Source organism: Juglans microcarpa x Juglans regia, chromosome 5D, assembly GCF_004785595.1.
Source record: "Juglans microcarpa x Juglans regia isolate MS1-56 chromosome 5D, Jm3101_v1.0, whole genome shotgun sequence".
In the NCBI taxonomy this organism is placed as follows: domain Eukaryota; kingdom Viridiplantae; phylum Streptophyta; class Magnoliopsida; order Fagales; family Juglandaceae; genus Juglans; species Juglans microcarpa x Juglans regia.
This window is the reverse complement of record NC_054602.1, coordinates 5,572,168-5,633,115: the sequence shown is the minus strand read 5'-3', so window position 1 is coordinate 5,633,115 and position 60,948 is coordinate 5,572,168. Positions and strand designations below refer to the sequence as shown.

The window sequence follows — 60,948 nt, the reverse complement described above, 5'->3', positions numbered from 1 at the left end:
CACAATGCCGTTGAGGTGCATGCAGAAGCTTTCACGGGTGGGTAATAGCCTTTCTGTCGCAGCATCTCTGGTGCTTGAAGCGATTCAACCTCACTCATGGAGTTTTCAAAAACAAAAAACAAAAAAAATGGCACCATCGCAGATCCAAATAATATGTGAAAAAATAGTTTTTGGTAAACTGGGAACAACTAAAAACATGCTCTGATACCAATGTTAGATAATACAGCGGAATACCTCAAGCACAGCTTATTGAGTTGCTCCATAAGTTTATACAACCTAAATAAATAATCCAGCAAGCCTCAAGCATCTCCTCTTGATGGTGAAGTATACTACTTAAAATAAACTAGTGTAATATTCAACAAATCCACAGTCTAGATACTTTCACAAGAGAGAACAACAAGAAAGAAATTCTACACTTTTTTTTTTAGAATTATCTTAGAACAATTTGAGGGAGGCTATATATAGCCCTCCCTGTGCATTTCATATGGCTGGCCTTAAAAGCTGTCAGCCTTTAAGCCATACAATAAAGTGAAAAATGGTCACTTTAATTCTTAAGCATGTAACAAGCCATGCGTTACATGCTTATTCATGTGGGCGCCCTTCCATCTTACGTCTCGTCCTCACCTGGATGACAAAAACTTCCCCTTTTTAAGGAAAAATCTATGATCGTTGGGACACTAAGGTCAATGATTTTAACAATTGACTATAGTTGACGAAGAAGATTAATCCGTGTTTCAAAATATTATCTCAATTTAGCATCAGCCACCATGCTAATTAATTAGTATTGAAGCTACAAAATTTTCCAGCCATGCCGACAGATTAGTCTACTTATATAGACAATTATTAATTTTCACGAGGTATTAATTGGTCCAACTCTCATGTAGTCATCCATTCCCCACCACCACCGACAAAATTCCGATGTTTTCTTTTCCCCATTCCAAGTTGTGGGCCAGAAACCTCGATTTTTTTTTTTTCACACATATATATATATATATATATATATTTGCAAGGTGTCTTAATTAGAAATGATTTGTGCAGTCTAAATCTTGTATACTCTTTTTAAAAAAAATAAATAAATATGAGATTATATTAAAAAATTTATTTTTAATCATATATCTTATTTTTTTAATAAAAAAAAGTACATGACACTTGCAAACTCGAGTAGATGTCTCGGACCTTTATAATTACAGATCCATGATCCCAAGCTTTAATTTTTCTCCAACGAACTAATTCGTAGTACTGTCCATATACGTTTAATCTTTGCTCTTGACTTATGAAATAGCGCAATAATTATCTGAAACCATCGCATTCAGCTTTCACGATAACATGGAATGATGATAGGAGATTGAGTAATTGAAATTCTACTCCATTTACGCTAATTCTGGCCACTGACACGGTCTTGAAAGGGAGAGTACTTTATTAAACTATAAAAATAACGTTATTATTGAAGACAAACACATGATGTCCCATGAGGTAATCTTAGTCCCAATGTTCTAAACCCCACCAACTGCATTATAAATCTTTGTATAGTTAAGCATTATAATATATATAATAAATGTTGGTACCATAAGCAGCAGAAATCATTATCGACGAGCCAAAGAGAAGAGGACAAGTAGCCCAAAACGAGAAAAATAGGACCAGACATGAGCAGTTAGTAAGATGTTGTTTAATAATTAGGGTTGGTGCTGGATGACACGCACGCGCGTACATGATCATCCAGGCCGCAAACACACCCCTATACTGGCCTCTCGCAATTTAAGATGAACGAAATCAGATCCAAAGCTAGCTAGCTGCGAATTAATTAAGCATGCGAGGGTCGTTTTCTTGTTGAATGATCATGGTGTCAAACCTTTGCTCACAAGCAACAGGTCTCATCCATTAATCCCACCGAATGTTTGAGGTTCATTGCCTTTATAATTAGTCAATCCGTCGGTCCTAGCTTCAAAACATGCTGGGACTCTACGGTCGGACCTCGCTCGCTTCAAAACTCACAAATTTCTTGGTTGTGACCTTTGATTTCTTCCAAATTTAATGCTGCTATTCCTCTTATATAAATATATATATATATATATATATATTCTCTTTTGTAATTATAATATATAATTTGAAAGCAATTTATATCATGTCGATATAAAGAATTCTAGAAAACGTCGACCTCGATCCATTTGAACAAAACTTGTAGAATTTTGGATCTGATGATCGATCGGTATAGACTTTACGATCGAAAGAGATCACAATCAACCTTTTTGATCTTTTGATCAGTTTCCTTCATTAGTATTTTCTGTTTATTTTTTGTGGAAAAAAAATTATCCGTTTCACTTTTAACAAAAAAAAAAAAAAAGAACAGTATCCCAATTTTATTTTAAAGTTTTAAACCTTGATCACTTGTAACGGATGAATAACTGAGTTTAAGAGTGTTAAATTATCCCTTTCACTTAAATATATAACGTTATAGGTTTTTTTTTTTTTTTTTTTTGTCTGAACCTAATTATGATTGGAATGTGAAAACGAAAGTGGGATCGCTCATGCATGGCTTAATATATGTCATTATATATAGTTATAATATAATGAACTCGAATAAACTTTGTAAAAGAATTATGAATATAATGATGATCTGTCCATCATGTTTATCATGAACAGAAAGTAATTAAACAAGCATATATATATATATATATATTCAGATTTTGTTAAAAAATTCCTTATCGAATCCCACTCATTTGATTATTAATTAATATTCCAGTGGCTGCGCATTATTCTCGCTTACACAGCTTCCTCGTCAAAATCGTGGGGATATTAGCTAGCTAGGGAATGATACTCATGAATTAATCTATACTCGATTATGGTCACATCTTGTTATAAATGTGGTGGGATATAATTCTTTGTTTGTATAGCTATTTTAACATATCTATCTGATCAGAGAGTCAACCTAATCCTCCAATGAAATGTAGATCAGGATTAGGAGGGAATTTGTTTGTAATGCACAAAGTGTATGGGTGATTGAACTAGCTAGCTAGGAGCGCAGGCAGGTTCAAATTAAAGATGGGGATAAAAGCACATGGAAAAGCCTATAATACTTGGCCGAAATTAAAGTAGTAATGATCATCATCATCATCTCTAGCTGCAGACCACGACCCTTAATTCCTAATTTAGGCCTGAAATTTGGCTTGATCAACAGACGTGCAAGAATATATAATCAGTTTTGAATTAAGTAGTCCTTGAGCGAGCATAAACTTTGGCGCTCTTAATAATTTATTCATCTTCGATATTGACTAAATATATAATATTATGATTAAGTGACTAAACCATGTGATGTCCGGTCCTAGCTTGGTGAAAAGTTGTGGAAAATTATGATTTTATATATATATATATATATATATTATAGTTCATGTACTATTAGTTCTACGTTCTTCTCTACCTACGATATATAGACGTTTATAAATTAATTTTTTGTTTTAATTAAATCTTGATATTATTAGGTAGGAGAATGATTTGTTTTTGGAATACTTTCTCTTCAATATTGAAGTATATAAAATGAGCCAAAATCAAGCTTCATATATTGTATATATCCATGCATTAATCCACCTTCAAATTAATTTATCAATATTAAATATAATTTAAGTGATCAAGTTTTAATTTAACAAGTTCAAGTACTCAACCCACACGTTTTGTAGGTATATATACATAGCCTAGATGATCAAATTGAACTTAAATTGCTAATTACTAGTCGTAACCACTTGAAATATGCTATATTAGTAAATGAATTAAAAATGTGTATTTATGAATGGGAGAAGTAGTATATTTTGTACCTTCAAATTACTATTATATTTTTCAATTTATACCATGATTTGAAGTACTACCAATGATCATGTGTATATATATATATATATGCATATATACCAAAATATCACTTTTTGACAATTGATTAATTACAATCTGAATTTTCATATATTGATCGCCAAGATCTTGGGGTTTATCTTATTTCTCCATCAATCTTAAGTACGATAAGATGGAAACCGAAAATAGAAATTGTTAAAAAGTAAGAACTTGAGATATAAATTGATGGGTTTTAGCGGTTTGGAGTGTAGATCGATATATGTGTGTGTTGTACACACGTGCTGAACTGATCAGATCAGCATGAGGTGGCAAATTATATATTCCACGTTCGGTCCAATCATACAAACGTTAGTTCAAATTAAAAACCAATTTGTCCCGGAAGTGTTGAGCTGCAAGCTGACCCACGTCACTGACCAAATGATGAAGTTGTAACGGGGCCTGCCTTCCTATACCGATGAGTCGATCGATGGGATGTTTCGATGGAAAGTGGGAACCCCCCTCAATACTACTCTAGCTAGCTACCAATGCTAGCTAATGATATTTTCAAAAAGAAGAACTAATGTAAAGTATTGAAAGGTCCCCCCACACATCCAAATCATGTACATGGAGTTGTGGTGGTAAAGCCAGACACTGGATTGTTCCTCCATGCACCAACCCATTTCGCAGGACCGCAGCATATACAGGTTTGGAGGAATTAAAGTTGAAGAATAATGTAAGGGGGGTTCCCCCCTCTCTCTCCCCCAAAAACACATGAAACCTCGATCATTATGTCCTCCAGTACTACTGCAAGCTGCCGCTGTTCACCAGCACATGACTCCATCAGGAAAGATTTTTTTTGGTTTTGACCTGAACGTGCAGTACTAGTACTCCAGCTAGCTCTAGATCGATTACCAGCTTCAATATCAAATAAAAGACAAACTGGGAGCTTTATTAATATATGAGTCTAATCGAGTACTACTTTGACTGACATTTTCACGACGAAAAGATTATATATATACACTCTAATTAATAAGCTAACTACTGCTGCATGCATGCATAACTCAAGTGGTGGTTGTTAATTAGTTGAGTTGCTGCAATTTGCATGCCTCTAGCTAGGGATTATTTTTTTTTTATACATTTGGAGAGGAGGTTTCCTAACCTTCATCTTGAAGATTGAAGATTATATTAATCAGGTCACAAGTTTTTGACAGAACTAAATCATTCTTAAACTCTATATACACGTAAGCAAATTATAATTATGTAGATCATGATCATATACATATATACCTAGAGATCAGTACAGTATATATATATATATATATATATATATAATTGACGCCGCCATTAATCGATGATAAATATTTGTGGGTAATAAAAATATATATTATAAACACCCTATATACAACTTTCAAAATATATAGGTTTCTGTACTGCGCGCGCATTATATCTGCCACAATTTTTATTTTTATTTTTTATTTATTTTTAATTTGGATCTCAGATTTTCTTACCTTTTGATGATCTGTTGTCGCAGGCATATATCGTAGGGATCAAATTGGTGAGGTGGTGCTTGCAAGCTTGAGGCGGTCCTCACGGGATCCAGATTGGCTGTTTGGGAATTTTAGGATATATACATTGTTGCATATTGTAAGTTGTTTTGGATATATGGCAATCAACCCTAACAAGAAGAAACTTATAAATGACGGAGCACTAGGTGTGCTACCTGCAACATACGGTGCAGGGTAGCCCTCATCCCGCCCCACCTTGGTGAGTGGGGGTGCTAGGCAGATTCTTAATCTATCCCGCCTCATATCTACTTAAAAAATAAATTACATTCCACTAGATTTAAAAATTATTCATATGTCTATGAGTGATAAGTGATTAAAAATACATTTTTAGAACCAAATTATAAATTTAAATTTTGCAAATAGGACTATAATTTAAAAAATATGTAGTTTTTAAATTTGCTAGTACATACTTTATGAACATGTCTAAAAAATTGTAATATATATTTATATATACATAATTTGTAAAATATAATTATATGTTTATGTTTATATATAATATATATAAACATGTAAGCGGGGGCAGGGTTGCCCCCCCCACCACCACTAGGAGCGCTAGATGGGGGGAGGGAGGGGGCGGACGGGGGCGCCACTCCAGGGCCCCGCTGCCCACGGCGATTTTTTTTCTAAACCAAAAATACTTTTTGATAGTGAGAATTATATAGTTTTGTCTTTTATTTTCATCCTAAACTATCAAAAATTTCGATTTACAGTACTATAAACTACTTATATTTTCAAATTGAACTCCTATTAACTAAAACCTGGCCGTAAAAATTATATCACACTGCAAATTTCCTTTTATTATATTCGTTCTTGAAATACATGCTTAATTTTACATGTAACAATTATTTTTTATTAAAAATAATAGATCAGATCATAGCCTTAGCATTTCATCAAATTCAACCTTCCTATATCTTGGTGAACGTATCATAAACATAAAAAGTTGGTCAAAAATAAATATTTTAACGATAAATGAATTACATAAAAATAAATTTGGGCACAAAGTAACGTGTTTAATGTGATACGTTAGATTGTAAAATTACTTTTATCGTAAAGGAGATATAACAGATCGATTATATGAAATTATAGCATTTGATATATAGATTTACTTTTATGCAATCTTTTTGCGTATGTAACACAATTAATATTGAAGGGAATATTTGCAATCCTCTTGCTACCAAGCCCACAGCTGGAAGGCAGACTCAACCTACCACTTTGACCTACAAGCCTTACGGCCAACAAGAGCATGGTATCGGTAAAAGAACAACACTACTCACAAGAAGATAACGCCCATAGATGAAGGTAGTTATCGTTGGATGAATAATTCCTATAAATCAAAGTTGTTATCCTCTCCATTTTCATAAAGGGATAATTAGAGATAAATGCATGTGATTGATGGTTATTGGCTCCCTTGACACATCCCGCACCTCTATAAATGGTTCGTGAATGTAATAAATATTTTCCTAAACTTCTTGAAATATTTTATATTGAGATTACTTCTTTAACTTAAGTATCGGAGTTTATTCTGGATACTCAATGCCGCCAAGTTATTCATCGCAGTTTATTCGAGTGGTTAGTAGTGTGAAACAAATATGTATTTGAATATTCAAGTTTCTAATTATAAGTTTTAAAGCTATGAATGTAAAGCTGATAAAAATTCTAGATTTTCGGAGGATAAAGAAAACTAATTAACTGGTGTTTTCATGAGGGGTTCAGCAAACGGAGAGGGTTCGTTTCCATGAGGGTTGCTTCGGGTGTGCGGCCGTGTGCCTGCAGCTTGTATATTCAATCAATAATTCAGTAACAGTACTGATCATTTCAAACTGGTGTTTTACGTGTTTGTACTTTTTGCGATGACCAGAGAAATGTGCATGCACGCCACTATCAGCCATTTCGTTTGGTACGTCAAGTACGACAAAGCATGCACTAATTGAAGCCGCATGATCTTTAATCCTATCATGGCAATTTAACTGCGACCAGACCCAGACAGATACTGAGAGAGAGAGAGAGAGAGAGAACAGTAGACAGTTGAATGATCGAGGCTCTGGATATATATAATGTGCTGACCGGTAAAGCCATCTTATTAGCTAGGCTATACTCATGATGAATGTATACGAAGGGATCCGCTACTACGCGATCGAGAGGATCGATCCTGTCATTGATCTTCTAAAAATTTATATAGAAGCCCAAATAATTTCCTTGCATTGACTTTTCTGTCTTGTTCCTAAATTATTAACTTGGCTTTTTTTTTTTTGAGAAGCACGTACGGTAACTTTACGAAATATTCGAGTATTTATTAAAAGATTTTAAATACAGTAGAAAAAGTAGGCTAAGACCCTAAATATATATATATAATATATATAGATAAAAGGGAAAATCAACGAAATGCCCTAAAAATGTGGAGTGTACGATTGATCATCAGCATCTGTGGCAATATGAGTGATGCCGATGAGCATTTAGAACTGAAAAGTGAAAAAGTTAAAGCGTTTTGATTCAGTTATCCACATGCATGCACCGAAAAATGAACCATCTTGTCTGTCGACTTTTCTACAAAGACATACAAGCTGCCCCATCAACGTATTCTACATCTCTTCAACTATATATTTATATGTATCTATATATATATATATATATTCTCCATCTTTTTAGAAAAATTTTCATAGAAGATGTAACTAAAAAATTAAGGAAAGCCCGTCTTTTAAGAATCATTTTACTCGTCATATGCACAATAAAGCAGAAGATTAAAGCAACCAAAACTCAAACGTCATGGTATATATTAACTTTAATCAGATTATGAACTTCAAAACAACCCAGCTCAACCCAGAAATTCTGTTCGATATATAAAGAACGAACACGATTGCCCCACTAATCTTTCATTTACAATGAATACCCAAATCACAAATTTCTAACCACTCTTTGTTCTATGACGAACCAAATCATACCCTAAACCATCCAAAGTAAACCAAGTAGACAAAAAGGTATACATAGAGGTTTAATGGGCTTCTTTTTTTGGGGGGTGGTGTACAAAAGTAAAAGAACTCCTCAAATTATGCAGCTGTTTGATCTTTGGAGCTCGAGGGAGCGTATAAAAATGGCTGAAGAAGGTCAGGGAGGAGGGCCATATCCTGGCAGATCATGAGGCCACTGACCTAGTGGATTCGAAGTAGAACCACCATTGTTATTGCTGTTAGTGTTACCAGCAGCGGTAGTACTGGCGATGGTGCTAATACTCCACAAAGTAGTATCAGGGGCCAGGGGGTTAGTATTGTACAGAAAGCTCTGATGCCAATCATGGGAAGAACTGGGAGGCCTGCTTGATTGACTCAAAGTTTCTTCAGTAGGATAGAGATCAGATTCCACGTTTCTATCTCTGTTGCTCATTTGATAAAATTGCCTGTGCTGAATTTGCTGCTGCTGTTGGGATCCAAAAGAAGGGACTGCAAACCCTTGTAGCAGATCCAAATTTGAAGAACTCCCCAAATCACCGCCAACGTCGAGAGCTTGAGTGCTGAAAGAATGTGATTGACTCAATGATTGAATTGCTGCCAAAGAGGACAAATACCCACCTCCCGCATAGTACGGCGCAATTGACTGGATGGATGGAGTAGCCAAATTACCAGCAGGTTCTGTGGACGTTAGAATTGGACTAGTGGTGTTAACTGGATTGGAGGGGATTATAGCTGGTCGGTTGGTCAAATTTTGTTGTATTTGTTGTGGCTGCTGAGACCGTGAATTCTCGGCGCCAGAAGATGACGAAGTTTTGGCACGCTTTCCCTTTCTACAACCGCCGCCAACGGGGACGTTTCTGAGGGTTCCTCCTTGAGTCCAGTACCTTCTACAAGCCTTACAGAAGTAACGCGGCTGAGACAAGCTATAGTTGTTGTAATAGCAAAACTTGGTGTTGAGAGACTCACAGCGAGGGCATTTTTGAGGCTGCTGCTGCTGCTTCTGGTTTTCAGCTTGAATAGGCTTCAGTCTCCGGTCTTCTTGTCGTTGCCTTATTTCTTCTGGTGCTCCCCCATCTCTCTCTTGGTGCATCTTTGTCTCTCTAAATTGTCTCTCTTTCTTCCTTTTTAGTGGTTGCGATTTCTCTTGCTGTGGTTTCGTCTATATATCAAGAAAGGATTTTTTGGTGGGGGGGTTGGCTTTAATTTGTGCGCATGCAGGTTTTGGCGGAGGACGCAATTTGGACCGTTTCAGTTTTGGAAACTCAACGTGTCTGTCCCTAGCTAGGCAGCTTTGAGAATCTATACAGTGCAAAAACTAACGGCCATCGTTACCCTTGTGCATGCAATCCTCTTCTCGTTTCCACCTACCGACCCAGTACCCTCCACAAAACCAAAGCCCTTAACTCTAGAATAAAAACCAGATGGAAAAATAAAAATAAATCAAGAACTCAATCGATCTCTTTATGTTAGACCCAACAAAATCCTCCAAGATATTACCACCCCGGTCCTCTCTCTCTAATAAAGAAGGTAGAGCGACAATTTAAGTTGGGGAAAGAGCTTCTTTTTCTGCTATCTGGAGAGATGAGTATACACGTGGATAAAGCCCAGAAAGGAGAGGTCTTAAATCTTTGAAGAAAGGGAGAGATCTCAGGCAACCCATAGACACATGAGTCGTCTCGTCTCTGATCACCAACCCGTAGGATCGAAACGGTACAATGATAGAGCCTGAAAACCCAAGTTCACTGCTTTGATCAGAGCGTGCATCCTATATACATATACATGAGAGAGGCAACACAAACGTACACACCCAAATAAAATCATAACTCTACCTGAATCTTGCAGACACTCGAATCTTCCAGTCCACAGTCTGACTCACCCAAGAGCTAGCAATTCTAATCACCAAAAAGAATAATCACCAGAGGAGTAGGAGGAGGAGGAGGAGGAGACGAAGTATGATCCAACTTCCAAGGGATAGGTCATAGGTGGGTTAGATTAGAGCTAGGAAGGACCACTAGGGAAGAGGCCGGGAGAGCAAGACGGCGAAAGAGCAGCCTAAGAAACGATGTCCAGGTGGTCGTTGATGGGTGGTGGCTGTGTCGGAACACCTCAGCAGCTCCTTTTTCCTCTCTTTGGTTTAATTTCTCTTCCTTTCACTTTCCTTGCTAGCTCCTTTCTACCTTTCTCTCTCTTTCTGTCTTTTCTCCTCCTCTGTCATTCCAATTTCATGTACAGTCTCCCTTGGGTCTTCTATCCTATTTTTCCTTTTTTATTTATTTTTCACTTCTGTTGTGTCTGACATCATGTCGTGCCATTTGTGCGTTGTGGTCCCGATCGAGTCTGTGCAAACCGACCCTGCAGGCGCGGTTCCGTTTGTTGCCCAATTCGAAGGCCGAAACGTTGGCCATTCGGCCCTTCGCGCACCAACCGTCTACATGTCTGACCGTCGACTGGTGTAAACCATCGGTGCACTTTCGATCGATGTTGGGCATGATTATTGGATTCCCGATAGTGTTTTTTTTTTTAAACTTAATAATTAAATAAGTATTTTTTTAATGATTTTTTAAAAAAAATATTTGAAAATATAAAAAAATACTTGAAAAAAGATAAAATCAAATCAAATAAAAAAAGATATTTAACCTTCTCGGTGGACAATGTTGGGAGCCACCATCGGTGGCTCTACGCGGATTGGAGTGGAAAATTATTTCATGATCTGCGATTTTTTTTTTAATTAATTTGTTGCCTACATGGGATTTTTTTGCGACTTTTTTGTTGGACTAGGTGGATATATTATACATATAATTAACTCGTGAATATATTATATTATTAATAATATAATTATTAATTATTTAAACTATAACATTAACGTGTGAATAAATGAATAGGGAATTTTTTTTTTTTTCCAAAAACTATCATTATATGGTTTTCGCATTGCCCTTCAAGTTATCAAGAAATTCAATTCAGGAGGATCTAACTACCTTTTGTTTAAAAAAAAATTGCACTATTAGTTAATATTTGAACTTTAAGATCGTGTTATATATAATATGGTCAGTTTTTTATTCAACTTCGAGGTCAGATCTTTTGATACATTTGGAGAATGAAGATTTCGAATTCCAAACCTCTATTTTAGAGGTGAGTATTATATCAATCAAGCCACAAACATTTGACTCAAGATAATATCATTCTTATGAAACGTGTAAAATGAAAATATTATAGAAAACTTGGGGAGAAATTTTGGGGTGTAGAATAAAAAGTAAGAGATAATACGAGGATAAAAATATCTAGATCTTTTCATAAATAAAACTAGGACTGTTCATTTGGACTGGGTTTTTTCCCGGCCCAATCCGAAACCCAGAAAATCGGGTTCCGGTTTCGGGTTTCGGCCAGGATCAAACACAGGCCGAAACCCGGGTTCGAAAACTCGGACCAATCCAGTCCGGATACGGGTTTGAAACCCGGGTACCGGGTTTATAAACTCAGATTTTTATTTTATTTTTAATAAAAACCGGTATCAAAACGACACCGTTTTGATATCAGTTATATACTTCTTCCCCCGCCCCCTGTCTCTCTCGCTCGCTCTCTCTCGTTGTCTCGTTACGCTGAGAAGTGCGAAAACACAAAAACCCTAAGCCCCTGCCTCCATCACCGTGACCCCGTGAGCAATGACCCCATAACCGTTTGCTACTCGTCCTCGCCCCATCTCGGTCGCTGCATCCCTGTCCCCGCTCGTCCTCGCCCCGTCTCGGTCATTGCATCTCGTACTCTTTCTCTCTCTCTCTCTCTCCCTATAACTATTATAAAACAACTTGCATATATGCATGTTTTTTTAATGACAGAATTAAATCTCTCTATTCTTAGTAATCTTCCTATTCGATTTATTTATTTATTATTATTATAGGAATTAAACTCATGTAATGATCATAAGATACAAATGATAAATAATATTGCAACTTTTGAATCTAGCCAACAAAGCCACATGCAATATTCTTGTAAAACAACGCCGCCCCAATAAAATCAGAATTACATGTGAAGTTATTATTATTATTATTTTAACAGTGCTTCAACACGTACGGTTAACATATAGAAGACACATCAGGTACGTAATAATATAATCCCATGTGACATTTTTTTAATATAGATTTAATTCAGAGTATCAATGTCGAAACAGTTTGGTGCCCGGCCCCCATGTACTTCCATTGATATCTATACAAAAAAAAAAAAAAAAAGAAAAAAAAAAGAGATACCAAACTGAAGGAATCATTGCTTGGTTTAATGGTTTGGGTCTGTGATCATCAGGAGATCAAGTGGTCTGAAAGGCCAGGGAACATGGACCATGGGGCTGCATGGGCAGGATCATCCTTCATCACCGTGGGAGTTGCACGTGCCCCATCGACCCACCTAACTGATGGAATAGATCAGGCGACGCTGCCATGCACGGCTTACTTCGTACGTACAACTGCTTTCCACACTCACTTTTATCTCTCCCTGGACAGACGCTAATGTTCTGTTCCCTCCCACGTGGGGACGACTACCTCCTTGCGTACAGATACATCATACAGTGGTTCTTCTTCAATTCATGTTTCGCGGTCTTTTCCTGTTGAAAATATCACTTACAATTATCTTATTTAATTCAATATATTAATTAAGTAGTAGAGGATAATTTTATAAAATTAAAAGTAATTTTAATAAAATGATATGTTTATAGTAATTGATTGTAAAATAAATTATAATATAATCGTAAAAGAGTTATGAGCACATTATTATTAATTAAAAGTAAAAAAAATAAAATAAGTAAAATATTTAGAAATGAATGTGTTTATTGTTGAAGTGGAGTGGTCGGGAACCCCACTAAAAAACGTGGTCCTATGATGTGGGACAGTTGAGTGTCGACGAATCATGAGGATTAGTTTCTGAGACGTGGACCTGAATAGTGGTGAAAAAAAAAAAAAAAAAGGTGGAGGTTGTTAAGTACTAGTGGGCTGTGGTAGTTCCGTGGCACGGTCCCTTCCTCCAGTTGCCAACAAAAAATTTGGATTCGGTTTTATGGAAAATCGGAAATGTGCACATCGACAGCTACATGTCCTGTCCTCCCTCGCCCCCGTTGCGTTTTGTTGTTTCTCCGCGGCAGCTACAGTTCTATTTCTTCAACTTTACCACTTTGTGATCATATTGATGCAATATCTACAGTTCGTATATTTTATTTTATTTTTTTTAATATTTAAGAAAATGACTATAAGTAACTTTGTTTTCTTTTTCTAAAAAGTTTAAAGATGTTTAAAAATTATTTAAAAGAAAAGGAAAAAAATGTAATTGCATTAGTGATTACTTTGAAGGGGCAAAATGATGGGATTGAATAGCATTAAGCCCTAGCGGGTCTAGTTGTTAGGAGGATTATTAGGAAGGATAGATAAGTTGGATCAATTCGGATGATCAATCTTGGATAAAAAAAAAATATTGCAAATTTTATTGACTTTTTCATTAATAATATTTGAAGGCAATAACCTATAACAGATCGGCAACACGTACATCACTATTCAAATCAAAACAAACAAATCAAAACAACAACTAAAATCAGGGCTAAGCCCAATGTGAGCCTAAGAGCTTCGACTTATCAACAAAAGACACAAAAGACTCGGTCAATTGAATTAACCGATTAACAACTTATTGAATGGATAAACTTAATGGACCGGACTTAATAACTGGACCCGACCAACCTTCAGACTTACAAGACCCATAACCATTAACTGAATAAAAACTAGACCACGGCCAACGGGCTAGGCTCGTAACATTCCCTTCCCCTCAGAGGATCTTGCCCACAAGGTTAGGGAATTCTGAAGCAATATTTTGATAATTAACCCATGATGCTTCTTTTGCTAGGAGTTTCTTTCAGCGAATTAAAACATCAGTTTCTGCATGACGACAATGCTGCACCATTCTCTACTCTAAAACCTGCTCTGGCTCTAGCTTAAAAGCTCCATTAGTAGCAATCGGCGGCAATGAGGAACATAGAACATTGCGCTGACCAAGTCTCTTCTTCATAAATGAAACATCAAATGTGGGATGAAACCTAGCAGGAGGGGGAAGATCTAATCGGTAGGCAACTGATCCACTCCATTCCAAAATCTTGTAAGGCCTATAGAACCGTGGTGAAAGCTTCGAATTTCAACAAGCAACCATGGAATGTTAACGATAAGGCTATAATTGAAGGTACAGAAAATCCCCAATTTCAAAACTTTGCACTGTTCACTTTAAATCTGCAAATCGTTTCATACGTTCTTGAGCCAAGTTGAGGTTGTGTTGAAGTAGCCTAGTAATTTCATCTCTTGTGCGTAGCTCATTTTCAATAGTTTGGACTTAGGTTGTGCCAAGACAATAGGGTAGGATTCTTGGGGTGGGTAGCCGTAAACTAACTCAAAGGGGGTGAGTTGAGTTGAGGAATGGATATTGGTATTGTACCAATATTTTGGCCAAGGACAACCATTTGGCCAAATCTCGAGGCTTATCCTCTGCAAAACTTCGCAAATATTGTTTCACACTTTTGTTGACAGTCTCAGTTTAGCCATCTGATTGTGGATGATAAGACGAATCGAGCTGCAAGGAAGTTCCTTGAAGCCTGAACAACTCCTTCCAAAAAATGCTAGTGAATGTAGGATCACGGTTTGTGACAATTGAGGATGGCATGCCATAGAGTTTGAATACATTATCCATAAAAATGTGAGCAATTTTAGAGGCAGTGTATGGATGAGCGAGGGAGATAAAATGAGCATACTTAGATAGCTTATCAACCGCCACCATTATTACATTACAGCCCTGAGATTGTGGAAGTCCTTCAAAAAAATACATGGAAATGTCATGTCATACCTTAGTGGGAATTGGCAAGGGCTGAAGGAGTCCTCACATATGAATATTTTCACTTTTATTTCACTGGCAGTTATCACATTCTCTGATGAATGTTTTAATATCCTTGCACATCTCCTTCTAAAAAAAATCTGATTTAACTCTATAGAGGGTCTTATGAAGCCAAAATGACCCACTTGAGGACTACAGTGGAAAAGTTGAATCAATTGGTCTTTTAAGGGAGTATTAGCTCCAACATAAATTCTGCCATTGTAAAAAAGAAGCCTATCTTTTTTAGTATACTTGTTCTAGTCAAGCAAGCCTGTTACAAATTGTTCCCGTAGAGAAATCAATTCAGCAGAAGTAACATAGTCAAACTTTAATTGAGCCAACCAAGTAGCCACTAGTGTGGTCAAAGCATATAACTCCCCTTCATATTTCCTTGATAGCACGTCAGACACACAATTTTCTTTTCCCTTTTTATAATGAACCTCAAAATCATACCCCAATAATTTAGTTAGCCACCTTTGTTGTGTTAGGGTGCCCATGCGTTGATCCAACAAATATTTTAAATTTTGTTGATCAGCTTGCACTACAATTTCTGCCTAAGAACATATTCTCCCCACTTCCTAACAACCAGAACCAATGCCAATAATTCCTTCTCATATGTTGAGAGGTTGAGTGCCCTTCCCCTTAAAGCTTGGCTCATGAATGCAATGAGCCTTCCTTGTTATAAAAGTACTGCTCCAATGTCACAGCCTGATGCATCACACTGGATGGTGATACATTTAGTAAAATCAGGGAGTCCTAAAACTGGAGGTGCGGTTACAGCTTTTTTGAGGGCCTGAAATGAATTTTCTACTTCTGTTAACTAGTGAAAAGAATTCTTTCAAAAAAGGATTGTAAGTGGGGCAAAAATAAGACCATAACTTTTAAAGAATTTTTAATAATAACCCGTAGGACCCACGTAGGGATTTAAGAGTAGTTGAGAAAGGTTAGTTAAGCATGGATTCTATTTTAGAAGGATCGGCCCGAACACCATTTTTAGAGATCAAGTGGCCGAGGTAGTCAATTTTAGCACACCTGAAACAACACTTGGATTGTTTTTGCATATAATTGATGTTTATGCAAAACCTCCAACACTAACTTAAGATGTTGCACATGATCCTCAAATATTTTACTATAGATAAGTATATCATCGAAGAAAACTAATAAGAATTTTCTAAAAAATGGATGGAAAACATCATTCATTAAACTTTGAAATGTGGCCGGTGCATTGGTGAGACGAAATGGCATAATTAAAAATTCGTAGTGACCATCATGAGTGTGAAATGTTGTTTTTAGAATGTCACTAGGAAAGACTCGTGTTTGATGATAATTGGATCTAAGATCCAATTTTGAAAACACCAAAGCCCCATGGAGTTCATCAATTAATTCATCAACAATAGGAATAGGAGATTTTTCCTTAATAGTCTCTTTGTTAAGAGCTCTATAGTCGACACATAACCTCAAACTTCCATCTTGTTTATGAACTAAAAGAACGAGAGAAAAAAATGGACTTTAGCTAGTGCGAATAAGCTCTGAGCTAAGCATTTCTTGAATTAATTCTTCAATTAAGTATTTTGAAAGTAAGGATACCTGTAAGGACGAACACAAATAGGTTTGGACCCTTCTTTAAGTTCCATGTGATAATCTTGGATACGTATGGAAGGTAAACCTATAGGTGACTCAAAGACAACTTGAAATTGGTCTAAAAGGACTTGTATTCGAGGATGACAATTAATGGAAGGGTCAAGAAAATCAAAACATTCAATATGCTGTAACACAATACTTTTTTTGTCAATTTTTGCCACACGCCCGAGATCCTCACCCTCCATTAGTGACAATGTTGTAGGAGTGAGCCCTTGGAGATCCTCATGGTTGGGGGACTTGGAGATCCTGCGAGTGCATGTATCGAAATTCCTGGTTCTAGACCAGGTGATTGAGCTTCAATTAATATAGGAGGGTACCTCACCTCATTTTCATCGCCAAAATCTTCGTACTCCATTATAAATAGTTTTGTTGCCTTGCATTTGTGTCCTGGGGCCCACGTATCATCGCAATTGTAGCACAAACAAACAATCTTTGCACTGGTACGATGGCCTTGTTTATTGAAGTTGGAAGAGCCGAAAGGGTATTTGGAGGACCTAAACCCATTTGAATTACCCTCTTCAATGCTGCCGTATTTTTCTCTTGCATTTTAACAATGCCAAATGAACTTAGTAATGTTTGGGCTGCATCATTTGAACCACATAGCGAATATCCTCCCTTAACCCTTATAGAAAACAACTAAGCTTGTAAGGCTCGGTTAATCCACGAAGTTGGTTAGAAAGATACTCAAATTCACACTTGTAAGCCTCCACTGTAGTGGTTTGTCGTAGCTTAGTTAAAGCCTCCATTGAATATTCATAAGCTGATGGACCAAAACGAATGAGCAGTGCACGAACAAAATTGTCCCAGTTAGGGAATCCACCTGCAGATTCCAGTTCTTGGAACCATATTAGGGTCTTTCTTTCCATATGAAATGAAGCTAATAAAACACGGTGCTGGGGGTGGGGTTGGTAATAGCTAAAGAGTTGGTTAGTTTTATAAAGACAACAATTTGGATCTTCCCCATCAAATTTGGGAAACTCCAAATGTACAGCCTTGGTTTGAATGCCACCCGTGTCTTCAAAAAGGGGGTTGCTACTGCGTATAACAGGGCCAACTAAAGTTTCCTCCATCTCTTTGCCCACTTGCTGAATCAAAATTTCTAAATTAGTAGCTACTGCCTGCAACTGTTGAGCTAATCCATCTACTACCTGTTGCAAGGATTCCTAAGCCTTCTGTTGCGCTTTTTGAACCTGTCGGACAGCTGCCACAGACTCCGCTAGCTGGGAATATCAAGTGCCAGTGTTATCCTCAACCATGAAAGATCTTGGCTTTAATGCCACTGTTAGGAGGATAATTAGGAAGGATGGATAAGTATGATCAATTTGAGGCGATCAATCTACTGGATAGAAAAGACTGTTGCAAATTTTCTTGACTTTTTCATTAATCTAATTGAATATTTGAAGCAACAACCCATAACCGATCGGCAACATCACTGCCTAAATACAAGGAACCAAATCAAAACAACAACTAAAATCAAGACTAAGCCCAACATGAGCCTAAGACCTTAGGCTTATCAACAAACGATACCAAAGACTTAGCCAATCGAATTAACCGATTAACAACTTATTGAATGGATAACCTTAATGGACCGGACTCAATAACTGGACCAGACCAACCTTCAGACTCACAAGACCCAAAACCATTAACTGAATAAAAACCGGACTAGGCCCGTACCAGTTCGAGTTCAGTTGAGTTCGTTTAAGCCTAATTTTAATTGCTCTTTAGTTTTTAAGCCGAGGCTTAGGCCCATTTTTTGTTTCCAATTCGTAAGGCCTGATTCTGTCTTTGTTAGCCAAAGGCCCAACAATTTCAAACTGTCCCTTTGTCGATTGTTTGGATTTGAGAAAGTGGTTATTATTTTTAATTTATTTATTAAATATTTAATGGTATTTAGAAAATAATGAAAGAACAAATTTTTTTTCTCTAAAAAGACAGAAAAAAGAGACGCAATTTTCAATAGAAAATTATAAACATAAACCTCGACCATTTAAAAATATATAATTTTATTTTTTTATTTTCATAATATTTTATATTAAATTAAAATATAAAATATAAAAATAAAAAATAAAAATCATATATTTTTAGTAAAAAATATTATTAGGAGCGGCTACTGTTTATAGTAGTTATTTTTACGCACACTATATAACATCATTTATACCATATATCTTTTAAATTTGAGATTAGAGAAAGATGAGAGAGTGGAGAAATGGAGATGAGAGAGAGAGTGGAGATGAGAGAGTGACGACGAGATGAGAGAGAGCGGAGATGAGAGAGAGTAGAGGAGAGAGAGAGCTGATGAGAGAGATGAGAGAGACGATGGAGAGAGATGAGAGGCATCTGCGTTTTGCCAAAAAAAAAAAACACAAAAAAACAAAAGGAAAGGTGAAGAAGCATCCACGTAGTGCGTTCAATGTGTGCACATTAAAGGTGCGGGGCTTCTATATTTCCCAACGCTTTTTACTTTCAACGCAGAATGCTAACGAGAGGAGCGTATCTATCTGCATGCGCTGCACCGCTACTTTTACCAATGTTCCACTTGCCTTTTCACCTGGTGACGGGTGACCACTTTCAGGTAACAATCAGCACCTCCATTTTTCACTACGAAACAAAGAAAGTTTGACGAATCAACATCCTCTTGATCTCTCTTGTAGAATGTTGCCTATTCAGTATGTCTACGATAATTTGGAATTACGCTCTGTTGGATTGAGAGCACATACCAGTCTAGTAGTCGGTTGCTTAATTAAAGTATATGTTTTGCTTTTATTTTCTTTTCTTTCATGAATTTACGCGTATGCTTGAGAGGACGCTTGAATCATGAACCGGTACTTAACAAAGATAGAGTGATTTCGGGATTATTTTAGTAGGATCCACAGTGATACTTTGTCCGTCGAATGATTTGAGCAACAAAGGAAAGACCGAAAGATGTGATACCAGAATTGACTTTGGTCCAGATGTATTGTCATATTTCTTCCTATTTGAACTTATAAAGAGGGCTTTCTTCTGGAATTTCTAAATAAGTAGATGCCATCTGTTGTTCAAGTTATCCATTGTGTTTGTTGGTTTTTGCACAATATTTGCTTAAAATCTTGCTTGTAAAACTGGAAGGCTGAAATACGATATTTACTTTTGTGGTTACCCTTTTAAGGGTGACAAAGAAATGTTGAGCAGCCTAGATAAAAACACAGCATGGTTCATACATCCGGGGTTTTATATTATCACAGACATTGTTATTAAATGTGGAAGTGGATTATTTTGATAACCCTGCCTCACCCTCTTAGGACAACTTTGAGTCAAGCTTGATCAGGATATGTGTTCAAACTTAGGCTTGTCACAGATTATGAATGCAATTCTGAGTTGAACAAATTTGTTCAGTCAAAATTATGCATTTCCTCCCAGTTATTATTAAAACATTGAATTGATCAGAGCTGTAAGCTCTAACATTTACTTGGGAAAGTATATACTCAGGTCTCTTTCTTCTTCTTCAGTTCAAAAAATTATCAATTTCATTTTTTTTTCTTTGATATCCTGGTGACCAATCTTTTATTCTAAACACTAGCTAGAACTTCACAACCATTGGACCTGTATCATCAATCTTTTTCCATAATAATTCTGAGGTTTTTGAGGAAGTATGCACAATGAACTCTACTTTTGAAACGATCAATAAAATAAAGAAAAAATAGACATCAATTCCTTATTAAAGAAGATAAGTGTTCTGCTCTATTTCTCTTATACTTATGAAGAGCAATTGATTAGCTCTTTATAAATGAAGATGTTAGTTTTGCTCGAGCCAAGGATAGCCAACTGGATGGTCAGATGTCTTTCAGTTTCTGTGAGTAGGATGTGGCTTTAAATTCGCATTCTTGCCGGGAATTAATATTTAATTCTATTTTATAAGTATTAATTGAAAAACAGAACTGAGTAATGAATTGATTCCGCCTTATCTACTTTATTGTTTTAGAGCAAGAGTTTTTGCCATGATGCCTAACAGGTTTAGCATTACATATTTGACGATTGGCAGCTATTTAACCCCATAGGGCAGGTGTTGTCACCTTGGCCTCTTTGGTTGCATGCAGCTTAGCAGACCACTTTATCACCTCTATATAAAGTGAAGTTGTCTCAGAGTCTATACAGAAATCCATCCCTCACACCTCAGTTATGAAGTTTTTCTTTCCTTTTTTCTTCTTACATGATCCTAGAAATAATTTTAGTTTCAAAATAGAAATTCAGTGATTCCATGATTCTAGCTTGTTGAAACCATGGAAGAATTTCCTTATCAGAATGCTGCAAAGAGAAAATCCCCTTCTTGTTGTGTGAATACTTGGCATCAATGGTACATAATACCATGTCTTCTGGTAAGGTTTTACACGTTTCATTAATAGTATCGTCCAGCAAAATAAGTTGCTTTCTTAATTTTCATCATTCTTTCCAAGTAGGTCGCATGTTTAAACCATTTGTAGAGGACGCATGTTACCAGGCCTTTTATTTGGACCACTGGTTGGTCTCATGTGTATGCTAAAATCATTTATATTCAGTATATTGTGTCTTTTATTTCCTGTCAAACTTGTGTTTTTGTTACCTAAGGGTTTCTATAAGGTACTTTATTGCAAAATGTTTTAATGATATGCACTTGCTTTGTGTTTGTGAGATGGAAGTTCTAGATATAAAAGATGAAAAGAATGGTAATCTAAAAAATCTTTACTCTTAGGGAAGTTGTGAATTATGGCCATTTCATTTTGATATTATTCTAGGAGCGGTTATGCATAGTAATGACAATGATAATTGTTGAGATTTTATGTCCAGCCAATGTCATGGTTGGTCTATAATTAATTTTCCTATTTTCCCCTCTTTTCTTAGTCAAGTCTGACTGTTTCAGAAGTGGAGATTTTGTCTGTAATTATCAGTAAAGACTATCAATCTTTACATGCAGATAAAGTTGATTAAAAAAATGCAAAACCGTTATTTCGTCAGCTATATATAGGTTCTATTCCATTATTGGCTTAATCTTGTTTCATCGATGTCTGGTTAGATGGATAACAGTAGGCATTTATGACAACAAACATGCAAACAAACTGCAAGTCTGTGACATGCAAACAGGCCATGGCCTTGGGACCTTTTTTATGCAATAGGCTATAGCCATGCTCTTTTACTCTAACATAAGGGCTTGATTTGGAACTTACATCTTGTCTCATAGTACTTGCTAAAAGGTTGTAACCTGTTCTTTTCCTTCCCTTTAGTGGCTTGTTTGTAGTTGAACTTCTTTAAAAGCTGATATTTTTACATATAATTAAGAAAATGGTTCTGCCGGCTCCATGAACTGTTTTGCTGCCTTTGTTGGTATTAATGTTCATTCTGTCGTAAATACTGAATTTGCTGCATAAAGCGACATTTAAGTTTTTTTGAGGCATCAAAATATCTCTAAAAGATTGAAAGTAAACACTTGTCTTTAGTATAAGAGTTGAGTCCATGCTTCACAAACATGTGGAAAAATCAGTTTCCATTTTTGAGGTAGAAAATTGCACCTTTCTGCTGGATGTAGTGACACTTTCTGTGCAGAATCATATGGAGATCATTTGGTGCCAACTATATTATTTCTCATAGTATTATGAACCGCTCAGAGTTAACCCTGTAATTGCAGGAGAATCTTTGAGCTAGAATGTTAGCAAGTCAGTAAATTTTGTAAATTCTTGTTGATTACAATTTACTGATACCATTGTTCTGTTTTCTAGCATCTTTCGTATTGACTACCATGGATGGAAAGTTATGATTGTTGGAAAATATTTAAAACATGCTTCATGTATATTTTAGTGATACTTTTGATGAGTGGTTTCATTTATTGTAACTACATACTAGGTGGTGCACTCACTATATATGAGAATAAGCTGCCCCCTAAGTACTGTTATATAGCGGTGGCCTTAAGTCTATGACATTGCTGCTACGCTCCGACTCTGGCACGTTCATTGCAAGAATATTGATAAATTGGGTCATGTCTTAAACTGCAAAATGATTGGTATGTATTGCTCTTGATTAGTGGGCTTGACAGTTTTGTTGTCTACTTGGCCAATTACAAGGTACGTCAGGAATAATGAATCAATTATTAGAAATAAGTCAAAGATATAGGAACAAAAACACATTCAAGTGGACATTATTGTTTCTATGCATGTAATTTAAGCTTCTCTGTAATGACAGCACGGTTGGTTGGGTCATGCATAAGTTTCTTCTGGTTAACATGCTGATTTTTAATCCCCTGTTTTCCTAATGGTGATATTTCAATGTTAGACAAACTCCTGCAGTGTGCATATTATTTTGTCAGCTAAAGGTAATTGACTAGTGTTTGTCAGTGTCATTTATAATTAATCGTGCCATTTAGCTTTACCAGTTTTCTAATGCTTTTAATTAAACTATCTGGAGTGAGTATGGCCTTTGACCAATATTATTTTCTGTTTGTGCAAGACATGCTTCTTCAACTCCTAGGAACTAAATGAAGAAACTTACAATTTGGATGCAGGATGGACATAAGGTGGGCTCTGATCAACTTGATATTGCCAAAGAGGTGAGAAACAAACCAGACATGGCGTCAAAATTGGTCAAGTTCATCAATTTCAACAGCTCTCTTTTTCTCACATTCCAAACATTCTGCAAACCGAATTTTAAAACTTCTTAAAACAACAAAAGTATATCACACGACACACATGAGGGAAACTTCAACAACACCATCCCCACTTGGGCACCAACTTATCTCTCAAAGATGAGGCGACCACGAAGAACCGACACTAGTTCTCTACTTATGGACCATTGAGTTCCTCTTCAAATATTCGATCTACATCAACCTCTCTACATTTCACTGCATGCAGACCCCATTGCATATATGCTTTCAAAGGTCAGGTGTTCTCTATAAATTTTGTACTTCAATCTTGGCTGTATATAGTTTTATGTTCTTTTTCTCTCTCTCACTTCTAGAGGGAGTTGAGTTTGTAAAGAGATACTTGATTTGCCCGTGTGGTGAGAACATGCAATATATATTATGATAGTTATATATACTAGATTCTAATATAATCGCATAATTTATTGAAGATTACATTCTGATTTTAGAAATATTGGAGATGGAAAATGTTTTAGTTCTGCTGCTTTAGGACAATAATGCTTTTGATAATTAGCTCTACAATTAAAGCACTACTATTAAAAACTCTATTTCTTACCGCAATCTCAAACATACACTACTTTAGTCAATATCTAAATACATTCCAATTTTTCCTATATATACTATATATATGTGTATATATATAAAACACACATACACACACATTCCAATTTATTTAACTTTGCTTTGAAAGAAAAAAACACTAAATTAATTAAGTAAGAAAAACTACTGAAATGACTTTAACCAATTAAAGCAGGTCAAATTATTTATTTACCTTCTGAATTGGACAGATATATGCACCTAGTTTTAAGATATAGTTTGATCAAAGTTATTTAATACTTAATCCGCAATCCTCTTTTACAAACCCATTTTTTTTCATACGGTTGTAACTTGTAATCCTTGTATTAGTTACGAACCTCCATTTTTTTTCAGTCTAGTGGTCTTTATTAACTATGAGCTTTTTTTCTTTTTGATCTTTTTCATGCAGAATCTCTCCATACAGATCAGGAGGCAAATACAAAAGGGACCGATGTCGGAATCCTAGTCTTACCAGAGAAAACAAAAAAACCAATTAATCTCTGAAAGTTTGAAACACCCACGGAAAACAATATATATATATATAGAGAGAGAGAGAGAGAGAGAAATAAAGAGATTATACAAAAATAAATCTATAAATTAACATAATTTAATGGGATCTGTTATATTTACTTTACAATAAAGGTAATTTTACAATATAACGTATTACAACAAGTCACATCAGTTTGTGAGTTTATTTTTGCATAATTTTTTTATGGTTAAAGTATTATATATATATATTATATATATATACATACTATGTTTATATACATGTACGCGCGTGTATATGTATATTATATGAAACCAATTGGCACGTTGAGGAGGGAAATTACCATCGTCTTCGTCGTAGTCATCAAGTGGGAAAATGGAGGTGGTGGATGATCGATCGGTAATGAGATCAACTTCGAAGTCTGTTAATTCTATGATCGATGCAGGCCTTGGCTTTCTGCAAATTAGTTCACAAACATTAATTTAATATTAACCCCTATATCTTTTCAATGAAAAGACGTACGTACGTGAGCTAATTAGTCAAGACCCTAATTTAATTTGTGAATTCGAGAGGTCGAGTATATAATTTAATATTCTTGTAATTTTAACGTCCAAATGCTTTGAATTTGTACATGTTTTCTTTGGATTAATTCGAGAGACAATTATCTGAAAATTGGATTTTAAAATCTGGAAATTTATCTTCCAAATTTAAAATTGACACTGGTCTGTATACGTAAAAGAAGCTGCTGCTCTCTCGTTTTATTGTTCGGCTTTAATAATTAATTGAATGATATTCCGTCATTGGTGTGTTTGTTCCTGTTGTCAATTATCCTCCATCGGTTAAATTAGCCTCACAATTCCAGCATATCGACTCCAACAATGAAATTTGTGGGGATTGGATAGTGAGATAAGATAAGATGATTTTAGATAAAAGTAAAAGTTGAATAAAATAATATTGGAATATTTTTTTAATATTACTATTGTGTTGATATTTAAAAAAGTTGAATTGTTTATTATATTTTATGTAAAAATTATAATAATGAGATGAGATTGATTTTGGTATCCAAACTGAGCTTTAATTGTTCCATACTGCATCGCAAGCAGTGATAAAGTAATTAATTAATTAAGTCATAGAATATAAACAAGTTTGAGTTTTTTCCTTCATGTCCAATATTATATAATTCTATCTCATGTATATATAATGTATAATCAGTGGCATCTTAATTCCCATTATCGTGAGATATAATATATATAACAGTTGAATAATGATTAAGGGGATGTTTGAGAGATGAGATAAGAATTTTGTGAATTCCAATGAAATGATTTGAGTTAAAATATTTTATTAGATTTTAGAAAATGAGAAAAAAAATTAAATAAAAATATTATAAAATAAAAATATTGTTATAATATATATAATTTTTCTAACATTATTTTTATTTTGAATTTTGAAAAGTTGTATTATTTTTTGTATTTTGTTTATATATTTGAAAAAACTGTAATAATTAGCTAGGTAATGATCATATAATGACAAAGTTAAATATTTGAAATTAAAAAGTATTTATATTTGAATGATGGTGAAAAAGAAAATTACGAGAAATTTTAAGATAAAATTTCAAAGAATTAAGCCCTTAATTAGCTGTTAAGAACTCTCGACGTCCATGCATCTTTTCAAGGGTCTTTAGGGACTAATTATATATAGAGTACCGACGCTCAAGTCTCAAGTACGTTGCGATCCTCTAGTCTTAGCTATTGGAGATTATAACATCTGGTCTAGAAAATACCATTTGAATGTTGAAGGCATTGAGACTCCAAATGGATGATATGCTAATACCGTGATTCAATTCGATCTGTGCAATCCTGATCTATCCTAATCCTGATCTGTGCAATACCGTGACTCTCAAGTTATGATCTAGATAAAGATAACGTATATAATAAAGTATTTAATATTGCTTGTTTCGTGGATATTGTGAATGTAATAATTGAATATGTGGGGTCTACATTTTTTTTTTTTTTTACAACACTTTACAAAATTATGTTTTAAAATGAAGAGTATTTTAATTATAAAATATATCATAAAAGATAACTTGTAATCTATCTAACAAGTCTTCTAATTGCATGATATTTACCAATTATATATATATATATATATTTTATTATTTTAAGCTGGTATATATAGTATTTGGATAACATCATTGCTACCATACTGGCCTTAGCATAGCTAATATATATTTGAAAAAAAAAATGGCAACTTGAAATGAACAAGCAAACCAGCCAATGAGGCATATCCTGCCGACACATTTCAGGCTTTTTTTGGGATATGAATTCTCCACTGACCCAATCAAAATCTTTTTCTCTTCCCCGCTTGCACATGACACAGTAGTACACCACCATGCATGGCACTCGACCTGATCTACGACACTCTCCTCCTGCGTACCTCTGATCTCTCCAGTCTCCATCAACGTCTTAGCCCCGGTCAGTAGTACCGTTGATACTCAGAAACAGATACCTCCTCCTTCCACAACGTTTTCAATTCTCTGGTAGTAATACCGCCGGCTAGCATCAATAATGCCTAAGCGGCAAATGATATTTACGCAACATGGATTAATCTAAGGTGAACTAAAGAACTAGCTAGTACCGAAAACTAGAAAATATGAAAAATAAATACATCAATCTGTACAAAAATAACTGCTGTAACTCGATCGAAATATTCTCTTGATATCAGTAGTTACGGTTGCCAACGCAGAGACATCTGTTTCTGTAGCTGCATGGTGAACCTTCCTTGAGTGGGTTTTCGTGAAATGTGGGTACGTGTTTGCTAGATTATATATATATATATATATATATATATATATATATGTATGCTGATTAAGTCCCGGAGTTCGGGATATTGGTTCAGATTCAGAAGTATTTTCAGTAGCCTCTTCAATATGAACATATCAGAAGAAGAAGCAGTGCCCAAGAGGGGATGCCCTATTTTTTCTTCTCTCTTTAAAACACAAACCCAAAAACCGAGAAAGTTAATTAGGCACCACGTATAGCAATTTGATTCGGATGGCCAGCATTTCAAAGAGAGTGTGAGAGAGGGTGTGGTTAATTTTGTTTGACGAGGCCGGGGGCCATGAATGCGTGGTGGCCAGTCATATATGGTAGCTGTGGTGTTCTGTGCAGGAATGGATTAGCCCAAGTCTGCCACATTTAAAGCAAAAGGAGGTGACTAGTTTTAAGCCTCTCTCTCTCTCTCTCTCAGTGGTCAGATGGGCATCCCAAAGCTACCACCCTCCGGCCATCTGTCAGCCACTCCACCCCATCAGCACGCTCTTCCTCTCCTCGCCAATCTGTTCACTCTATTTCTTCTATCTTCAACCACCCCACTGCACCTCTTAACACGTTTCTCTCGCCTTCTTTACACTTGTGCTCTCTCCACTGGCAGTGTCTTCAGGCTTCCTTCTGCTTTCTTAGTTTTTATACCATATTTGGTTTCACAAGAAACAAACACTCACACAAAGCCTGAGCCTGTTCCTCACAACCGTGTCTGATCACAGACCACCACAATCCCAAAGACCACGTTCAGATCTTCTTGTTCATTCTGATAATGGACAACTTTTTCACACCCATTCCCACAACCAAGACAACCACCAGAGCCCCTTCACCCTTCGAAACCTCTCTCGTGTATTATTTTCCACCCCACGAAGGTCACCTGCAATTTCCCCACGCATTTCCTTTAGATCATGTTGGTCAGCATTTGGCGTACCCGGCATATCCTTTCGTAATTGGGGCGGGTCCGCAACCACATTTGCTGTCGAAAGAACAAGAGAGAAGGCTTGTGGATGCTTGGACAACCAAGGTTGCGAGGAGTAAGCGCAAAATGGCACGCCAAAGGAGCCTCAGTTCAAGCAAAAATCCTGCTTCCTGGGCTACTTCGACTCAGGTATATACCCGGGGACTGGCCGTGTACGGTGCTGATGATGCTGAGGCGCAGAACAGCAACATCAAAAGAGATCCCTACACGTTCTTCACTCCGGATAAGAAGGTGGGCTTCACAGAACTCTGAATTTGGTCTCCTAGCTAGATTGTAATTTTCTCGTTACAATATCATGCGAATGATCTCCTATATATATTGGATATTTTATACATGGCTTATAAGTAATTCAACTTGGCTGTAGAAGCTTAGAGTTTTACTTAAAAAGGAGTTGAAGAATAGCGATGTTGGGTCCTTGGCAGGATTGTGCTCCCCAAGGTAAGGTTCTCCTATATGGTAAATTCTCTTTATCAATCTGGCAAAGGAGGCTTAGAATTTTACTTAAAGAAGCCTGTTTGGTTTTATGTTGCTTTTGTTTGGTTCTTTGTATTTGTAGGAAAATTTGAGAAAAGGAAAACAAGCGCAGAGTCAACCACTAATATCTTTTATTTGCTTTTGTTCATGCGGCCATACCACTGCAATGTGATTGTGATCTAGACGGCCCAATAACTAAGCCCTTCTTTCTCGGTATTTGCATACAAAACATATATAAAAGGAGAAAGAAAAAATAGTCCTCGTTAGTGACAACCATTTTTGCAATGCATGGCAATTAATAGTAGGGAGAACCATCATCATCTAGAAAATCTTTAAAGAATCTGTTATATATTTACACTCGCATTTTTCAGTTTTGTTCTTCGATATCCAAGCTGATCTCTAATCATGTATTCTTGGGTTAATCGATCTCAATCATCAACTTCACCAAAGAGAGAAGCAGAAGAAAACCTCCCAACCCTCTCTGATAAAGATGGAATCCAAATTGTGATCCGAGATGTGTACTCTAACCAAGAGTGGAGCGTGAAATACAAGTGAGTTCATATCATTGGGTATTACCATATGTGATTTCTTTCTTCAGTTTTCTAGCTAGGGCTTTTTTACAATATTATCTTTGCACTATTTAGACCAACATGAGTTGTTTAATTTGCCCATTTTAAGGATGTCTCATTTCTCTTTACGTTGATAATTGCATGTACAGGTATTGGTCAAATAATAAGAGCAGAATGTATGTTCTTGAAAATACAGGTATTATTTCCTGCACCGACTGATTTCTCTCTTAACTTGATGATTTGTCTCTCCCATTAACCCTATCATGTTCACAAATCTTTTCCAAATCACAGTGGATTTTGTGAGGCAAAATGAGCTGGTGATTGGAGATTCCATTACTCTTTACGAGGATGAATGCAAGAGTCTCGTGAGTTCTTCTCTTCCTTAAAAGTTGTAACTCAATTTCTTTGAAAATTAATCCGGGTTTTCTCTGATTTTAGGACTATAATGCCCTCGAACCTTTTCATCCCTAGCTTGGTGCAAGGGAAAACGACAGTCGAAAGAAAGATGATAATTATTAATATGGAAAAAAAATTGATAACGGTTATATACACAAAGAGATTATATAAAGTAAATCTACGATTGATGTGATTTTATGAAATCCGTTAGATCTATTTTATAGTAAAAATAATTTTATAATCTGATGTATCACATCAAGACATACCAGTTTATGAGTTTACTTATGTGTAATCACTTTGTAAAAGCTGCTTTAATGGACACGTAGGATATGATGAGTTGGTTGTGAATTTGCCATTTAATAGACAGGTAGGACTGAGCATGTACGTGCGAAACAAGCACAGCTTCTTTAGGGTACTAATATTACTTAAATTGTGCATTTTATAATGAAAGAATTATCTACTAACTGTAATTAATTGTTTTTCATTAATATTGCGATCTTGGGTGATGCAGTATGTCACTATTAAAAGGGGTGAAAGACCAGTAGTAGAAGATCTAGAAGATGATGATCAGCAGCAGCAGCAACCTGCATACAGAAAAGACATGATGATGATGAGTAATAGAAACCACATGATGATGAGCTACAACGTCTGCCACAACCAATATTATACCCCATTTACATACGGGAACAGAGATCATGAGGAAGAAGCATATCTTGCATTACTCATAGAGCAACTCAGACACAAGGAAGAACTTGAAGCTAACAGCCTTGCAACTTTGTCTATTGGATCAGGTCATGCTGCTTCTTCTTCACATAGGCACCCCCTGATCTAATAATATTAATTAATCCATGCCGGCCATTATCTTAATTCCAAGCCAATGCGATGCAACTTTTTTAATTTTCTTGTACCATTTTGCATGGGACATGATTTATCTGATAATATTTTATAAACATATAATATAGTTACAAATTAAATTAATGGTCCTTTCAATTTCGAGCTGATAATTAATTATATGTACTTCTTCGAGGAATATCATATATATATTAATTATAGATTTTTTTCATTGATCACATTTTGAAACATTAATTGATGTGCCTTTCAACTAGAATATATATATATATATATATATATATATTTATATATACCAGATTCTATATTATTTGCAAGGAGTTAATTTTGGTTGGCAAAACTTGTTATTAGCAATAAAAATTGACCCATTACAAATAAATTCGTACAAAATAAAGTTTGATCTTTTGCAAGGAAGCCATAAATCATTGCAAATAGCCATTATTTATTACAAAATTATTATACTTGCAAAATTATCCCTTGCAAAAAGCCCAATCTCTTGTAGTATTGTTTTCATTTTACTTGAAATATATAATATACGCGGCATAAAATAATAGGTATTTAAGTCATTTCACTTCATGTTGATCATAAATACAATAGCTAAAGTACCCCCATGTTATATATTAATTAAGGGATACAATTTCACTTAAATGTCATTAATTATTACTCTTTTTTTTTTAACAAAAGCTCAATTTTATTGATTACTTTTACTTCTGGCTGAGGAAAACTATGGTCACAACTAGATACCTGGAGTTACATATCATCCTAAATTCTAAACTCAGGTATCAAAATGATCTGCAAGAACACAAAAGAAAACTGCTAACCTTAATCCAATAAGAATATCCAACCTTAATTATTACGCTCAATTATTCAATTCATCCAAGTCAATATATATGAAATACTATTCCCACATAAAGTTTCTATCAAATTTCATTTTATTTTATTTTTAATATTTTTTACTTAATGATTAAAGAAATATTTTTAAATATATTTGTGATTTTTTTATTTTTAAAAAATACTTAAATACTTAAAAAAATGTTTGAATTTTTTTTAAAAAAAAAAAACCTGATCGGTGAGAATCATCTGTGGACATAGCATTGTCCTAATATATATGGAAATTGCTATTCTTAATTTTTTTTTCTTTAAACCCCGGTCTTCGATGCATCCTTGATCGAAGTTGGTTCTTTAAAAAAAAGAAAATGGTTTACACAATATTTTTCACAATACTTTACACAATTAATATGTTTTAAATAATAGATATTTTTGTAAAACATCTTATAAAAATAATATCATTTTACAAAAATACACTCATCTTATAATATTATTGTGAAATGCATTGTGAAAATATGACGTGTATATATCATTATTCTTAAAAAAAAAAAAAAAAAAAAAAGGCATTATGGATGTTTATGCATGCCGAGATTTGCAGCATTGCTTGTGCATGCAGCCTCAATCTAATACAAAAAAATGTGCACGTATTATTCGATCTTTTAAATCCTGACAAAGGAAAGAAATTATGATGAAAATGACGTATAAAATATCTTTTTTCTCAGTTCATTAATTAATTTATTTTTATTTGTAGCCATGCAAGGCTTATGTCTTGGCCTTAAATATAAAATTTTCATGTAATATTGCAATTAATTTCCATCAACAATTAATCAGTTTGGCATGCACCAAGAACTCTTCATAGATGGTTCAATTTATATATTCCATTTTTGTAATGATAATTATTTTACTAATCTACTCTGCAACTAATTACAAACGTGATAAATTAATTAATTACATGATAAAAACAAATACTGAATTTTAGATTTTTAGTAATCGTAATTCATTTAAAACGTACAGAAATATTATGCAGTACTTATAAGCTTTAGTAGTAGCTAGTGGATCATAATTAATAGTGTATGTAAATTATAAACATTTATATTTTGAATTTATTATATTGACGGCACATGTGTTTAAACAGCACGTGACTGTAATATCCGGGCCCAACCAAGCCCGTTTTACAAAAAACAAAAAAAAAGTTTGTAGATATGAAAAAATTTATTATTTTTATTCATTTCAAAACATGGGCTTAATATTTGAAATGGGCCAAAAGCCCAGGCCCCATGAGATCTTGTTTTAGTCCCCCCTCCCCCTCCCCCCAACAGCATGCAGGTCTGTTTCTTCTGCATGCACGTTTGTTTCCGCTAGAGTAAGCGACATTCTCACATGCTACACAAGTTTCACGCACAGCCTATGCAGTTTGCCTATTTGCACCCTAGGGTTTTCAGAGCTTCAACAGCCCCCACAGACTCCTCACATGCATGCTTTTTATCACTTATGTTTTCCACAGCTTGCTGAGCACATCTCTCCTTCCTTCTTTCTCTACGGTTTTTTGTCAGTTGCTTTATATGTATGTTCCTTACACAGTATTGCACACATACCCTGTAAGCCACCCTCTTCGCGAACCCAGCCACCCAAACTCCATAAAATAACGCCACCCCACAGCGTCATCCCTGCACCACTACCACCGTAGGTCAGTTTCTTACTACCACACGAAACCCCCTGCACCAAAAACATCGGATAGCCTCCATGGACAGCCCAACAACCTCACAGCTTTTCCTTCAGCCCTCTCGCGCGAAACGATGGCTTCCTAAGGAGATCAAGCCGCAGCAAGCGGCCATTATCGAGGAAAACCCTGCAACGACGCAGACTAGTGCCTGCAACCACGTGAAGCACCTCTCACAGTAACATCATCCTCATTGGAGTGGATCAACTGTGAGCAGACCCCCCCTAAGCCGTACGCCGCTGCCATTGCACCACCCTTCGTAAACCACCATATATAAATGCCATGTTTCATCACACCGAAACAAAGTAGTCTCTAGACTCTCTACTGCACCTAGCTCACCCCGTTAGGTGCACCAACCATGGCATGGTGAAGTCCAGTGGCGTTGACCAGACCTCCTCTAGTCACCTCGTACAGTGCCGAGTTGGTAAGCCACGCTGATTCTTCCTCATGCACTGCTCTCTCTACGTTGTTCTTGTTCCTCCCATAATCTTTCTCTCACTTGGTCTCTCTCATCACTCACTCTCTTTCTCTCTCGTGCTCAGCCACAACTTGACGGCGTCTTTGACGCACCACTCAAATCAGCCATTGCAAGCTACCCTTGGTGAGTCGAAGACCGCTTAGCACAGCCTCTTTGCGCTAGTAAGTTCTCTAGTGTTCAACAAAGAGGGTCTTGCTACCTCTTCTGATATTCCTGTAGTCTGTACCTTGTGTAGTAAAGAGAAAAATAAGAGATGCCATCGAGCCCATATCACGTGTTTTTCCGTAATGAATTCTTAATAGTTTTTTATTTTACATTTTTGCCCTTAATAGGAAGGCCTTCGCTGATTATGGGTTGGGCTTATTGTCAAGTAGACTGATGTTTTTAATTAGTTTTATGTTAAGGGAATATTTGAGTGAATATCAAGGTAATTGAGTGAATATAAGGTAATTGAGAATTTATGACATTTTAGGATTTTGAGAAATTTAGATTTTTAGAAAAATAGGCTACTTAGCATTTTAGGTTTAAATATTGAAAAATATGTTAATTTTAAAAATTTACGGAAGCACGTGACTATTTTATAGGTGACGATTAATTTTTTCATTTGAAACTATTGTGAAAAAATTTTGAAAAGCTAAAAAGTTTAGGTAAATGGGATTTCTATGCTAGACTTTGCATAAAAAAATAAACTGATGTTGATTTTATGAAAAATGTGTATGATATGTTTTGAAAAGAAATGTGGAAACAACCTCATTTATTTGTTCTGCATTACTAATGAAATCTGTATAAAAGAGGAAAGTATTTTTGTCATGACTGGTGTAGACATGAGTAAATTTTTAGCATTCTGTTTCTGAACTGTTCAAAAAGAGCGAATACGAAATTTATGAAAATTTTACATGTGATGCGAAGATATTTTGAATCCGTTTTTGAATATGTGAAATGATTTGAATTTGTTTCAGTACTTTGTTGTGATATAATGTGGCATCTGAAAACTTTTGGCATGACTTTCTAATTCTGAATCTGATTTTGTTTCTGGTCATGATCCAATGATTCTGATTCTATTTTGCTTTGATATATGGCCCAATCACAAGTGATAATAGTGACATCTGGTCCTATTATGGGACATAATAATAACCTCTGGTCCTATCACGAGATATAATAGTGACTTCTGACCTTGTCACGGGATATAATTGTGACTTATGACCCTATTACGAGATATAATAGTGACATCATGCCCCGCCACGGGATATAATAGTGGTCTATGTTTTGAGTGCAATCGCTTTGGTATCATGGTGATCTATGTTCTACTTGGTTTTTCGTAAAATGCACAATCCTATCATGGGAGTTAAACATGATCTCTGTTCTTATATGATACTCTAATATGATATAATATGATAAGATAATGATGTTTAGTCATGTTATGTCAAATGACATTTTTGAATATGATCATTCTGAACTGTCGCTTTGATAGCATGTTTTTGGATCTGCATGCTGAAACTAAAATATTTTGTTCTGCATTCTAAACTCTTTGAAAATGTACATGTTTATATACTAGTATATGTTCCTTCTTTACTGAGTTGTTGATAACTTACCTCTTATTTCTACAATAGTTTTCAGATGATGTGAGTATTTTAACTGAAGATCAAGATTATGGAGCATGGACGAGATGATTTAAACATAATGAATTAAGCATAAAAGGTTTATATGAATATTGAGAAATTTTATTAAGTAATTTGGTCGTGTTTGATGACTTGATATTTTGAAAAGTTGATTATATTGAGATAGTTAGTTTGAAACAATTTTTTTTCCTATGGTATTGAGAATTGTGAGTCTATAAATGTAATATGATATATGATTTTAAGTAAAATGAAGTACCAATCTGACCCCTCTGGGACTAGGACGGTACATGACCAGCGGAACTCGTACTCATAATGAATAATGCTGTAGTATAATTTTTAGATTTAGAAATTCTATGAAAGTCATTTGTTAAAAAAGTAGGTCCTATAAAAAAATGATATTTTTTTATATTGAATTTCATCTTTTCAGCAAGTATCTACGGAGAAATCTATATTTAAAACATCTACGACTAGTCTCTGGCCTGTATTATGTAATATTGTTACAAAAACAAAAGTCAAGTAATGGCACTCCCCGTTTTAAGAAGCGTAAATCACAGCTCCATTAAAATAATATTTAAAAGGAAAAAAAAAAGAAGAAGATAAATTTAAGATTTATATAAAAAAATTATTTTTAATATTAAACTCTACTTTTTTAAAAAAAAAAATAAAGTCTCGAAATTTGCGCATATTATAAGAATGTAGATAGCCTTAAAAGAATGTTTGAATAATAAGTTAATTTGAGACAATATCAGATGAAAATTAAAAATTAAATAAAATATTTATTGAAATATTATTTTTATTTTAAGATTTAAAAAAATTGAATTAGTTATTATATTTTATCTAAAAATTTAAAAAAATTATAATGATTAGATGAGATGAGATGTGATGAATTGAATTACTTTTTTATGCCAAACAAAACCTTACTCCTTTTCAAACGGTACAATTCGAAAGAATTTTGCTACTCAACATCTCACATATCACACACTATATTTATATATATTTTTTATTTTTTATTCGTCTCAAAGTAATTGAATATTTCTACTCTTTATTTATACAATACATATCTGATAAGGAAAAAGTAAATAAAAAATAAAAAAGCGTTGTGGGTGAGTAGAATTTTTCAATCTCGGAAACATCGTTAGAGTTCACTTTGGACTCCGGAGGTTGACCGTAGACCTTCCTTTGCAACTCACAAAGTCCGTACTCACAACCATCCAACTCCTTGCAAGGCGTTTTCGTTTGCACAAACTGCCAAGTGCCCTGCCATTGCTACTCAGAAAATGCATGGAAGCCACGCAGTGTGACCAATTCCAGGTACCAATCGTAATCATACCAAATATTGTTAGTTTCTTATATTACGTACCCACCAACACACTATTTTGAGAATACATATGAATTTAGCAGAGTAGATTTTTGTGATCTTTACTTTAGAAAGAGTTTTAAAAGGCAAAAAAAATTGGTGGATACAGTCTCTTATCAGTTTCAGGGCTGTGATTCTTTATCTATAGTGTTTCTGTTACATGGGAACTTTAGGATTTTTTTAACCGATCCACTTTGCATTCTGCCATGCACCTTATGTGCTATGGTTTAAAGCTATAAGACAATATCATGATCAATATCAGTATGCCGGAGGAAAATCGCCGGAAATTTTTAGCCTTTTTGCTTCGACGAAAACTGGTTTGCTAAAAACGTTTGCGTATTTTTCAGTGTTTGGTAGGGTCGGACAATGCTGATAAATGGAAATTGGTTATATTGTTATGGGGAGAAAAAAAAGAAATGAATGCAGAGCCAAATATTGGTTCTAGCACAATGATAAACAAAATAGTAATTATTTTCTGTGACAATGGATGGTTGTAAGAATGTTGGTTTCATGGGGGGTAGATTTTGAATGGATTGGCAATGGGGTAATGCAAATGATTTCTGTTCCAAGATTTTCCACAGTATTTTCGGATCTTCACCAAACAATGGAAATTAAATGGTTTGCCCGGAAAATTTTTTGACCAAACGCTGATTCATTTTACATCAAAACTACAAACAAATAATAGTCTGTATTTTTCTTCTCTGAATTTAATTTAAGTACTACAATGGCACGATCATGGTGGTTTGTAATGTTCTGTATGCAATTATATCTGCTGTTGTTGTTTTATGTACTGAATGGTCTGTGTACTTTCTCCTCTGAACTTAATTAAGTTTTGATTTATTCAAAAAGGAAACTGTAACAAGGTTTTTCTTACATGTGTCAGTGTGAAGGTTGATAACTGGGATGGCTGTGTGGATTATTCGGGTATACCTACCTCAACCATTAACAGTTATGCAAAATATGCTATGAATTTAGTCAATAAACATGCATTTACTTAAGTGAATAAGCATTAAAAGAATAGGAAGCTTAAATATTTGCCAGGAAGTGTATGTGTTAGTTACTTTCTTCTTGGACTACCTCAAATGCAACATCCTCATTGTCGCTTTGTGTACCTTCTGTCCTTCTCTTTGAGTTATATGTGATTATCTTCTTGGTAGTTTTCTAAGTTAAACACTCAAAAAGTATTTCTTCTTTGATAAGTATGCTCCTAATATAGGTCAAAATTTATTTCTAAAAGAAGCACCAATAGAATCCTCCAACTGATCTACACCATCATCTTCTCCCATAATGCCAAGTCTTTGTGAACTTGAGCATCATGAACTCTTCTTTTAAATCCGGAGCAGCTTTATAAAATAAGCATTTCATTATGAAAGAACAGAACTGGTGCAGATTCCTTTTTCTTATGAAATGGCAATTGGTTGGTTCCTTATAAATGAGCGATAATGTCTATGATTCATTTAGTTTTTCTCATGTAAAGAGACACTTGAACCTGATTTCTCCTTTATAAGAACCTTTATTAACCACTTTGCTCTAACATTAGCTTTGAGCCTAATTTTGGAATGGCTTCCTATTGCTGAAGAACATGCGTTTCAAACTGTGATGCAACTTTCTTAAAAACCTTACTTTTTGATCTTTGAATGTCAGATAAATTAACCAATACTAGTTTGGGTACTTTTGTCATTCTGTACACTTTGATCCATAGGATACTGATCATGATGTGGTACTTCATATACAACCATTCTGAATGGTGTAACTCATGCCTTTTAAGTTTTAACGCTGCATTGCATTTTCAGCATATCCTAAACTTGTGGTTCAAAGCTAAGATTGTTGATTCCTCTATTGACTAAAATATTGTTAACATGATTGCACTCTCTCTCTCTCTCTCTCTCTCTCTGGTCCAGGCTTCCATGTAGATTTATGTTTCTCAAGCCAGTGAATTCTAGTTGTGGCTAGACTAGGTTAATAGGGCATGCTGGTAAATGTGACTCTTCAGGTAGTTTTAGTTTCGTGTTCCGAGGAACATAATACAGTAACAAATAAAAAAAAATGCATGAATGACAAATTGATTGCATCTTACCCCATTTGTCTTTGTGGCCACCACTGGACAGATTTAGCATTACATCCCATTTGTCGTCATAGCTCAAAAGTTGTGGCCACCATTGGACAGATTTAGCGTTACATCCCATTTTTCATCATAGCTCAAAAGTTTTGGCCACCATTGGACAGATTTAGCATTACATCCCATTTGTCGTCATAGCTCAAAAGTTTTGGCCCCCATTGGACAGAGTTAGCATTACATTTTTACGATTGACAGCTAATTATGGTTGATAACCGATGATTGACAGCTATGGACTGGACTCTGATAAGTTTATTGCTACAAGAGACAGCTATAGACCAAACCTGGGCAGGTGTTATCACCTAGACTTTCAGTTACATGCAGCTTACGGGATTGCCTCTATATGAAGTCTCAGTGTCCCTTCAAAAATTCATCCAGTACAACTTAATCCTTCAGTTTCCATTTCCTTTTAGCTTTACAAAAATATATTTTCTTCTTGTACCCATGCATACTAGAAGTTGTCAGCATAGGAATACCATTGTAGTGCTGATTATACACGTGATCGATTAAGATGGAATTTTACCCTTATCAGAGTGCAGATGACACAGATTTTCTTGCTTTCTATGTAAGTCAATAGGCACCAATGCTTCATAATAGGACTTCTATCTGCTTAGATTTCTTTTTCCTGATTAAGCTTTATTCTCAGTACTAATCAAATGCATGAGTTGCATATCCGTTGTCATAACTACCATCATGATGCGCTTATTTTCATTCCTGAGTAGGCTATATATTTGAATTTTGCATAAAGGACTAATTAGCATTTCCATTGTTTGGATCTCTATTCGATCTCGTGGCATTGGAATACTCTTCCATGTTTGAGTCAAATTTTGCAGTAGATTCTGTTATGACCCTACCCAAACCTGATTTCTTTTGAAAATCATGTTCATCATTTGGACTTTCTTGATATACTAGATTAACATACTGTATAAAGATATGTGGTTGGTTATGTTTGAGATGAAAGCCTAAATGGGAAAAGAAGACCCGGAAAGGTTGCAAAATAAGGAAAGAAGTAAAAGAACATATGGCAATGGTTTTCACCCATTCTGAAGCGAAAATGCATGGGAACCTATTCTGTTTGAAACATAAATACATGCAACTATTCTATTAAAAGGTAAATGAATTCACTCCAGCTGGATTTTGATTTGGCGTTTAGGGCTTAATCTGCTTTTGTAGGCATGCAGAACAAAGTAGAGATGAATTTTTCACCTTATGAGGAGATAGTAATGCACAATGACCATGATCTTTACCCTGAGTTTTTCTGTCGCAATATTCACTCATTTGTACATAAGAAATTCGTTTTAAACTTATATCTAGTGCAGGCTGCATGCTTGTTCTTTTAGACTTTTCTTAATATTGAACTCCTTAGTGACATGGTTTCCAATAGATTTGCTTAAAGATTAATATTGTGCTAACAAATATAGTAGGTAAAAGGTCTTGTTATCTTTTATGGTATCATGTGGTAATGACTATTGTGTGAGGCACATTAATGTCAAATTGTAAATTTCCAAAAAAGAATTGTAAGTAACTGTCTCCAGCTCTTTTCCTTTTTTTTTTTTTTTCCCTCTTTTTTGGTGATATTGAAGATGAGCTATACCTTTTTTAATTTCTGGAAATGATAAGTTTATGCATTTAGTTTAACATTGAAGTACTACTAAGCAATAAACCTGTACCTAACAAGGATCTCCCAGTTATTACATCAGAGCATGAACTGTTTTTAATTGCAAACGTACTTTTATTTTTTTTCCTTGTTCATCTAATGTCTATCTTCGATTCTTCTTTGTATTGATTGTGAAGATTAAAATTTGAAACATTTTTCAGGAAATATTAAACACCTCATTTTCATGGAAGGTTATGATAGTCATTTGCGGGATTGTCATGCACTCTGCTATAAGACATTTGGAACTTCTTTTTTTTTTTTTTTTTCCCTTCAGATTTTTTGCCACTCACAGTGGTTAAGGTACCAATAGGAATACTAATGATACCTCCCAGTAAACAAAGTGTTGGATAAACATCATTCATGTTTAAGACTCCATTATCTTTTCATTTGTTTCTTCATTATGTGCATATGCATGCATTCACAACATAGCATATATTGTGTACATATATGTCATGTGCGTGTGGGGGTGTATTTGTTACAGTTGAGTCGAGTATGCTAGCTTCTTCAGCACTATGATTAACAAAGAGATTGTTTTGGCAGGATGGACTTGAGAGCAGCTTTGGTTGTCATGGTATGGTCAAACAGATGGTGAACAAACCAGACAGGGCATCAACATGGCAATGTCATACCGTTAACGACTGCCTTGAGTTGGTTCAAACTAAGAAGTCATTCATCATTGAAGCACAAATTTCATCAATTGCAGTAGCTCCTTTTTACTCACATTCCTAACATTATTTATATCAGATTTTAAAAACCCTTAAACTGCAATAAACACCACAAACCCCCCAACTTTTTCTGTTAAAACTAATACTAAAACCCAGCCCCTCCCAACATATCGCCCTTGGGATGCTGCAGAAGAATCATGCTGCTTTTTGACGGGGAAGCATGAACCTATGAGCTAGATATGGTTGTACGGTTTCCTTTGCAGAGTAAGCCCAAGTCTGGCCAACACTTGAAACCTCTCTCCCACTCACGTATTCCCTCCCTTCACCAATATTTTCAGGTCTTTTGTCAGGGGTTCGCAATAGCCTGTCTCCCTTCAACCCTAGCCTGGTTCCCTTCAACCCTATCTCTCCGGTCATAATACGGCTGCATTTCCATATCTTTTAACAATATTTTATTCAACTAATTTAAAATCATCTCATCGCATCTCATCATTCAAACGAGCCCTAAATGTGTATAACCTAAACTCCAATCGATTTACATTATAAAGGAACAATATAAATATAATATAAGTGGAACCCGAATGGGCTTGCTTCCACTTACGAAAACAAAATGTTCTGTTTCTCTTTCAAGAAGTATGAAAGTGCATGAAAATGTATGGAAGCTTTTGATTCAAATTCTGTTCATCCGCAGTTGCCAAGACTACTATAGAACGCTAGTTAACGTGGGTTCTAATTCTCAAGCCAAATTAGCAACCATATGTGTCGTGGTTGAGGAAGCAAGGCCCTAGAAGTAAGCGAAGAATTACGCCCAATAATAGAAGTATAAGCTTGAACAGACGTTATATCTAACATGAAGGGGGGACAAAGATTACATTGCAAGTTTCAATCAAGATATCAATCGGCCTACCATGATATAGATCATGAGGAAAAAGCAAACGGGTACTTCTGAGATGTTTCTCTATTCCGTTATCACAACACGGGTACTTCTGCGATGAGCCATGTACACAAACGCTTTTTTTTTTATTTTTTGTCATGTATCATCCATTCTATCGCATGTATATAACTGATTCTCTTGTGTAATTCTCTACCCATGTTTAACGTTATAGCTTCCAATCATGTAATAATTGCAAGAGCGTTGGGAGACGCATTTGTTTGCTTTTACCTATGACCTATTGGCCTTTTAATTAATTAAATCCTAATGGGAATCTCGATGTCTAATTGTGTTGTGCTTATTTGCCTGAAAACGACTACCCGTTTTAGAGAAAGAGTCCTACAAAGGGTCGTTTTTTACGATTGCTCTTGAGGCTCGGGGCCGACTCCACAGTACTACCCTCCACATCATCGTCATCTTGCTGACCCATCTTAAGGCTTTGAGATAAGTCACCCACGCTCTCTCTTGCTCTTACACACTCGACCCAAACCCACCATGGCCACAGCCTCTGCAACTCTCCCTTCCCTATCCTCTCTTTCCCTTCATACTACCACGCCTCGCCTCTTTCTCTCCAAACCCACAAAATTCTTCTTCTCCAAACCTACAAAACTCCATCTTTTCCACCCCTTTTCGTCACACCCAACCACAACCCTCATAGCCAAATCCTCCGACATCGACACCTCCTTCTTCGAAAACTTCAACCCCAACGATGAAAACGATACCGTCTTCAACCCCCCCGAAGCCCCCGAAGGCTTTGTTCCCCCACCGTCCTTCGACGAAGGTCCAATGGAGACCGAAGAAGAAATCGCCATCGCGTACGAAGAACTGTATGGCCCCGCTTACAGCGGAGTGAGCTATCTGGGAAATGACATTTACGTAATGGACTCTAAGGTCAGGAAAACAACTGGGTTTGGGTCCAGAGTGAAGAAGGAGAAGGTGAAAGATGGGTTCGAAGAGAGGGTAGTGCAGGTGAGGAGGGTGACCAAGGTGGTCAAAGGAGGGAAGCAATTGCATTTCAGGGCCATTGTGGTGGTGGGTGACAAGCAGGGTCAAGTGGGTGTTGGGGTTGGGAAGGCCAAAGAGGTTGTTACGGCCGTTCAGAAGTCCGCCGTGAATGCCAGGCGAAATATCGTGTCGGTCCCGATGACCAAGTACCTTACTTTCCCACATAGGTAGGTGGCTGTTAACGTTTTAGCCTTTTGCTGTTGGAATTGCGTTTGGATCGTGTGCAGTTTTGGCGCATTTTTTTATGGATTCGTGCAGAATTGAATATGAATCTGAGTGAATTGCAATCAGGTTGATAATGTCAGCTTGTTAATATGATCTTATGTGTTAGATCTGTAAGAAATATCAGAACCGTTTCGTTACTTGCTCTTTTTATAAATTTAGGGAGGTATTATATATTTTTTTTCTTAGATAGGTGTACCTATCTTGAATCCAGCCTATGCAATTTTTGGGGGAAAAGGAGGGGGGTGAGTTATTTATGCGATTTATATCTTATTCATAATGCCTTGGACGATATACAATTTCTCTTATAATAATGTATGATGATCTTTTTTCTTTTATTTTGTCTTTTGAGATAAGTAATAATGTTTGATAACGTTAAATGACCTTGGTTTTGTTTTAAAGGGTGAATGAAAGGTCAACTGTCTTGCATTTTAGCTGTTGTAGTTCTATAGCATTGAAGTCGGTTCTTGAATTAGTTCGCAGTTTCTTTTCCTTTTTTGATCGGTAAACAAATTTTTATTGAGAATTAGTTGGCAGTTTCTGAGACCACATGGTCAAAACTCCCAAGGGATTTGCACGAATACTTACAAAAAATGAATTCTTGGTATATGCTAAAGCTCATAGATGTCAAAGTAGTTTTGGATTTCATTCTTCTGTGTCTCTGCATCTTAGACCAATTGTTTGCTCAATTTCAAATTCTTATGTAGTGGCATTCTGCCACGACAAGTTAGAATGCATTTTAAATCCTGATATCAGTGGAAGCTTGGACATAACTGTTAGCCTGTTAGATTGTCAAGGATATGGCTTACATTTGAGTCTCAAAAGTATTTTGCATTCCTCATGAATTGGTGTTTGCTAATCATAGATGAGCCAATTTTGGGCTGAATAGGGCAGAGCAGCATTGACTATCGAGTTTCATGTTGTAAGTTGTTGAAGTTTGAAGGCCATGAGGTCAACTGCCTGACAGTACTAACCTGCAGCTTTAGGAGGTGATGAATGGCTTTATATGCATTTAATAGCAGTTAGGTTGGATTTTTCTATCATCTCCTATTGCTTTTCAACTTTATTTTTGGCATTAATTTAGTCATCCTGTAAGTGGAAACATCAAAGGAATGTGAAGAGGGATCTCTTGGTTTGGTTTAGGGTACTTGATCAAAGTTACAATGGTTTTTAATCATGATTATAGTGGTCAGGTGTGATATAGTCAATCTTCTGAGTATGCAGCCAAGAAAAAATGTTAGTATATTGCATCATTCCTGTATTTTTAGGAAAGTTGAACGCTTATTGGATTCTAGCTACAAACAGAATAGGGTATGCAATGTGAGGTGGTATGCAATAGATGGCACGTGTGGAGATTCCCCTCCCTTACAGCATTGAGTGCATGGGAATTTGTGGGCAAATTTGTCACTTCTGAACATACATTGAAAATTCTGGAATGGATAGAATTCCTGAAGTTGAACCCAAGAAATATAAAATTGAAAATTTAGTGAGTTGAATGGAGCCGTTGGTTCTGGAATCAGAACTTAATATTTGTTTATTTGCAGATCTGAGGGAGATTATGGAGCAGCAAAAGTGATGCTTAGACCTGCTTCTCCTGGTACTGGAGTGATTGCTGGAGGGGCTGTAAGAATTGTTCTAGAAATGGCCGGTGTTGAGAATGCTTTGGGAAAGCAAATTGGGAGTAAGAATGCCCTCAACAATGCCAGGGCCACAGTTGTTGCGGTACAGAAAATGAGGCAGTTCAGTGATGTTGCTCGCGAGCGTGGGATCCCAATGGAAGAGTTGTGGAAGTGATGGCAGTTGTAGAAGCTGTTCTTCTCTGTAGATTTAATACCTCAGACTATGTAATGCAGCCTTCTTATATTGGTAAGGAAGAAAATTAGTTCATCTTTGACCAGAATTTTTATAGCAAAATGAATATTTCAATCTTTCTTCTGTTCTTCATCCTATCCCAAATTGGATGCTAGAGAAAATGACTGTAGCCTTCTCTTGCTCACGCATGGTGGGTTAGAGAATCCAGTACATTTGTTTTCTATTCCGCATGATCCAAGGCACAATATCTAATGCTTGAATCAACAGGCCTTTTTTTGTTCATCATCATTTCTTCTGGTAAAGGTGGGAAAATGGGACGGCCTGAAGCCGATTTCTTTGCTTTGAGATATGTAATTTAGGATGAACTTGAATTTGAAGAACGTCCTTTTTATTCTGACCCTATTCAGTCATTACCTCTTTAAATCCCGTTCAGTTTTTCTTTGGCATCACTGTGTTACTTTTGTTGCCTTAATGTGTTGTTAAAAAATTTGGATTATATTTTTTATGTTTTGCTCCTAAACTATCTGGAATTTTGCACATTGATCCTAAACTATCAAAATTAAGACACTGCACCTTTGTACTACCAAATATTTTATACCTTCGCCCATTTCTTATCGGATAAAAATAAGCGACATAATGTAAAGCAATACTTGTTTTGAGTTTCGAGATCAGAATAGAGTTTCGTAAATCATATCATATAAGCTACAAGTACTACCGATTAATGTGTATGCCAAACCTATTTTGTTTTATTGGCACGGGTATCCCGACTAATTCTGGGGTGTACAGGTCTTCGACAATGAGTTTTTTGCAAGTGTACAAATTTAAGAGAAAAATCTTTTAGTCTGATGGTCTTTAGAGATTATTTGCACTCAAAGAATTTTGAAGCTTAGACTAGGGAGCATACCCCAAGCCTGTGAGAAATCCTATGTAAATTCGATTCCGAAGAACTTTTCAGCAAAGGCGTGATCCCAAAACCGTTGAACTCGATACAACGCCAAGCATAAGTGGGGGTGCATGTGCAAGCATAAGCACTCTCGAGCACAAGCACAAACACACGTGCAATCCCAAAAGAAATAGTGGCTGCTCTGCTCTGCTCTCGGCAACATCACTGGGGGCATATCCAATTATCAATCACAACTTTTGGTCCTAAAGGTTCGTTCCCTTTTAATTGGCAGTGCGGAAGCGTATCAGACACAGTCTACCCGTACCAGATTAAGCAGGCAATGCAGTCTGCTCTATTGGTACCTCAGCAATTTTCTATGTACTTCCATTTGTGAGGTTTGTCAACAAACTCAACCAATAGATCCAATTCAGTGCTTAGCCCAGAAATCTATTTCACCAGGAAGGAATACAAAACAGAGCGCAGTTTTCTGAGCGAGAAAAATAAATGCAAGTTAGGACATATTCCAAAAGAGAAGCGTTAAGGCACCCAACGGCAATGAATCAATATGATGGAAATCGAGAAGCCAAGCATTTCTTAGCTGTAAGAAAGAAGAATAGCATCCAAAGGCGGACAGGAATAAATGCTGAAGAAAAGGCATAGTTAAATGAAGGGCCGAAGATCTATATAAGCAATGGTATCCAAACATTGAAACCGTCATAGCAAGAAAGAAATGAAGTTCCTGTTTCAGTTCCCCTGCTGTTCATGTTTCTGCTTCATCAAGCCCAAAGAGAGCAAACATAAGGAGAAGGAAGGAAAGAGTGATTGACAGATGTAACCACTCCCATCAATTCTTGCAAAACAATGGAAGTTCTGTCTTTTGCTTGCTGTGCTCACAACCTTATCTTCACATTCCTCGCTGAAGGAAAGCATCAAAATCGTACCAGTCATTCCATTAGTATTGTTGATAAGGGTCCTCTTAAAGTTCTTTATTCCCAAGCTTGATGATGTATGTGCTTGAAATGCTATAAGAGAAACAAATTATTTGTCCTTTCTGCTTGTCTCTGAACAATCATTAGGCACTAAGTCAATCTCCCGCATTTGATGTTCAATTGAAACCAAACCGGTCTGTGCAAGAAACCTGCAGAAAATTCAATCACAATTTTTTTTATAAGTAAGAAAATTCAATCAAAATTCACAAAAGAACCCTCCAAATAATAAATTTCACCAAGTATTTTGATATTTTAAGTTCATCCAACTGATTTTCACAAACCTATGCATGCCTCACAACAAATAAAGGCTGGTGATATGAGCTCAAGGCCTTTTCAAAATGGCCACAAATTGGCACTATAGAAATACGACATACTGATCATAACGGTCCAAGGAAAGCTGAATTTACATCTTAACTTTAAAAAGACTAGTAAAAAATGTAGTTGGAATTCCTTGGAATCACACTATAAACTGCAAGAACTTCTCCATTGCAAACCTCCTATACTCAATCTGCGATATTACAATCTCCCCTCCCCCTAAAATCTCTAACATCCTCATTAGGCTATTTCATTGTAGGTGGCATGACTCAAATCCCACATTTTTTTTTACAAATCAACTCTAATACCACTTGAAATGGCCCAAGAAAAGCCCAAGTCACATTTAAAAAAAAAAAAAAAAAAAAAAAAAAAAAAAAAAAAAAAAAAAAAAAAAGAAAAACCCAAGTCACATATGGGCTTGTAATCAATAAAATTTTCTTTACCGATAAAAAAAATAATAATTGAAGCCCTTTAAAATATTACAAAGCGCAAGAATTTATCCCTCCTAAACAATGTGGGATCTCATAAACCATCCTTCTATGCTTATAAAAAAAAAAAAAAAAAAAAAAAAAAAAAAAAAAAAAAGAACCATCCTTCTATACTCAATTTGAAATATAACTTTAATCGCTCATTTGCATACTATATCATTAGCACCCTCTCCCCCTAAAATCTCTAACATCCTCATTAGGCTATTTCATTGTAGGTGGCATGACTCAAATCCCATATTTTTTTTACAAATCAACTCTAATACCACTTGAAATGGCCCAAGAAAAGCCCAAGTCACATTTAAAGGAAAAAAAAAAAAAAACCCCAAGTCACATATGGGCTTGTAATCAATAAAATTTTCTTTACCGATAAAAAAAATAATAATTGAAGCCCTTTAAAATATTACAAAGCACAAGAATTTATCCCTCCTAAACAATGTGGGATCTCATAAACCATCCTTCTATGTTTGCTTATAAAAAAAAAAAAAAAACCATCCTTCTATACTCAATTTGAAATATAACTGTAATCGCTCATTTGCATACTATATCATTAGCACCCTCTTGGATATTTAGCGTATTATGTCCTAATAAGCCCAAGAACATTTTTATAGATATAAAATTTCCATATATTTCTGTCTCATCAATCTAAAGAAATATTTCTCTTTTTTTTTCCAAAAGAAATGCAATCTTTAGATTTCTTCATAGATATTTGGACAAATTTTGGTACATCCCAAAGTATTTTTAGTTAATTTTCCATATATATAAAAAGAAAAGAGGATTGAGCAATGGGGAAAGGGGTTGGGAAAGGAGGAAGGGGAAAGGGAGTGGTGTTAGCGATAAAGAGGATTGAGGAACAAGGAAAGGGAGGTGGCGATAATGGTGGCATAGAAGAGTAAGGAGGGAAAAAGGGTGGAAGGATGATCTTGTAGCCAGGAGTGGGCATCAAGCCCTCAGAAAGCATCTATATTTTCACAACCATTTCAGGGCTACCACCTGTTGCTTTGGCTCTTGAGTTGATGACATACAACCATTTCATCAGATGAAGTTATGCTCAAAGTATATCAATATCACCTACCTCGCATGCGTGTAATATGAGAATTTCCCCTTCCACAACTATGTTTTCACAGACCGTTTGCTCAATAGAACACTTCACAATTTATGGACTGGGACACAGTAATAACATCAAAGCTTTCAATTTAGTACTAAGATTTGAACTAGTAATTTAAAAAAAAAAAAAAAAAGGAATTGACCAATGGGGTAGCAGCAACAAATGTTAACAGCAATGGCGTAGCAATAAACAAACACGCGAAACCCCAAAATTCAAAACACACACTTGGCCTACAACAGAAACGGCAAGAAATAGAAGCCTCCAACAAAAACCCATGTACAATATGAAGACAGGGTGCACAAATAAGTGAAAAGACGTGATTTTTTAGCGGAGATATTAAGGTACCAGCTAAGAAGCAGGAAGAGGGTGGCTGTGATCAGAACAAGGAATGCAACATGAAGCACCAAGGCAGAGTCACTTGCGGAGAACGCTAAGCCCAGCATCAGAGCAAGGCATAGACCCAGCATCACGAACGCTGATTTTAATGTATTCCATGTGGGACCCTGGCATCCAATCAACAAATCATCAGTATTTTTCCCCCCCTCACAAACCATCAGTACTTGGCTGTAAATACATATGCATATAAAGAAGAGAGAGCAAGAGCAAGAGAGAGTACTGACGTTGACACCGGGGGCTAGAGCTCCGAGTAAAACAGCGTTTGCGGATGATATGCCTTCTCCAACTGCTTTCTTATTCTCCATTCGAGTGATTGAGATCTCGAATTGCAAACTTTGACAGAGACGGAGAAGGAGACGGAGAGAGAGAGGGATCGGGTTGAAATGGTTTCTAGATCATCCGGCTCAACTCGACCCAGGGGTTTATAACCAGTTCGGTCGGTTTCGTTCTTAAGAATTGAAATCGATTGAAAACTCGTTAGATTCCCATTCTTATGATTTGAAAACTGAATTGAATCGAACTGAATTAAAAAATATTTATTTTATTTTATATTATATGCAATATAAATTATATGCAATATAAGTTATACATATTATAAAATTGACATAATATGAAAATTTAATCTTATTATTTATACTTTTTTAATAAACTCTCTGAAATATGAATATGAATATTAATATGTTATTATTTATCCTTATATATTAAGTTACATACTAACATATATAATATGATATAAATATAAGAGTACACCTTTAATATATATATAAAAAATAAATACATTTTTACACATGAGTAATACTACATACAATCATAAAGTGTGCAAGTATCGTGCAGTCATTTTGAAAAAGAATGGAGTCTACTATTAAAAAATTAATTTTTTATGTAGATCTCGTATTTATTCATTTTTTTTAAATAAATATGCGATACTTACATACTCACGACTACGATTATCATTTTTCTTTACACATTTCTTGTGATTATATGCATGGTGTTTGACTTTATAGGGCCCGTTAAAATAAAGATCAAGTGCTTAAATTCACAAATCTTTTCAACTGCCATTCTTTTGTTGTTAATGGTCGTTTAAAATCATATTCCATCAGTAAGAGAATGTGACAAATTACAATTTTCAGACTTGAGGTGTAACGTCCAGGTTTTGGATGGATTGGAGAGTTACTAATTGTTACTTAAAATCATATTTCACAATAAAGTTATAAACTCTAATTTCTCAATTACATATAGATCTCAATGTTTTAAACCAACTACTCCAAAATAATTAACTAAGAATATCATAAAGTCTCAAAATAAATATCAACCTTTCAAAATATCAAGTTAACTAAGCAAAAACAAAACTATTAAATAAAATTTTCCAATAACCAAAGTGCTTTCTTTGTACTTAATCCACTATCCTTACGTCGTCTTATCCATGTTTCCTATTCTTGAACTTTAGATGAAACATCCAAAACATCTGAAGATATTATAGAGATTAGGGATAAGTTATCAACAACTCAGTAAGCAAAGAACATATACTAATATGTAAACATGAGCATTTACAAAATTCAGAATGTAGAATAAACATTTACTTTCAAAACACATAATCAAAACATGTTATAAAAATATCAGAGCGAAACTTTCAGAAAATATTCTTATTCAAAAGTATCATTTGGCATAGCATAACTGAGCATCATTATCGTCATATCAAAGCACTATATCATAACAAAGACTATGTTTAACCCTCGTGGTAGGATTGTGCATCTGCGAATAGCCAAGCAAAACATAAATCACTCTATTACCAAATAGTGTGCACTCAAACAGAAACTACTACTATCACTCGTGACAAGACCGTATATCACTACTCTTACATGTGGCAAAGTCGTATACCACTACTATTACCTGTGACAAGGTCATATACCACTATTATTACCCGTGTGAGGGTCTTATACCACCACTATTATCACCCATGGCGAGGCCTTAACTAAATAGAACAAAAACATAATCAGAAAGTCATACCAAAAGTTTTCAAATATCACATCATATCAAAATAGAGTAATGAACGAAATCATATCATCTTACAATATCAAAACCAGATTCAAAGCATCTTCACTTAATCAATGCAAAAAATGTTAAATCTCATATTCATTCTTTTTGCGCAATTCAGAAACAGAATGTAAAAAATAAGCTCATGTATACACCAGTCATGACAAAAAATATTTGCTTCTTATACAAAGTGTAACATACCACCCCTCACAATTAAGAAGTATGTCATTTCTTTTTAGAAAATCACGGAAGCTGGAGTGCTACTACTGAACCCGATTTAAAAATATATTTGTCTCTTTTTCTAAAGGAAGCGCCAAGTATAAAAATTCTTTATAATAAATAGAGTCGTTTTGAATTAAAATACTGAAATTATAAATGAGAGTGCGTTGAAGCATTTATTACAATTTCTCAAAATTAGTGCCATAAAAATCATAACTTAAAATCTTTGTACATGATCTAGGCTACTGTCACACCTCACTGAACTAAGTCCCATCATGCAGCTCTATCTTTATAAATATTCTGACCTGGAGTGGTCTAACAACATAAAAATAAACTAAAATGAGTCGATGACTCAGTAAGAAAATCATCAAAAAGTAAACATACTTAATATAAGAATATAAGCTTTTTCATAAAATATTACATACTGAGAATTAACATTATGATTATTTATACGTATGCTTATGTCATGCATGACTTATCTTGCTTATCATACTGGCCCACACACTTAACCATGTGTACAAGGTTGTGCACCAACCACACATCCTGCGGCCCAAGGAGAGCCACTAATAGTATTCTAGCATACTATGGTGGACCACACTTAGCATGCACATCCACCCATAAATCGCATTGGTACCATGCATCTGAATGGTCATCTGATTATCTATTATGAACTTATCTTACACTTAATCTTATTAAAACTTACGTTTTTGTGCAGCATAAAATGCATGAGATGCATAATACATATATAATTATAATATGCGGAATAAAACATGTATGACGTGCTTACAAATATCATGACATGCGTGGTATGTAAACACTGGCTTCCAAAGAATTGGATTTAATAATAATATATATAATTAGCTAACTTATTATAATCCTAATTTATGCTTAAGTTACTTACCTTATAGTGTTGCTCTTACCTTGTAGTGTTGCTACCTAAAATTTTCGATAAAAAATCGATCACGGTGCTGGATTGTATATCTTGGGGTCCAATCGTTGCACTTATGGAGATTTATAATTTTTTTTCTTCCAAATAACACACGAAAGGGAGATATTATAGAGAAATTTGGGAGAAGGTGCTGATAAGTTCACGTTTAAGTTGGACTTGGTCGTGATCATTCAATAAGAGTTTGAATTTAAAAATATAATCTAGTAGTTCATTCAATGTAGGATTGGCAGTGATTGAGACTGCGTAGGGGACGTCAATTAATCATTATTTTAAATTGAAATAAATTTCTAATGGTCGATTTTTAAATCTTAAAACGAGTCTAACTCGTTCAGTAAATAAATGAATGAGGTTTAACCTAGTTATTGAGATTAATTAAAACTCTTAATCAATCTCAATAATCTATTGCTCGTGAGTTTATCTAATATGACGCATTAAATATAATTTAGGCGCAATAAAAATTATCAATATTCCAACCTTATAATTATTGGGTCGGGTCGTTAAATAAAGTTTCATAAGTAATGCAGAACACATTACTGAGGTTGTTTTCACGTTTCTTTTCAAAACATATCGCGCACATTTTTCATAAAATCAACCTCAGTCCTTTCTTTTATATAAAGTTTAATATAGAAACCTTACTTACCTAGACTCTTTAATTTCTTTGAATTTTCTCACAATGGTGTCAAGGGAATATCGATTATCACCTATAAAATAGTTACACGTAACTTCTGTAAATTTTCAATTGGGCATGTTTTCGTAATTAACACCCAAGTTATACAAAATCTATATCTCCCTATTGTCTAAAAATTTTAAAATATCGCCGCTTCTGATTTTCACAAAATTTCTCCAAATGATATGTGATTAAACTCTAAAATACCTCCAACTTTCAACATCTAATTTCTCTTAGTTTTATCCCAATAGTATCATCAAAATTAATAAACACTGGATCACTTGCTAGTGAACTGGAGGAGAGAGGCTTACGAGCAGAGTAAGCATGCGGCGTGAGTCGTGTGTTCGACCGTGAACCTCCAACGTGGGTGAGCGACGGTGGCTGTTCCGAGCGGCAGAGCATGAAAATGAGAGAGAGAGAGAGAGAGAGAGAGAGAGAGAGAGAGACTCACGTAGGTAAAGAGAGAGAGCACGGTGGCTTAAGCACCCCGATGGGGAAACTGTTCAGTTTTTGGCAAGGGGAAGCCGGGGCCTCTTGGACATGCGATGAGATGGTGGCTTGGGGTTCACGTTGCAGGGTGGCGGCGGAGTGGAGTTCCCGGCGAAAAGCGATGGCTGGAGCAAAAGGAAACGTGGGAGAGGCTTGCATGGTGGTGGTGCGTGCGCTAGAAGACTGTGGGTGTGGGAGGCATGAGGCGTCGGTGCTCAACAGGACGACACGACTGTTTGGCGTTATCGGCTAAGGCAAACAACGTGGAGGAGCAGCTGGACTTGGGTTGCTCTGTTTTTGGGTGTGAAAAACAGAGGCTTGACGTGTGATTGCAGGTGGCTTTCTTACACGGTGGCTACAGGGCTGGATAGGTGGCTAAGCCAAGGTTGCCGTCCTAGGTTGGTTTTGTGCTGCTTATGGTTGCTGAAAGTGGAGGAGCATGCAAGGTTGTGGTATACACTTCAACGGGACGATTCAGGTGCGCAAATCTCACACTTGCGATTGGAAATTATCTGCATTAACCGCCTTGGCTTCTGTAGCATGGTCAAGCGCACCAATTACTTACCTCCCTCACATCTACTAGAGTCAATGGATGCGTTCAGTTTGAAAAATATCTAAATACTTTAAAAAAATGTGAAAGAAAAAGTAAAAATAAAAAATAAAAAAAGAGAGTTGAAGTGTTCGGTAGAGAATTTCGGTTATGACGTAGCAACGTCCATATAATATATCGCTAGTCGGTGCTAAAATCAAAGTTCGGCATTGGACTGTAATGATAAGACGTGATAAAATAATTTTACTATTCAAACGACATCTAAATAAGATTTATTACGTTTTTTTTTCTTTTTTCTAGTCTTTATATGAGATCATCAAAATACTAAGAGTAGTGCTAGACTGTTGTCTAGCATTGACAGCTAGATGTGTCGTCTAACACAAATTTATCTTTTTATTTTTTTTTAATTTTTTATCACTTAAAACATTTTAAAAAATATAAAAAAAAATCAATACACTAATAATTACTTTCTTGACTATTAAATAAATAAAAAAAAATATGCTGAATTGTCAACACAACAGACAGACACCTATCAAAAACACAACAGACAGACATAAGGGATATAGTAATTTCCCTACCTATATCACAGCCATTAAATGTCAGTACAACGATCGCAAATTCTGGGTTATGAGAACCAATCCAAAAAAGCAAGTAGTAACTTAGCTTGCTATAAGGGACATCTGAGGCTTAGGTGGTCTCCATGGTGGTGCAATCGGCACTATGGTAGTGTCCGACAACGCGCGTAGGAGGTTTGTACCTGGGCTAGGTTATGGATAGTAGTAGCGATGGCTAAGGGAGGAGGCAGTTGGTTGTTGGGGCAAGTGCTCTGGTCTGTGTGATTATTTGGTGCAGTTTGCCGAGATGCTAGCTGGGTGTTTCCTGGACGTGGGGACGTGGGGAGGGAACGTGCATGCTGAGAGTTGTGGTGGCTGCACCGTGCTTGATGGAAATTTATGGAGAAAGTGCGGCAATTCTAACTTGGAAAGTTTCTACGTACATGAGGGTATGCATGTATATGTATATATATCGATAGCTAGAAACCTAGAGGAGAAAAAAAAAAAAAAGGGAAGGTAGAAACGTGCATGAGATGTTGATTAGTAGCTGGGCTTGGGATTTTAGTAAATTCTTGGGGCACCACTAAATTAAAAATTAAAAATTAGGCTTTAACTCATTTATTGAGTTAAAATCATCCGCTAAGTCCTAATAGGCCTTAAAATAACCAAAAATTATAGTTCGTGGGCTTAGAAAAAATTATCCAATAAATTTCAATTAAAGTTTTTGAAAAAATTGGCCCGTTAAGCGTAATTTATGCCCGCAAAAATCCATATATCTCCAAAATATATTGAACCTGTGACCCATTTAAAATTACTCGTTAAATCTTAAATAGACTTCTCATACATATTAACCTCAACAAATAAATAAATAGTACGCGGGTTTGACCTAGGCTTGGTGCTGGACCGTTATATGAGGACAACAAAAAACTTTGAAGCTCTCTCCTTTCAGAGGGCATACTAAAACATCTAGGGACGCATACATATGCATGCATACAAGTAAACTTCGGACATCTGAGAAATCCAAAGGGGCTAATCTCTACATGCTGTATCAGAGAGATGTTTCAAATTGAGAACTTTTTAATTTCCCATATATGTAGGGCCTCCCAGGGAAGGATCTTGCTGGAGTCGCCATTCTCTCTCTTTGAGATACTGCAAAAGTGGATGTGGCTCAATTCTGAGATCTGTCACAGCACCACACCCCAAGGGGCTAGGTCTTTGGTAACCAGGAAAGAGCTTCTCCCTTTTGAGTTCATCTGCACCATAAACAAGAGGAAGAGCCGGAGGCATTTGTGGGCTCTCCATGTATAAACTTGGGTTATAAGACGTAGGATTTCCCCACCGATCAAAAACATCAAACTTAGAAGCATTCTCCTGAGCATGATACTGAACCGGAAATATATTGGCTTGCTCAAGATTGTGTTTTTCTCTGTACTGGCGAAGCCATTCAGAAGAAGTCATTCGACGTGTTGGTAGGTGATTATCCATGAAACCACGAGGCTCATGAGTTGCAACCCAACTTGAAGTGCTTGATACCTGCAATGCACCATCATAATCATTTACTTTGCTCCAGCCTGCAGAGGTTCTGCAGTCAGCAAAGTTAGATTGAATGCCACTAAACCAAACAGCATCATCAGGCAATAAAGGAGCAGAAGGCACAGGAGGTAAGTATGTAGGAGATGAGAAATTGATGAATGCAGATTTGGGCTCAGAACCATTCACAGAACCCTCATTTTCGCCTATGGAGAGACCAGCCAAGGTTGTAGAAGCCATTTCTTCTTTAGGCTTCAAGCCGTGTTTGCTAATATTACCTGTCTTCTCTGTATCATTGCTCAAACTTCCCCTATTGAGGACCCAAGCACTTAGTGAGGGAGGCCCAGCAGAGATTGGGATTCCTAACAACGGATGTGCTGAAGTATCCTTCACGTGAGGCTCCTGATGCTCGAATGACTTCTTGCACCGGGAACTATAGATGTCAGCATAGAAAGCGAAAGGATCATTCTCAGCCTTGGTTTGCTCAATAAGTAGTGACATAGCTCGGGGCAAGCATTCATCAGAAGATACATTTTTATCCCCTGAACCTTTTGGAGACATTTGATTGTTCATGTCAACGGAAGTGTAAAGTGGCGCTGAGTTATATCTCGAGAGAGGTTTGAAAAGAATGACTTCTTCATCATCAATGGCAACAGATTTACCATTCACACAAGGGTTACTTGAACTTGCCTTCAGGATCTGTTCCTCACATTCTTTTGTGGCTATGTAAACATGCTGGTTGGGCTCTTTGAATTTAAGATCAGTACTGGCGGACTCTACTTTTTCTGATTCTTTTCTCTCTGGAAATTCACTTGACTCTCCACTGTAGAATTTTCGTCCTAACTTATCATACAGAATCCACTTACCAGAATCATTTGATCTTTCTGCAATCTTCATTGCAGCATTAGTGATGCGGCGAGCACGGAATTCAGCTTCCCTTTCAAAGCTGTCTATGTGTTCCCAAGGAGTTGAAAAGTACAATGACATATGTGCACGTGCAACTGTTGCAAAGCCTCTCAATTCATAGTCTTCCCACAGAGGAGTACCATCCGGAGACATGGCTTCGCCACGTTTAACATCGAACTGCTTTAGAAGTTCAATAAACACGCCAAAAAAGTAACCCATGGCGCTTCTACTTTTTTCATCAACCCCATACACTTTTACTTCATCAAGCATGCCCAGCAGCCACTCCACAAATACAAGCACAGCTGGTAAAAGGGGGCAAAGATACAATTGGGTAGCCTTCAGACATCTATCAACAAGGCGCCCCATGAAAACTAATGCTGCTGCAATTGCAAATTGTGTCCAGACAATGTGTTCCATATCATTTTTATCTTTTGACCTTTTTACTTGTGGATCATGAATTAGGTTCTCTATAATAAAGACGAATATAGAAGCAACTTGCAGGGCTCGAAAAGGGCCTGTTCTAGCTGAATCCAAACACCGGTAAGATTCCAATGCAGCCATTAGTTTTGTATCATCTAGTGCCATTAAAGCATCCAACTCTCTCATAGCAGATGCAAAGGCACAAGGTAATTCCTCAAAACTGCCTCGCATTAAAAAGTAGCAGAAAACATAAGAGTTCATGTAGAAACTGAATAAGCCAACCCACTTCATAGAAGCAAGATGCATATGAAGTGATCAGGATATGCACAAAAAAATAAAATAAAATAATGCAATTAAGCGGAAATTGTACTTTACCCAGCTGTGGGTTGAGTAGAGTGTGAATTGCCAACCTGTGGTTCAAAGAGTTGCATAGCATGTTATTGTGTTTTTTGGGCTTTTTTTTTTTTTTTGGGAAAGTCATTTGAACATGCAAATTTAAAGATTTATGACAGAATATATTAAAGAATGTAACCCCAGGTGATTGAATGTGATTTTTTAATCCACAGGTTAACAGCTCAAATTCAACCAAAATTAATGTAGATCAAGTTTAAATTAACCCAAATTATTAGACTATAATAAATTTACACTAAATATTAAGACTCTAATTTACAAGGAGTACCTGGATTTTAGGAAAAAGAAACTCATAGTTCTGACAAGAAGAGACCATAATTCTGTTTCCACAGAGCGACTGTGTTCAGCTTTCAACATATTGCAATTTGAGAAATCAGCATTTGATTGTGATTTCGTCTGGAAGTTGCTTCTTTCAGAAGGTTTTAAGAAATCAAAGTAGGCCTCTCCACAAAGGGAATTCAAATGAGACGACCTGTTCTGAAAGATCATAACAAGCCTTGAGAAATACAAAGATGTGAAAATCAGAAGCAGAGAGGAAGTGCAGAGGATAAAAATTAAACACCAAAATTATAAAATAAAATCTTCTTACCCTCTCCATGAGTAAAATTAGGTTATCCCAGGCATCAGGGAAAGGTTCTTTAACGGCCAAACTCCTTACACAGTGGTACAAAGCAAGGAACTCATCACCAACATATGTAGCCAATACCGCCAACTACAAATGATCAGAGTCGGTCACATATGAAAACAAAAAATATAAGCATTATAAAAACTGATGATACAAATCCATACAGTAACTAGTCCTCAAGGAGTCAAGAGTGAGCACTATGCGAAGATAATGATTTGATGACATCAGACTAATAGGAAAGAAAATACCTGATTATGGGGGTTTCCACTATCTGGCCAAATCATTGTTGCTTCCAGGTAGTGGGAAGCTGCAACTGACCAGTTACGTTCTTGAACATCAGATTTTTCATATTGTTCTCGGTATCTAGCAAGATCCCCTAGACAAACTAAAAATCGATGGCATAAAAATTGGCATTTCTGCATCTTCTTTGGTTTGACAGAAGTAGACATGGCACCTTTTTTGTAAGAGTCTTCGGGGAGGCCATAACATTTTCTGATTTTCAATATCAAATTTTTGTAAAACTCAGTTGCTTGAGAAAGAAATGACTTGAATCCAGCTATATGTTTGTCATCAATTATCTGCACACTACTGGCATTTTGTGTCACCAAGTTTTTGCTCTCTCCATCAGCAGAACATTTCTTTATTATCTTACGAAACTCATCAATATGCTTATAGTGTAGTTTCCACAAAGAATATTCAACATCTTGAACTTCCACATGTTCATGATCATTTAGAATGATTTTCTCGTAACTAGAACGGACTTTTTGATACAGGTCTTGAACATCAGAGTGCAATAGACTTTTGGTGTAAATCAATGCCCACAACTGTTTTTCTAAGTTACCAGCCTGAAAGCATCACAATTTTCAGAAGTCAGATATTAAATAAAGGCAGAAAAAGATTCCATATAATAGCAAATGCTGCTTCGGAATATATTACCACAGCAAGATTGCCCTGCTTTTCATTCTGTTCAGTCGATGGAACTGGTGAATTAGTAGACATGATCAGAGTTGCCACAGGTTCTCCTTTGGTGCCTTATCTTCTCAAGATGAATGAAATAAATTTTCATTATAGCTGACCTCATAATTGATTATTCGATCCATCAGATAATGAGAGGGAAATAAAGAATCAACAACTAAAAGTCAATACACGTATCTTTAGAAACTCTAATTAAAAGCCAATTACACATGCACAAGAAATTTAAACTCTTGGACACTTGGTACACTCAAAGAACGTGGAACTTCTGGAAATATTCAAATAATACAAAAAATGTAGCACGTCCAAACAAAGAAAATGTATCTGAGTAAAACTGAATGGAAATCTCTCAGTAGCTCTTTTTTCTCCCCCTTGACCTAGCAGACTATTTTTTGTGACTTTCGAAGATATACTTTTCATTGCGCAGAAATTACACAGCCGTCCTTCTTCATGATGATAGCATTACACTTCATATGTGAAAGAGAGATCTCGAAAAAGAGATAAAACGCCGGTGAAATATGAGGAGTTTAACACATGCTACACTTAAAGTACTGCAAAGATTCCATTTGAATGATACTCGAGCTACTTGTGAACGGGTTCATCTGAAGTTGCATAGCACTAAACAATTCCATAGAAATTCCGGAGGCATATGTCCCAGATAGGAATCAAATCAAATTGAGTTCGACTAAAACCAAATTCAGCAATGATAATTTGAACAAGAAATGACCACCCATACCGTCAACTCGAGACAGGCATGGAACTGATCAAGTAAGAAATGCTTAAACTAACAGATACCCGTAAGAATCAAGGTAATCAGTCAACTAAGAGCATGACACATTCGCTGCTGAGTACTGCCCTGCTAGATATCATAGTTTACACGCGAACATGACTACAGATAATCAAAACAATTAAATAGGAAGACCCAGCTAATTGGAAGTCTGGACTTCCAACTTCCATAACCAAAGCTATCCACCCGAATTGGAAATGAGAAACCACCACCAACATCAAAACTGAAAGAAACCCACGTCAATTAAGCAGCAAAGGCAGCATCAGATAAAGTTTTTGTGATCTTTGAAGATCTAAAGGAGAGAGAATTGCATCGGATATATGAAAAAAGCGAAAAGCGAGAAGAAGTGCCTGGAGAAAAAGACACCGTACCTGAAGTGCATAAAGGGACATAACCACAATTACCAAAGCCCCATCAAAGTCGGTCGCTTGTGACCAATGTTTGAAGCAGAAACTGAAGACAAAGCAACCAAGCAAAAGCCTACGAATAGAGAAGAGCAACACAAGAGACAGAGAGAGAGAGAGAGAGGCGCGGGGAAAGGAAGCTGCAATAAGAGCCAGACCACCTGTACTATACAGTCTGTACAGCGTCAGTTGTGAAACAGACGAGAG

General features: G+C 35.9%; 6 protein-coding genes and 1 long non-coding RNA gene across 16 annotated transcripts in view; 4 read left to right on the top strand and 3 right to left on the bottom strand.

Annotated features, from left to right (window-relative positions):
* Nucleotides 1-8,116: 8,116 nt before the first annotated feature.
* LOC121266368 (dof zinc finger protein PBF-like) lies at nt 8,117-10,564 on the bottom strand. 3 transcript variants are annotated; one of them, XM_041170176.1, is made up of 2 exons: nt 10,153-10,564; nt 8,117-10,065 (listed from the first exon to the last, which is right to left on the bottom strand). In XM_041170176.1, exon 2 carries the CDS (start codon nt 9,411-9,413, stop codon nt 8,481-8,483), a length of 933 nt encoding a protein of 310 aa, XP_041026110.1. In that variant the 5' UTR covers nt 9,414-10,065; nt 10,153-10,564; the 3' UTR covers nt 8,117-8,480. The 3 variants fall into 3 exon arrangements, with proteins under 3 accessions (XP_041026110.1, XP_041026108.1, XP_041026111.1); XM_041170174.1 differs by having other exon boundaries at nt 8,117-10,048; XM_041170177.1 differs by lacking the exon at nt 10,153-10,564 and having other exon boundaries at nt 8,117-9,210; nt 9,290-9,428.
* Nucleotides 10,565-14,199: 3,635 nt separating this feature from the next.
* Nucleotides 14,200-24,542, top strand: LOC121266367. 6 transcript variants are annotated; one of them, XR_005940790.1, is made up of 4 exons: nt 14,200-14,527; nt 20,868-21,201; nt 23,355-23,726; nt 24,475-24,542. XR_005940790.1 is itself a non-coding variant. In XM_041170173.1 (4 exons), the coding sequence occupies exons 1-4, from the start codon at nt 19,323-19,325 to the stop codon at nt 23,540-23,542; spliced, it is 243 nt and encodes an 80-aa protein (XP_041026107.1). In that variant the 5' UTR covers nt 19,311-19,322; the 3' UTR covers nt 23,543-23,924. The 6 variants fall into 6 exon arrangements, 2 of the variants coding, with proteins under 2 accessions (XP_041026107.1, XP_041026106.1); XM_041170173.1 differs by lacking the exons at nt 14,200-14,527; nt 24,475-24,542 and adding an exon at nt 19,311-19,421 and having other exon boundaries at nt 21,127-21,201; nt 23,355-23,399; nt 23,519-23,924; XR_005940789.1 differs by lacking the exon at nt 24,475-24,542 and having other exon boundaries at nt 23,355-23,924.
* Nucleotides 24,543-27,714: 3,172 nt separating this feature from the next.
* LOC121266366 (B3 domain-containing transcription factor LEC2) lies at nt 27,715-30,750 on the top strand. Of its 2 annotated transcripts, XR_005940788.1 has the most exons (6): nt 27,715-28,581; nt 28,715-28,788; nt 29,275-29,375; nt 29,543-29,589; nt 29,685-29,758; nt 30,301-30,750. XR_005940788.1 is itself a non-coding variant. In XM_041170171.1 (4 exons), exons 1-4 carry the CDS (start codon nt 29,230-29,232, stop codon nt 30,619-30,621), a joined length of 588 nt encoding a protein of 195 aa, XP_041026105.1. In that variant the 5' UTR covers nt 28,801-29,229; the 3' UTR covers nt 30,622-30,750. The 2 variants fall into 2 exon arrangements, 1 of the variants encoding a protein (XP_041026105.1); XM_041170171.1 differs by lacking the exons at nt 27,715-28,581; nt 28,715-28,788 and having other exon boundaries at nt 28,801-29,375.
* Nucleotides 30,751-37,611: 6,861 nt separating this feature from the next.
* Nucleotides 37,612-41,122, top strand: LOC121266365. Its single transcript, XR_005940787.1, has 2 exons — nt 37,612-40,273; nt 40,954-41,122. It is a non-coding gene; the product is annotated as an uncharacterized LOC121266365 (long non-coding RNA).
* Nucleotides 41,123-42,371: 1,249 nt separating this feature from the next.
* Nucleotides 42,372-45,330, top strand: LOC121266363 (30S ribosomal protein S5, chloroplastic). The gene is made up of 2 exons (XM_041170168.1): nt 42,372-43,181; nt 44,781-45,330. The coding sequence occupies exons 1-2, from the start codon at nt 42,505-42,507 to the stop codon at nt 45,028-45,030; spliced, it is 927 nt and encodes a 308-aa protein (XP_041026102.1). The 5' UTR covers nt 42,372-42,504; the 3' UTR covers nt 45,031-45,330.
* Nucleotides 45,331-46,591: 1,261 nt separating this feature from the next.
* Nucleotides 46,592-49,682, bottom strand: LOC121266364. The gene is made up of 3 exons (XM_041170170.1): nt 49,449-49,682; nt 49,174-49,331; nt 46,592-47,069 (listed from the first exon to the last, which is right to left on the bottom strand). Exons 1-3 carry the CDS (start codon nt 49,527-49,529, stop codon nt 46,970-46,972), a joined length of 339 nt encoding a protein of 112 aa, XP_041026104.1. The 5' UTR covers nt 49,530-49,682; the 3' UTR covers nt 46,592-46,969.
* A 5,792-nt stretch (nt 49,683-55,474) lies between these two features.
* Nucleotides 55,475-60,948, bottom strand: part of LOC121266362 (protein SMG7L) — a 5,703-nt gene continuing 229 nt past the window's right edge. The window contains exons 1-6 of one of the 2 annotated variants that reach the window (XM_041170166.1): nt 60,709-60,948; nt 59,515-59,654; nt 58,827-59,423; nt 58,543-58,665; nt 58,222-58,430; nt 55,475-57,762 (exon numbers count right to left, since the gene is read on the bottom strand). The exon at nt 60,709-60,948 is cut by the window's right edge and continues 229 nt beyond it. In XM_041170166.1, coding sequence (XP_041026100.1) covers nt 55,764-57,762; nt 58,222-58,430; nt 58,543-58,665; nt 58,827-59,423; nt 59,515-59,577 — 2,991 coding nt within the window. In that variant the 5' untranslated portion in view covers nt 59,578-59,654; nt 60,709-60,948 and the 3' untranslated portion in view covers nt 55,475-55,763. Of the gene's footprint in view, nt 57,763-58,221; nt 58,431-58,542; nt 58,666-58,826; nt 59,424-59,514; nt 59,655-60,523; nt 60,655-60,708 lie in introns of those variants that run through there. The other variant, XM_041170167.1, reaches the window with a different exon arrangement.

Excerpts from the sequence above, each read along its gene's own strand:
- LOC121266368 (XM_041170176.1), bottom strand. The coding sequence starts at position 9,413 with ATGCACCAAGAGAGAGATGGGGGAGCACCAGAAGAAATAAGGCAACGA.
- LOC121266367 (XM_041170172.1), top strand. The coding sequence starts at position 19,323 with ATGCTAACGAGAGGAGCGTATCTATCTGCATGCGCTGCACCGCTACTT. Across the intron at positions 19,422-21,126 it reads TGACGGGTGACCACTTTCAG|AATGCTGCAAAGAGAAAATC; the intron begins GTAACAATCAGC and ends TTTCCTTATCAG. Across the intron at positions 21,202-23,354 it reads ACATAATACCATGTCTTCTG|GATGGACATAAGGTGGGCTC; the intron begins GTAAGGTTTTAC and ends ATTTGGATGCAG.
- LOC121266366 (XM_041170171.1), top strand. The coding sequence starts at position 29,230 with ATGTATTCTTGGGTTAATCGATCTCAATCATCAACTTCACCAAAGAGA. Across the intron at positions 29,376-29,542 it reads GAGTGGAGCGTGAAATACAA|GTATTGGTCAAATAATAAGA; the intron begins GTGAGTTCATAT and ends TTGCATGTACAG. Across the intron at positions 29,759-30,300 it reads AGGATGAATGCAAGAGTCTC|TATGTCACTATTAAAAGGGG; the intron begins GTGAGTTCTTCT and ends TGGGTGATGCAG.
- LOC121266363 (XM_041170168.1), top strand. The coding sequence starts at position 42,505 with ATGGCCACAGCCTCTGCAACTCTCCCTTCCCTATCCTCTCTTTCCCTT. Across the intron at positions 43,182-44,780 it reads TACCTTACTTTCCCACATAG|ATCTGAGGGAGATTATGGAG; the intron begins GTAGGTGGCTGT and ends GTTTATTTGCAG.
- LOC121266364 (XM_041170170.1), bottom strand. The coding sequence starts at position 49,529 with ATGGAGAATAAGAAAGCAGTTGGAGAAGGCATATCATCCGCAAACGCT. Across the intron at positions 49,332-49,448 it reads CTCTAGCCCCCGGTGTCAAC|GGTCCCACATGGAATACATT; the intron begins GTCAGTACTCTC and ends ATTGGATGCCAG. Across the intron at positions 47,070-49,173 it reads CTCTTCCTGCTTCTTAGCTG|GTTTCTTGCACAGACCGGTT; the intron begins GTACCTTAATAT and ends AATTTTCTGCAG.